Source organism: Glycine max, chromosome 6, assembly GCF_000004515.6.
Source record: "Glycine max cultivar Williams 82 chromosome 6, Glycine_max_v4.0, whole genome shotgun sequence".
NCBI classification, from domain to species: domain Eukaryota; kingdom Viridiplantae; phylum Streptophyta; class Magnoliopsida; order Fabales; family Fabaceae; genus Glycine; species Glycine max.
The window spans coordinates 15,459,620-15,531,708 of NC_038242.2; the positions used below are offsets into that span (position 1 = coordinate 15,459,620).

General features: G+C 30.8%; 6 protein-coding genes and 1 non-coding gene across 8 annotated transcripts in view; 6 read left to right on the forward strand and 1 right to left on the reverse strand.

The window, feature by feature from the left end:
• LOC100804563 (triose phosphate/phosphate translocator, non-green plastid, chloroplastic) overlaps positions 1 to 2,542 on the forward strand; it is a 4,987-nt gene extending 2,445 nt beyond the window's left edge. The window contains exons 4-9 of the mRNA XM_003526965.5: positions 8 to 93; positions 212 to 296; positions 432 to 551; positions 662 to 730; positions 1,887 to 2,016; positions 2,141 to 2,542. Of these exons, the coding sequence (XP_003527013.1) occupies positions 8 to 93; positions 212 to 296; positions 432 to 551; positions 662 to 730; positions 1,887 to 2,016; positions 2,141 to 2,217 (567 nt within the window). The 3' untranslated portion in view covers positions 2,218 to 2,542. The remainder of the gene's footprint in view (positions 1 to 7; positions 94 to 211; positions 297 to 431; positions 552 to 661; positions 731 to 1,886; positions 2,017 to 2,140) is intronic.
• A 3,895-nt stretch (positions 2,543 to 6,437) lies between these two features.
• LOC100781037 (serine carboxypeptidase-like 11) lies at positions 6,438 to 11,540 on the forward strand. Its single transcript, XM_041016581.1, is given in 16 exon segments — positions 6,438 to 6,610; positions 6,702 to 6,799; positions 6,802 to 6,846; positions 7,117 to 7,193; positions 7,694 to 7,816; positions 7,944 to 8,046; positions 8,187 to 8,224; positions 8,952 to 9,050; positions 9,148 to 9,234; positions 9,541 to 9,623; positions 9,625 to 9,673; positions 9,866 to 9,932; positions 10,333 to 10,453; positions 10,648 to 10,761; positions 10,855 to 10,900; positions 11,246 to 11,540. Coding segments are annotated over 16 exon segments (1,392 nt in total). The 5' UTR covers positions 6,438 to 6,452; the 3' UTR covers positions 11,330 to 11,540.
• Positions 11,541 to 17,085: 5,545 nt separating this feature from the next.
• Positions 17,086 to 19,031, forward strand: LOC102662267 (transcription factor MYB98). The gene is made up of 3 exons (XM_006582461.4): positions 17,086 to 17,669; positions 17,966 to 18,092; positions 18,351 to 19,031. The coding sequence occupies exons 1-3, from the start codon at positions 17,086 to 17,088 to the stop codon at positions 19,029 to 19,031; spliced, it is 1,392 nt and encodes a 463-aa protein (XP_006582524.1).
• Positions 19,032 to 22,437: 3,406 nt separating this feature from the next.
• Positions 22,438 to 25,616, forward strand: LOC102662564 (uncharacterized). The gene is made up of 4 exons (XM_014776956.3): positions 22,438 to 22,914; positions 23,003 to 24,231; positions 24,346 to 24,937; positions 25,006 to 25,616. Exons 1-4 carry the CDS (start codon positions 22,476 to 22,478, stop codon positions 25,614 to 25,616), a joined length of 2,871 nt encoding a protein of 956 aa, XP_014632442.1. The 5' UTR covers positions 22,438 to 22,475.
• A 12,830-nt stretch (positions 25,617 to 38,446) lies between these two features.
• Positions 38,447 to 38,533, forward strand: MIR1520H (microRNA MIR1520h). Its single transcript, NR_048680.1, has one exon. It is a non-coding gene; the product is annotated as a microRNA MIR1520h (primary transcript).
• A 1,376-nt stretch (positions 38,534 to 39,909) lies between these two features.
• Positions 39,910 to 45,767, reverse strand: BOR2 (boron transporter BOR2). 2 transcript variants are annotated; one of them, XM_006581861.4, is made up of 12 exons: positions 44,494 to 45,767; positions 44,078 to 44,160; positions 43,797 to 43,989; positions 43,556 to 43,694; positions 43,248 to 43,419; positions 42,864 to 43,030; positions 42,573 to 42,746; positions 42,345 to 42,440; positions 41,697 to 41,834; positions 41,299 to 41,618; positions 40,801 to 41,071; positions 39,910 to 40,392 (listed from the first exon to the last, which is right to left on the reverse strand). In XM_006581861.4, exons 1-12 carry the CDS (start codon positions 44,595 to 44,597, stop codon positions 40,081 to 40,083), a joined length of 2,169 nt encoding a protein of 722 aa, XP_006581924.1. In that variant the 5' UTR covers positions 44,598 to 45,767; the 3' UTR covers positions 39,910 to 40,080. The 2 variants fall into 2 exon arrangements, with proteins under 2 accessions (XP_006581924.1, XP_003527015.1); XM_003526967.5 differs by having other exon boundaries at positions 41,299 to 41,621.
• A 17,188-nt stretch (positions 45,768 to 62,955) lies between these two features.
• LOC100806169 (iron-sulfur cluster assembly protein 1) lies at positions 62,956 to 65,175 on the forward strand. Its single transcript, XM_003526968.5, has 3 exons — positions 62,956 to 63,316; positions 63,557 to 63,611; positions 64,701 to 65,175. Exons 1-3 carry the CDS (start codon positions 63,013 to 63,015, stop codon positions 64,858 to 64,860), a joined length of 519 nt encoding a protein of 172 aa, XP_003527016.1. The 5' UTR covers positions 62,956 to 63,012; the 3' UTR covers positions 64,861 to 65,175.
• The last annotated feature ends 6,914 nt before the right edge of the window (positions 65,176 to 72,089 follow it).

Consider the following 72,089-nt stretch of genomic DNA (forward strand, 5'->3'; position numbering starts at 1 on the left):
CTTACAGTTTCCTACACCGTGGGTGGTTGGTTCCCTTGTGCCTATTGTTGGTGGAGTTGCACTGGCGTCTGTTACCGAGGCCTCTTTCAATTGGTGAGATGTCTGCTCCTTGTCTTGTTCCTTCTAGAGGAGGATAGGTGAATTGGTGGGTTTTGAAAAGAGAAGTTTTGGTAATGTAAATTGTAATATGCTTTGGCGGAATGGTGAACAGGGCTGGATTTTGGAGTGCAATGGCATCTAATGTGACAAATCAATCTCGTAATGTTCTTAGCAAAAAGGCCATGGTTAAGAAAGAGGTAATATTATCTGTGAGCACTTCCAAATGTTTTGGATATATTTCATTGTTGATATTGATCTTTGCATTTCAAAAGTCATTGGCGAATCTCTTAAGTTATAACAAGAAATAAAGAGTTTTTTTTTTTTCTTTTCAGGATTCTATGGACAACATTACTCTCTTCTCTATAATAACTGTAATGTCCTTCTTCTTGTTAGCACCTGTGGCTATCTTCATGGAGGGTGTCAAATTTACCCCTGCTTACTTGCAATCTGCTGTGAGTATCTTGATGGTTAAAATAGGATTGCCATTATCATAGCTGTAACAGTGCAATCAAAATATATAATTTTGTTGAGTTTGCTAATGTTATCTTATCTTTCTTGACAGGGGGTGAATGTTAGACAACTTTACATCAGATCTCTTCTTGCTGCTCTCTGTTTCCATGCGTATCAACAAGTGAGTTTTTCTGTTCTATGCATTATTGTGCCTGTTTATATATTTTATTATTTTTTGGGGATGCTTTGAAGCAGCAACTTGCTATCATATGGTAAGGGAGGGGGATAGTTGCTCTAGTGGAGAACTGGAGATTTAATCTTCCAACATCAACTTCTATTCAAGAGTGTTTTTATATATGATTCCTAAGCATTTTATCATTTGACTGCAAGATTAAACATAATTGACTGTTACTTGTTGGAAAGCACTAAATTGTTTGATGTGAAATGTCTAACGCCATAGTGTAAACTCTCTGGTATTTCTCTCATGATGTACTTAGATGGTTAAGAATATTTTAACAAAGCGACAGTGCACTAAATTGTTTGTGCTTGTATTCTCTGCATGTTGCTGAAAAATGGTATTTTGCTTGTAGAGAGCATGTAGCTTTGGAAGTGGGGCTCTATTTGTTGTTAAAATAATATTGATAATTGCAGTAGTGTTTACTTATCAACATGCTGTTGACTATTTAAATTGATTTAGAAAGATGTCTTCTTTTATCCAAAGAATTGTGTGCTTAATGTTACAATTTGGGTTTCGGCCTAACTCAATCCTACAAAATCGGTTTTTAAGGTGATGATTTCTCCCACTTAATGCCTTAATGAATCTAAGACAGATTGTGATACCATGTTACAATTTGGGTTTGGATCTAACTCAACCCTAGGAAACTGATTTGTAAGGTGAGGAATTGATTGCTCCCCACATATATACTTTGTTCTGGCACTATCTCTAGCCATGTGGGACTTTAATATGCCCCTATTTTGCCCAAGGCTACCTGCCATGATGTGGGACTTCAACACATTCCTCTTTGCCCACGGCTACCTGCCACAACTAAGGTGGGCTAGGAGTGACCACAATTAAGGTGACTTTCCAACACATAAGAAATAGTCATTGTAGGCTACCTGAACTAAAATGAAGCCGTCATGAAGGGGCAAGGATAATGGAGACTTTTTAACATTTGATCAATCATTGAAGAAAAAGAAAAAGAAAAGTTATAAGTAGGGATTCTACTCGTTGCTACTTTCTTCCTAGGCCTTATATAACATGGCTCACTTTTGTAATAGTTAAATGATGTTGTATTCCTGAATGATATAGTGATGGTTTTCTGTGAATGGGCCTGCAGGTTTCGTATATGATATTGCAAAGGGTATCACCTGTTACCCACTCTGTGGGTAATTGTGTGAAGCGGGTTGTGGTCATTGTGAGCTCTGTCATCTTCTTCCAAACACCTGTCTCACCTGTGAATGCTTTTGGTAAAGTTGCTTCTTTCTGGTTTGAACTGGAAAACATTTGAAGAATTTTGTTTTGGAATTCTCTTAACCATTGAATATCTCTCTTCACACCTGTTGCTGATATTTTTATATTATTTTTCTACAGGGACTGCTATAGCTCTTGCTGGAGTTTTCCTCTATTCAAGGGTGAAGCGTATTAAGGCAAAGCCAAAAACAGCTTAATTTTCAATGGTAAAATTTTGTTAGTTCCATTGAGGAAGCCAAATAGTTGCAATCTGCAATTCTGAATTTCTTTGTAGGTGAGATAGGGAATGAGGATTATCTTTATTGATCCTCAGTCCTCACATTTCCTTTTTATTTCTTCTCCTTAAGTTACCTTGTGGATTTCATTATTTATGTTTGAGTAAGTGCCTAATGGTTCTGCTCCATGAAAAAATTATCCTCTTCTGAATTTTGCTTAAATAGGTGTGTTTTTAATTATCATTTTCGTACAAGCATATATGTAATCAGCCATAGATTTTTTAAATGATGTGCAAGTTTTGGGCCATCGTTAATCTTTCAGTATATTACGTATCAATTTTTTTTTTTCCACAAATCGACTTGTGCCTTAATTGTGAACGACTGAACGTAGCTGCATCTGAGTTTTCATCATCTTGAATTGTTTGATTGCGATGCAACTGCATCAATATTTTTATGTACAAATTCTCTGCATTATGGCTTCTGCAAGCAACACCATTAGCATTATGTTTTCTGGTATGCAATTAACATATGTCTGCTATTAACAACAAAAAAAATTATCATATTAAGTTAGCATGCTTGTTGAGCCTACTTTTTCTCGCTTTGGTGGATGGTTCTGGCGTTTTTAACAAAATAAATTCGCGAGGATAGTATTCAATTTTTTTAAAACTTTTTCTTATTAGGGAGTGGCGATGCTGAGTTCAACATTTTGTGTACAACTAACAACTCTGACATAATTAATAAATAATGACGCTTCTTAAGTATGTTGACTATGTTTATGTTTATTTTGGTGACTTCTGTCTTGGTATTATTTATCCGTTATTGGTTGGAAATTGCTCCTTGGCAAGAAAGATATCTATGTTATTTCATTATTAATAATAGAGAAAAGCTTAATTTTGGGATACATATTTTGTTCGGTATTAATAGAGATAGAAAGTTTACCATTAAAGTTTCCAATAATCATCGAGATAGAAAGTTAACAGAAAAATAGACAAAAAAGATTCGTCTGTAATACAGTGGGTTTTCTCCACTGTTAGAAATCCATTGTAATACAAAGGATTTAGCCTTCGATAAAAAAAAATTATTTTATTTTTATGAAAATATCAAAACCTATATATATATATATATATATATATATATATATAATTTCAAGCAAAACTAATTTAAAAACAATACCTATTTAACCATAAAATTAATCCATAACAAAATATTTCGTTTACATATGACCACGAGTCATAATATGCATTTCATTGTAGAGCTACTAAGTCAATACAAATTCATATAAGTGTTACTAAGCCATATCAAAAGATCATAAAAGTATTATGAAGTATAAAAAAACATAATACTACTAATTTATAAAGCAAAAAATCATAAGGGTCATGTTTCAAATGACTAGTTATCAACTAAATCGAATATGTTGAGTGAGGTCACTCATAGTTGTATGTTTCTTAATGGAGTTAATCATCTCCTCTTATGTCTTTTGATTTTGTTTTTGTTTCTTTCATTTGTTGCTCAATTCTCTGATATCTTTCATTTGTCCATGAAAATTGTGTGTAGGTGATTGAGTCATGAAGGAGTGATATGCTTTTAGGTTTTTGGTTTGTTACAGTGGATTTTACCCACTATAACCCTTATTTTAATTACAGAGGCTAAACTCATTACAATTAAGAAAATATAGAGGGTTCAATAATTTGAAAATTGAAAATATAAGGGCCATGTCTCAAATGACTAGTTATGTATTCATCGTTATCAGAGTATTCTTCATAATATGGATGGTGACAACGACTAAATTGAGTACGCTGGGTGAGGTCACTCACAATTGTATGTATGTTCCTTAATGGTTACAATAGGTTTAGGGGAATCAAACATGTGACTTTCAAGTTATTAGCACAATACTCTAACCAACTGAGCTAATAGATTAATAATGTTATAAAATAATTAATGTCAATATATATAACACTAAATTTTTTAATGTATATTTAATACACATCTAAATATACATAATAAATTTTGTGACAATTAATTTTGATCAAATAATTAATTTGTTTACATATATGAATTGTAAATGAAACCTATGATTTTTATTTAAAATTTATATAAAAAATACATTATTAGATCAAAATTAATTACAATAAGATCAAAAAATACATTAGTATATTTATGTTAATAATGTATTTTTTTACATATATACATTTTTATTAAACCTATGATTTATGTTTATAATTTATATATATAAATAAATTAATTATTAGATTAAAATTAATTGTCACAAAATTTATTATGTAAATTTACATGTGCATTAAATATATATTAGAAGTTTTAGTCTTATATATATCGACATTAATTATTTTATAACATAATTAACTTATGGAGTGTGAATCCATAAACCAATTATGGAAGGACAATATGAGAATTACATTTGTTGTGCTGGATGTACCAGCAAAATGAATGGTGCGCATAGCATTTTCCTAGGTTTAACCCAATATACCTTTATTTTAATTACAGTGGGCTTAACTAGGCCCACTACAATTTTTATCATATTATTGTCTGAAAAGCCATTGATAACAACTTTGACAACCAGAAAAATTAATTTATATTTTTCTTAATTGATAAAATTAAGACAGCAAAGTCCACTGTAGTATATTGACAGATAGACCTATTGTATTTCGTTGTTATTACTGACAGAAAAGTCGTGTGTAATTTACCGACAGATAAACTCAATATAATTTGTTTATATTAGTGACAAACTCATAGCTCACGGTAACAAATCCACTATAATAGTCAAAATACTTGTACTGGGTGTGTTAATTGTTAACCTATGCATTACATATAATAAATATATATTTTATACAACTAAAATTTATTTTATAATAAATAGATAGCTTTTAAATGTATAAATTACATTATAATTAAAATATGTAATAAATAATTTTTTAATATAAAAATTATATTTTAGATTTATGATAAATAATATATATATTATTTTAATTATAATTTCTTTTATAGAAAATATTCAAAATATAGAACAAAAGAAGGATAAGATGCCACGAGTAAGTAGAGTAGATTAATTGGTACAAAATTGTTATAACTTAATCAAAAATTTCAAGTTCAAGTTTTTGATATGCAATTGGATTAAAACTTGGAGGAAAAGTTTGTCGTCCATAGTGATCCCACAAGCCTCCAATAGGATTGTTTTCCGTGGAGAATACCTTGGTTTATGAAAAAGAAGGATAAGATATGTAGCCTGTCATTTGCCAAAATAGGTTTGGTAATTTAACCCTTCAATCTGCATAACTCAATCAGCATATTATGTATGAGAGGATTTGGATCCTCCTTTTTATTTTTGACATGAGAGTTCAATAAATCTGAGCTATTTATTCTATATGAAACTTCATATTGGGTAGCAGCAAATATCGTTTCTTATGCTCCACGAAATCTCCACCCCACATTGGAGGCACAACAAAAATTCTACCACTGGAGGCTGCACCATCCTTCATAATTTTATAAAACTCTTCATCAGGGGGAATCCCATATATATATATATATATATATATATATATATATATATGTGTGCGTGTGTGTTCTTATCTTTTCCTTGGACAAGGACTTTCACTTTAATGCTACTATGCACCTTAGAAACAATTAATTAATAGTTCATCAGCTCTATTTACAATAGATAATTAGAGATTGTTGAAAACAAAAAATCAATAGCCACCCACCAAGGTCACATTCCAATTGTCACGGCTTCTACACTTTTTATATGTAATGAATGACCCAAATTTATTAAACAGAACATCTTCTGTTCAAAGTAAAATGGAGAGAGATACATACACCAGTTTAGATAGTTTTATCAAGGCCTTAGCTTCAAACTTTGTTTCTGTCATCATATACCAAAAAAACAATGACAACAAAACAGTATCTCTGTTCAAAGTAATATGGCATATGGATCACGCAATGCGCACAGTTAAGGCTGTTCCATGGAGCCGAATGCAATAATAGGAGGGTACAAATGGAAATTTCTCCTCAGGGAACGGGCCAGAGTCTGACATTGTAATTTTGGACAGAAAATGAATGAGCAGTGAGCACTTTGATTTCTTGAGTTTCACTCATTAGATTAATCTAAGGGTCACCGACTCACTGTTATTGCTGAAAAGGACTAAAAGTTCCAATTAAAAACCATGGAAAATGTTCAGAGACAAAAAAGGGTGAGAACATAAAAAATGGGAAAGTTTAGTTCAAGTTACAGTACTTTTGATTATGGGGTTCTACTTGTCTTTCTTCTGTTATCACATTTCTCTTTTCAACTTGGATTGTGTGGCTCCATAGTGAAGTTCCTTCCTTGATTCCAGGGACCTCTTCCTTTTGTTCTTGAAACCGGGTCAGTTACACTACTCAACTACCAATAAGATTTTAATTTATGAGATAAAAATTTGCTTTTAACTCTTAGAGATGTTACATTTGTTGATCAGGTATGTGGGGGTTGGTGAATCAGAGGATGTGCAGGCCTTCTACTATTCAATTGAGTCAGAGAACAATCCCAAGGAGGATCCTCTCATGCTTTGGCTTACTGTGGCCCTGGTTGCTCATGGTTTTCTCGCATTGTCCTTGAAATTGGTAATAGCATTACCATCTTTGTTTACTAATTTTTACTTCTGAGGATTGTTAGGAAAACAATTACTGATACACTATTTTTTATTGATTAAACTTATTGAAAACTTGGAAATCAGAAGATTCATTAAATTTGATATGAGATCCAACTAATAAGAGTTAGAAGAGTGTATTTCGAACATTTTTCTTTACTTTTTTGCCATACTGTGTACCTATGTAGTAGGTAACAAGAGCTGACCCTTAGATTTTTATGTTTACTCTATGTGCGTGTTGCAGGTCCCCTTGCATTTAATCATGAGGACTATAATGGGAGCCTTCCCACTTTGATCTTGAGGCCACAATCATGGACAAAGGTAAGTGCATGCATCCACAGTTTTGTTGCCTAGAATAGATATATATTTTAGCTTTTATTGTATTTGTTTCATCAGATCCTTTTGGATATACATACATATATATATATATATATATATATATATATATATATATATATATATATATATATATATATATATATATATATATACTAATTTACTAAAGGTCTTGTTTGAATAAATTTTTCCATACACCTTTTATAGGAGAAAAAAACAAGAAGGTATATGAAATAAGCTTTTTCCATGAACTAACATTAGCTTATATATAAGCTAATTTGTAGAAACTTTTTGGTTTAGTTTTTCTTAAAGTTGATTTTAACTTGTGCGTAAACAAATTTTAGCTTATGGAAGAAACTTGTTTCATTTTTCTTTCTTATTTAGTTTTCCTGTAAGTGCCTATGGAAAAATTTATGCAAACAGGACCTAATTCTGTTATGCTTATTTACTGCTATATAATATTTTTTTATAGCTATTCATGGTAGGTTAGTAGCATTATATTTGTAGGCTTGCCTGTTTCCTCCGGCTTCACTTATGCCAGAATAGAGCATGCGGCACAACGAAGTGATTGGATGTTAGTTCATCAAGTCCATCAATTTCTTAGGAAGGTATTCATCCAAATTTTAATGTTTTTTTTATTAATCATAGCATTTTTCTTTGTTTTAGTTTTTATTTTGTTTGCAGTTAAATCTGTTAGTCTATTAAATTGTGACAATCATGCTTAAATGTTTGTAGTGGTTGATTGATCATCAACAGATTTTGTCAAATGAAGTTTACATTGGTGGCGATTCATACTCTGGCATTTCTATTCCAGTAATTGTTCAAGAAATTTCACAAGGTAATCTTCATTTGGCTGTCAATTTAGTGATGGCGATGGCTGATATGTATACCATAGCGTCCTTACTCTTTGGATTACTATAGGTCACTTATAATAACTATGTTGAAAGTTTGTGTATTGGCAAATTCCATTGTTTTCAGGAAATGAAAAAGGGGTCAAACCATGGATAAATCTCCAGGTTAGTATTTTACAATGTCTACTTTATGTTCGGATCTTTTTTTAATTAGTGTTGAAAATCACACATTGACTAGTGATATGATTAAATTGAAGTATATAAGTGGGAGTAAATCTTATCTTACTATAATTGGTTTAGTAGGACTGAGCTAGATTTAAACCTAAAAATCTAAGAATTAGTATTAAAAATAATGTGTGTGGGAAGAGTTAAATGAGGAAATATATCTTGTATGCTACTGCTGCATGAAAAATGGAAGTCTAGGACTGAAAAACATATTTCCAGTTTTACTTTCTTAAACAATGTCTTCAGAACATTTATTAACATGTGTCTAATATTTAATTATTAAACACAAATTGTTCGATTGGTTTGACCAAACAGTTTGCAATGCCAAACAAAAAACATAAATTGTTCAATTTAATCTGAGATTCGAACGGTTGAGTACAGCACCCTTGGAGCATTTATCAATTGCCTAAGATGTACATTGATACAAAACAAGAAGTTCTTCATTGTTTGTTTAAGGGAAAACTAGAAACAAGAGGCTTTATATAGCGAATTTTGATTATATGATAATCTTTTGAACAACTAATTATGTGAAATTTCCTTTAACAAAATCAAGCAAACCCCTTCCCAAATTGAATGGCCAAATTATGTTCATCGGTTGGCTATTCCACTAGTTAGAGAAGCTGTCATGGTATTATCAGATTGATTATGAATTGTTCTTTTTCTTCAGGGATACCTGCTGGGGAATCCATCAACAACTCGAAGGGAAGATAACTATAAAATTCCCTTTGCTCATGGAATGACACTTATTTCTGATGAGCTATACGAGGTACTTTAATTTCATTATAATTCATCAATAGCTATTCTTAAAAAGTGTATTCAAGAAACAAAAGTCAAATTCTAACACATCTTATTTCAATAAACAGTCACTACAAAAAAATTGTAAAGGAGAGTACATAAATGTAGACACGAGAAATGCATTGTGTTCTAGAGATATGGAGTCATTCCATGAGGTATGCAACCTTTTTTATCCCATCCCTTCTTTCCTTGTCAAGTTTTCTGTTACAAATCCACTGATCAAAGCGATGAAGATCATAAGAGAGGTAAAGAGCATATTGATACTCATGAGGCAACATATTGAATTGATTGAAAAAGATAAGAATTACACATTGGAGGCTCTTATTTATCGAGCTGATTGTGTTAACTATTTTTAACTAACTTCCTAACTGACTAATTTTCTATAACCTCTGTTATTTTCATTAATAGAATTTCTAGTCAAATTGGCAATTACAAAGTCAACCAATGTTCCCTTGCCGCAGGCTACGTCAGGACATGATTTGGCCTATATTTTGGACTCATCTTGTGAGTGGGATGATAGTGAAACATCTTCTAGGAGATCTTTGGAAGAGTTTCCTAAATGCTCATCTCAAATTGCCACCCTTAAGCTGTCGGGTAATCTTCATGCCTTAATTGAATCATAGATGTTCACTTAGTGCTTCTTTTCCATATATTTATACGATGAGAATCTTGCTATACCTTATACCATCTTGAAAGTAACTATTCAGTCATCTCTTAGTTGCATTTGCAGCCGAATTCTCCAAACTATTTGAGTTAAGTTGATGTCTGTTTCATTTCCAACATTAGACTTATGTGAACTTCCTGTGCGGATTTTGGGCAAATGATGATAGTGTTCGCAGTGCACTTCATATTCGGAAGTTGTAGTTGATACAAGTGATAGTATTTTTTTCCCCACATGTAGTTAGTTAGCACTTAGCAATAAAACTTCATAAATAAGAGTAATTATGTTTTTAGTCCTTGCAAATAAGTAAATTTTTATTTTTATTCTCTCAAATAAATTGTCTGATGTTGGTCCCTCATTTATGAGAACAAGTCAGATATGATCCTTATCCTTTACAAAAACAAAAATTATCTGATAATTTAGGTCTTTTGTTTTATGAAAATAAGGATCACAAATGACACATTTTCATAAATGTGGAACCAAAATTAGACAATTTATATTTTGAGAGACTAAAAATGAATGTTGTCCTATTTGCAGACGCTAAAAGCATATTTAACTCATATAACATAAACCTTGTCTTCTTGTGCTACAGGGAAGTATAGGAAAATGGTATCGATGTACCTTCCATATATACCTAACAAGGAGGATATCCCAATCAGCTTTGAGTATCATGTCAATCTTAGTAGAAAAGGCTATCGTTCACTGATATACAGGTCTATGTTCTTTGCCTATGTTCATATGCTGCACAAGGATATTGTACTATATTGCCGACCAAGTAGGGAAGCAGTATACAATATCTAAAAGCTAACAAAAACTAACATTTGCTGATAAAAAAATTAGTAGGGAAGGAGTAGTACAAGCAAAATTTGAATTTCACACGCAAATAAATTTTGTATAATGCTAACAGTGGCGATCATGGCCTGAATGTTCTTTTCTTGGGAACTGAAGCATGGATAAGATCTTTAAACTACTCCATTGTGGATGATTGGAGGCCATGGCTTACAAATGGCCAAGTTGCAGGGTATTCCTCTAACTCTAGTTATATAGCAACCGGGCTTAATTTATTTAAAAGCTTATCAAATTATGTACTTAATATTTGTTTTTATGTATTCAGATACACAAGCACTTACTCCAATCGTATGACATTTGCAACTGTGAAGGCAAGTCTCTCATATTCTCCTTGCTGCCCTTCTGGGTCACACATAGATTCCACTTATAAGAGAATATTCAAGATTGGTAATTAGGCCTTGGATTTATTTGATCTTATTTACACAATAATTTTGAATGGTTGAGTCCACCTATCATTAATAGACACGTTTTACCAAAAAATTTAGTAATTAGCTCAACAGAACTTGCTGATTATTATGGTTCGTGAACTCTAGAATCTAGACTGAATGATGGAACTCTTTCTTTTAAAACTGTTACAATCATGCACTGAGAATGAGGTATATGTATATGCCAAATCTTTGCTGGTTCTTTATTCTATTATTTTTTTTTACTTTCAGGGTGGAGGCCACCCAGCTCCGGAGTTCAAGCCTGAAGAATGCTTTGCCATGTATAGTAGGTGGATATCTAACAAGGTTTTGTAGGATAAACCAAATAAGGCTATATGCTCTCTCGGCATCCATTACATAGCAAAGTCATTAGGTCCATTTTATTCACTAATAAATTTGTGTCTTTGTTCAACAAAAACACTATGTATCTTCCAATTGTGTGTTTGGTTTCGTCTTGAAAACGTGAGTATACAGTTGAAATCACGTTATTATTATTATTATTTAAAAAAAAAGTGGAAGTTATTCATGGAAGCATTCATTCTGATGCACGTTGGACTTAATAAAAAATATACCAAACACGCAATAAAGATGGCAAGAGAGAGATCTATATTGAAAGAAAATTCAGTGCTGATAACACGTACAAATGGATAAAAAAAGATTTTGTATTCAAGATATATTATACTGATGTAAAGGTTTAAATAATTGTACATATGCATATCAAACATTAAAAATTTGATTTAAATATATTTTTATCTCTCTAAATTAACATTTTTTTTAATTTTGATCGTCTTGTCAGTTCAATTTTTCTAATTTTAGTCATGATAAGTTTATGTATTTTTAATTTTGATTTTTATATTTTACTCATTTTTAATTTATGTAAATTTTGTGTTTTTTAATTTTGATTCCTATAAGCACAAACTCATAGAAAATATAAATGAAAAAAAAAATATTATAGAGAGCAAAATTAAAAAATGTAAATTTATGAGGATTAAAAATAAATAAAATATCTTATAGAAATCAAAATTAAAAAAACACCAGAAACTAAAATTAAAAAAATAAACTTAAACCAAAAACATATTTAAATCTAAATTTTTCCTTCAACTAATGTGTGTAACTCGGGTCATGCATTCACAGGCTTAAATTTAACCACAAACTTATATATATATATATATATATATATATATATATATATATATATATATATATATATATATATATATATATATATATATCTATACTGATAAGTTCTTTTATTAAAATATTTATCCATAATAATTTTGATACTAATATTGTAACATAAAAACAAAGATGAAAAATCTCTACTTTGTATTTTTCATTTTATGTTTTTTTTACATTTCATTTCTTAAAACATTTTTGTGTTTTATCCGCTTTCTTGTAAAAGTTGTTTAATATTACACAAGTTTCTTGAAAATCGATACTTAAACTTATTTATTGTGTTATTTGTGCGATTTGGTGCGCTAGGTAAGAAGATACATGTAGAAAAAGATATTCTTTAATATATAGGTTTTTCAATATAATAATTGTAATAGCCCAATCGAACTGCGCATCTTTGAGAAGAGATACGAACTCTATTCACCGGGTGGTTTGCCCGTGGGCTTAGAAGAACAAACTCCTTTTTCAAACTCTTGGTCAAATTTGTTTGCTTTTTCGCCTTGATAGACCTTCCATATTAGGACCATTCCAAATGTTTGCATCACAAACTCAATGGCGTTTCTGAGGTAAATAGGGGTGGAGCTCTCCTTTTTTCTCTTTTAATCAGTTGTAATAGACAAAATCAACTAAAGTCCACACCCATTTTATATTATTTAACAAAGTGTCGTGGACGACCAAAAAATACAGTCGATTTAGGTTTGGACATTCATGTCAATGAAAAGTCGTATTTCACTAAACTATGAGATGTACATATAAGTTCTGGTTTGGACATTCATGTCAATACAAAGTCATATTTCTCTAAATCCTGAGATGTACATGTAAGTTGCATGTGGTTTAGCGCTCCCACTTGATTGCCTATAAGTTTTGGTTTGGACATTCATGTCAATATAAAGTCGTATTTCCACCAATCCATTGTACTATTAGCCATGTTTGTGCCAACTTCTACACGTCAAACCCCATGGTAGAAGAGGGTACATGGAAGAAGAAGAGTGTAAAAGAAAGAATGAGATCATTCATGATGATATTTTATGTGTATTGATCAAGTCTGAAGTGTCTGAATTTATAGGGGATGGGTATCTTTGGTTCTATCTTTAGGCATGATACTTGGCTGCAAGTCTCAAGTGTCTGAATTTATAGGGGATGGGTATCTTTGGTTCTATCTTTAGGCATGATAGTTGGCTGCAAGTGATAATTAGTTCACATTTTTTTTGTGATAACATAGCATAGGAGTAAATCTGGGCAATCTATATATTCATTTGATTCATCAATGCAGTCATCTAATCAAATGGAAAAAAAAAAAACATTTTCTGAATATTGTATAAAAAAAGTAATGATCAAGTGATGAGCAACTTACGTGTTGATTATATGAAGGTGTTCCTAGGCAATTGGATGGATGTCTCGAGACATAGGTTGACGTACGGCCATAGACCATGAATGGTGAACTGTCTGTGCCCTCATCCCGAAGCATTGACATGCAGTGTAAAGGTGGATACCCCTTATATTTGTATGCTCCTCTTCCTTAATGATAATCTCCTCTTTTGTTGAAAAAAATAATACATAAGATCATCTAAACATATATTTTTTTAATAGCAAAGAAATTCTCATTCAACTCATGTCCCACCAGCAATCCAACATCAATTTATGCACTACTTGTCACAAGGTCATCACAATGACAACATTCATTTTCCATGTTCATGCATATACCACCAAATCTTGAGCAAAACACTCTTTAATTAATCTTCTTGATTGTTTTTATTATGAAATATTAATTGTTCATTCTTTTCAATCTATCACGTGTTATTTGCATATCTAAATTGAATTTTCATAGTTTTTATTAAAGCATAGCCAATCTCAGTGACCATTGGGAAGTACTTGCCGTTTTCTCTGTGGTCGCCACATAAAGGGACGGGTAGAGAAAATAATTTTCTTTTTTAAGGTTTGATATGTTATTAGATAAATCATCATCGCTCACATGTCATATTTAATCTAACATAATATAACACCTAAGTAACCAATGTGTCAAATTAATGAATACATCAATAATTAATAGACTTTACTAATGATAGAGATATAAATTAAAAAATTTCAAATATGATAAAAAACAAAGTTTAAATATATATTAAGAATCATTTACATATTTAAATCTAAAAAAAATTAGTGTAGGTGTTTCCGGCATGGAGGAGAATATTATTGAAAAGATAAAACGTACATATGGAGGAAAGAGATTTAGTCTGTTCACGCTCTTTATGTGTGTGAATTGGTTAAGGACTAGTACCCGTGGCAGACGCATGGTGGGTTTCTTTTGTTTGTTGGTGGTTGGTTTTGGTGGCTATTATCTAGGTAGACCACGTTGGATGGGTTGTTATTAGTATTTGCTTTCAGATATAGCCGGATAGGTATAGTGGTGGATTTTGTTATCATTGGGTTATTTATCATTTATAAGCATTGATTATAAATGCTTCATTAAACAAAGGTTATAGCATTTCCACAAGAAGTGAAAATCTAAAACCATCCTGGAACAAAAAAGGCAGAACACAAAAGTTATTCTGCCAACATCCATCAAATCCATCCAGCTATTACAAAAGAAAATAAACAGGGAGCAATACCTCAAAGCATATAATACCCCTGAGCCAGTAACCCACCCATGCACAATCTAAATCATTAAATAGAATTACTGCACATCATCGGTTCATTAAACCAGCAACTCGGGATATAACACTCTTCTTTTAATATGTTGTGGAGAAAGGTCTTTTATGTTTCATATTTTATTATCGGCCAAATGACTTTGATTTTTATCTTATCTTTTTGTTCAGTATTTTATTTTTTAAAAAATTTATTTTGATTCTTTATTTTTTTAGATTGATTCAAAATAGTTTTTTCATTTATTTAAAGTTGATATCATTAATTAATAAAATAAAATTATTAATAACTAAAAATCCGTCACAAAATATAATTAAGTTTTTTTTCTCTTCATCAACCTCCTTCTTTTATTCTTCCTTCTACTTCCTCATCTCTCTTCAATCCTCCCTCCACTCCATCTTCATCCTCCTTCTGCCACTGCCATGATGACGCCCTCTACGACCTCAAGCCCATGAACATCCTTCTGGATGCCGTCAACGACCTCAACGTCTTTGACTTCGGCCTCTCCGTCTTGCACAACGGACTCCTCTACATTGCCTACAACACGCCAACCTTCACCTCCTCGCTGACCACCTTCCCTTCAATGACTCCAACATTCCCACCATGTTTAATTGATAGCAAGAGAGAGATTCATATTGAAAGAACTAAGAAACAATAAAACAATGTTGAATGATTGGTTTTGAGGATGTTTTATGCTAAAAGTTGCATAGGTTGCAATATTTTTTTTAATTATTCAACCCAAACCAACTCAATTAAGTTTGGATGGGATTGAATTTTGGATTGGATGACATTGTACGAAAAAAATTAAAATCACTTGCTAATTACACTTTCCAATTTTGTTAAGTACACCTCCATTACCCTTTTTATATTTTAATTGTCTAATATATCTTTTTTCCTCAAAGAAATACACTGCTTGAAAAGTCATTCTCTTTTTCGGAAATATCCGGAATAATATAAACCTATTTAAGAAATATATTTATAAATCTATGATAGAGTTTCAAAAATACGTTTTCAAAATAAATATATATAATTCAGGAAAGACATTTTTTATATTAGAAAAATAAACACTTAATACCTCATATTTATTATTCTTATTTTCATCTTAGTGATCTTTAAACTCCATCTAAAGTCTTGTTATCATCTTATTTTTATTGTTTTTTAAACTTTAATTTTGTATCCTATATTCATTATATAATAATGTATATATATTACATGCAATACTTTTTTTTCATATGACATTGCATTTTAAGGAATGTCTAATTATTATTATTATTATTATTATTATTATTATTATTATTATTTCTCTGATTGTTTCACCCCAGAAGTAATCTTATATAGCTTCTGCATCACTTTTTTACTTGCAAACGTGATTTAGTTAAGTGGATAACGTGTGTATCTTACGCGCGCACAACCAAACAACGGTTCATTAACAAACCAAATGCGTAGCTCCACTCTAAAGCAATATGGTAAAAAAAAACTTACAACCAATATTTTGATCATCAAGCAAATAAAGGAGAAGGGCCCCCTATTTTCGAACCATATGCAACAGAGTAATTAGTTTTTTCTCTTAAGTGAGAGTTACACTTTGACCAAAATAAATGATATGTTACGTTTTCGTTTAATACATAATGCACTCAAACACATGCAAACCTTTTCTCTTTTACCATGGGTACTAAAAGCTTGTCTCCCCTTTTTGGGGCGTTTTTGGCCACAAACTAGTTGCTTGCAATTGTTACCTTTTCATCAGTAAAACCAATTGCATGCTAATATGTAAAATATAATAAAAGTAAATAATTAAATTTGTACTAATGGTTAGTCAATTTTTCATCTCATCATGTGTTGACTTGTAGCATTTAACGATTATTTTCTTTCTTTTTTTAACAAAATTATTTTCTTCTCTTATATACTGACAGACTTACACTCACTAGATGAATTCTAATTCTGCTTAATTGCTTAGGAAGGTAAATTTGACTACAATAATGGTTAAGTAAATAATATAACGGCAAAGTTATAAATTTTGTCTTTATTAACAAGGGTGACAGTTACCAACGTAGTTAAATGTCAAAATGAAATCTAAATAAGAAAATAATGCTGGATCACTAGGGTTAAACCTTTGTTCAAGATGTGAATCAATACTTGCCATTGGATCCCTTGAAATCAATTACCCCTCTAGTTAATCCATTCTATCTCCTATTAAGGGGTACAAACTAGGTGTTTTGAAACACAATTGCTCCTTCATTTTCTTCTATTCTCTGTCCATGGATCTTGAGACAATGTTCAAAGAAAGCTATGTCTCACAGCCAATGGACTTACAAGAAAGCTGCTTGCAACCTAGCATGAAAGATATGCTTCCTTTTGGGAATCTTCCATCTCATGGATTGTTTCAAGATTTTCACCATATTGATCAGTTTCATCACGTGAATGTCTCCTCATCCATCCAAACTCCAAATTTTGATGTTTTTGACAATTTCACCATTACAGGTTCATCACCTGATTTCGATTTTTATGAGTTTAAGCCTTTTGTGGAGGATGGTGGTAATGGGCATGGGCATGCTCATGTTATGGACAATTTCCTTTATGGAAATTATAGCTTGAACCTCCCTCCAAGGAATCAACTAGATATGATGGTTGCAAATCAAAGTTTTTTGCCTTTTAATCCTCAAGAAATCAAGCCCTCCAATTTTGTTGTACCGGATGAAGTTTCACGCATATCCCCGATGAATTATTACAAAAGAGTTGGCGAGAACAAAAATGACAAATCTTATCCAACCACTAGAAGAACATACAAAGTTCGCAAGAAGTCCAACGTAGTAAAGGGCCAGTGGACAATAGAAGAAGATGGGTAAATAAAATAGTAATAATTAATTTCCATTAATTCTGTTTCTTATGGCCATTTACCAAGGTTTTAAATTATACTACGGTTATTTCGTCATGATCCTCAATATTACAGAAACATACAGCTAATATTGCTGAAATTGAGATTGTGGAGACCTCGAAAATTTTGACATTACAGCTAAAATTACGGTCGCAAATGATTTTTGAAAACCTTTCCATTTATACTTTATTCTTTGTTTACAATATGGAATTTTATATATTTCAAATTTTTTTTAAAAAATGCATTTGTTTTTGCGCAAACAGGTTGTTGATTCAACTGGTGGAACAATATGGATTGAGGAAGTGGTCTCATATTGCTAAGATATTGCCCGGAAGAATTGGAAAACAGTGCAGAGAGAGATGGCATAACCATCTAAGGCCTGACATTAAGGTATATATATACCAATTTATTTATCATATTATGCATGAATTATTATATTCAAACACTCAATTTTTCTTCCATCTCACTTTCATCTCATTTTTCTTTCTACCTCTCTTGTAATTTCTCATCATATTATTTATCTCATCTATCAGTTTTTCTCACTTTTTTTTTTCTCTATCTCTCTTCTTTTCACCCCTATATATATATATATATATATATATATGCGTGCGCCCATGTGTTTTGAATTCTTGTTGTGCCTTTATGTAGAAGGACACATGGACTGATGAAGAGGATAAAGTACTAATCGAAGCTCATGCTGAGGTAGGAAATAAATGGGCAGAGATTGCTAAAAAGTTGCCAGGAAGAACTGAGAACTCAATTAAGAACCATTGGAATGCAACCAAGAGAAGGCAATATTCCAGAAGAAAGTGTCGCTCAAAATACCCTAGAGGCACTCTTCTGCAAGAGTACATCAAGAGCTTGAACTTAGACAAGAACCCCCCAAGAGATTATAGGAGAAAATCTTCTTCTAATTATTCTAGTGCCATCATGAGTAACAACGAAACCACCACAAGCAAAGTCAGTACGACTGCACCAACTTTGCCCCAGACAGCATTTCAATTTTGTGCTGCCACTGATTGCTTGGCACCAAACTATGATTTTAATGTGGTCCCTGATTTCTTCTTTGGCGAGAATTTCTTTGAAGAAGGGTGTAGCATTGATTCTCTTCTGGATGGTGTGCCTTGTGCTCCTCTTATGGATAATATGAAAGATTTTGAAGGAAAATTGCAATGTGATGATCGTACAATGTGTGTTCCTTTTGTTAATATCGATGAGAATCATGTTGAGACAGAGATGCCACTTGAGATGATGGGGGTTGAAGTAAAGAAGGAGCTGGATTTGGTTGAGATGATGTCTCAGATTAGTAATGAAATTCTTCGTGTGTGAGTCCTTGGCATGCACACTAGATATAGGGTTTTTATTTGTTTCAAGTAAATAAATAATGTGGAAGAAAATTCAGAGGGATGATGAGGAGATATATGGAACTTGGACCCTGAGTATTCGTCCATTAATTACATGTTTCAGAAGCACTACAATCAACAATATTGGACAATATGGCTACAATCCAGAAAAGAAGAGCATATTGTAATAAGGAAAATGTAAACACTGATACTCATCAATAAAAATAATAGTAATACTATACTCATATTATAGATATTGTTATAAGTATCGTTAATTTTCTGTTCTGTTGGATGGGGGTATATTTCATGTTTTGAATTACCAGCATTGGGCAAATATGGCTACAATCTAGAAAAGAATAGCATATTGTACTAGGAAAAATGTAAACACTAATACTCATCGATCAATAAAAATAATAGTAATACTATCCTCACATTATAGATATTGTTATAAATATCGTTAATTTTCTGTTCTGTTGGATGGGGTATATTTCATGTTTCGAATTACCAGCATTGGGCAAACGGAAATAAAATGGCATCTTACTTTCGTGGCTTTTATTTTTTAAATTCTGTAAATCAATATGGTTACACAAAAAAAAAAAAAAAAAAAAAAAACTTAGTACTGTGACATATTTGCAGTTTTAGATTTCAAATGTTTAAGGAGATATGGTAGGTATAGATCTCTTCCTGTAAAAATAAAAAATAAAAAATGGGGCAATGTTTGAAATTACTACTTCTAGTCTGTTTTATATGAATCTTTAGGAAGATTAATTTGTTTTATTTCCTTTTATAAGACCTTTCAAAATTATCTACAATATTTATTTTTTTTCCCAAGAAAATCCTTTAGTTGAGAAGTATTAATTAATTTACTGGAAAGAGATTACAAAAATGAAACTTCAATGTTAATTATGTGAATTGATGACAAATTTAATTTTAGTGACTAAATTCCTTAATTCTTTCTTAAATGCTTATATCAAAGGTAGTATAAGTTTTTTTTTATGAAAGTATAAGTTTTCTAAAAAATTGATAAGTGTATCCATGTTATTAAACTCTCCAATTAGCTTATTAACTCTTATATGTTTATGAGTTTTTATTTATTCTCTACTAGTTGTCTCATATGCAAACTCTCTTTTTAGAAGACTCGAGATAGATTTTATGTAAACTCGATAAACCTCTAAGTTCAGCAAGTTAAAAAAATTAGACAAAAATACACATATCGTTTTGGGTTTTTTTCCTACACATTTAGGATTCAACATACCTCCATTTGGTGTATTGTTCCTGAACCAAATCATCATTATCTCTAACAACATCAAACCCTCATTATCCAACAAGATCAAATCCTTGATGGGAATACTCTACGTCTCTACTACTACTATCACCTTCGCAAGTTATAATCTAGTAATCATGCATTACTAGATTTAGTTATTTAAGTGTAATAGAATTTATGGTTTATTATTTTGCTTTATTATGTTATTGAAATGTTGAATTGATATGTTATTTATAGGTATTTTATTATTATTTTTATATAAAGTAAACTCTTATAAATCTATGAATCGAGTCTATGAAACTTCTACTAATTTATGTAGACTTTCAAGTTTGATAACCTTGATTGTATGTATTATGTGACACACTACCAAACATATAATTGTCATTATTTAAAAAAAATGTCATTTAGGTTGACGAACTGGTAGAAAGGACAAATTAGTTAGAGGATAAAGATGAGAGGATTTTTTTTTTAACAAAAGCAATGATGAAGATGAAACTTCATGTTGTCATTGTTTTTTATTTATGTTATTCTCTCTATTTTAAAAGAATTTGGTACTTTAAATGTTTTAATTTATTACAAATTATTTATATCTTAAAGTGTACTCTTCTAGTACTTTTTATAAGAATTGTTTGGAAAAAGTTTATCAACCTTTCTGTAAAATTAAACTAAATTAATTATTGTATATTAGCTTTTTATATAAAAATACCCTTAATCACTCAATAACTAATAAGGGAAGATCACTATAGGTAGAATTATATATCTCCCTTATTCACTTTACCTCTACCTCTTATAGAATGTAAAAAGTTACTTAAGTGAAGACATATTAATTAGGAGGAAACATATTCAGAAAATGGAATTCAGATTAATTATATTTTTGGTCCTTAAACTTTTTTGAGTTTTCACTTTTAGTTTTTGAACAAAAAATTGACCGATTTTGATCTTTAATGTTTACTTTCATTTTCATTTTTCGTCCCTACTATTTAAATCTAGGGATGACAAAAAAATTCATATCACATATATCCGTAGATAAAATCCGTCATAGATAGATGATGAATATTTTAAATGAATATCCGCTATCCATACATACGAGTATTTTTTTACCCGCTCATAAATAAATAGAGTGCAGGTATCATAGTACTCATACTTGCAAATATATTCTACCAATGAAGTTACAAAAATACCCTCATATATATGTTTTTCATTGAATATTGTAATTTTTTTGTACTTTGAATTTACGTTTATTTATGCTTAAGAGATATTTATTTCATCTATAATTTTGTTGTATTAATATTTCTTTTATACTCTAAGTTTTTAATTTACTAGTTTTACTTGATGTTGAAAATCACCTTTTTTTATTTTTTTTTAATTTGAAGTATTCATGGATATCCGTGAGTATAAAAAATTAGCAAATATTTTCCAAATGAATATAGGTAATGGGTGGACAGTGGACACGAGTTTTCTCCAATAAGCGGGTAGTGGATAGTCCTTACCCATGCCTGACCCTATTCATTGTCATTCCTATTTAAACCTCTCTTAATTATGGAGTGAATAGGCAATTTAGTCCCTGAGATTGTAACCACTTTACATATTAGTCCCTGACTTAAATTTTAATTCATAATAGTCCCTAACTTTACCTCCGTTATGCAAATAAGTCCCTGCTGTTAAAATCTAATTTCCTCCGTTAGTCAAATGTCTATTTGGAAAATGTAAGCATCCAATGTGGCAGGTTTGAGTCCAAGTCAGCAATATTATGTGGCAAGGCAAGGACTGAATTGAAAAATTAGGTTTAAAAGAAATCAAAAATGAAGTAAACCCATTTTCCCTTTCACTGTTGCTCTTCCCTCCCCTGCATTCTCGTGATTGAGGGTTCGCGCTTTTTGTCAGGTTGGTGGTTTCATTCAATTCGTTTGCATTGTTTTGGTGGTTTGATTTGGGGTTTTACATGTTCGAGGGGTTTCATTTGCGGCATTGTCTTCGCGCTTCGTAGGGAGGTTTATGATCGTTTATTATTTTCGTTTATGATGCTATGTTTTTATAGATGACAATGTTTTTGGTTTTTGATTGTGTCTTCGCGGTTTTTGACAATGTCAATGTCTTCGCGCTTTTTTAGGTAGGTTTTTTTATTTCCTAATATCTGACCATGTTTGCGGTTTCTGATTGTGTAGAATGAATGATAATATAACTTTAGTATTGCACCATGGAGGAAGATTCACTCCACGTGCCAGTGATGGAAAGGTTGAATATATAGGCGGAGAATTTGACGTTTGGGAGGATATATCTGCAGATTGCCTGAATGCATTTATCTTATATGATCTGGTGAAAGCTTGTAAGAAGTATAGTAATATAGGAGAATGTTTTTGGTTGATTGATAAGGACTTAGATTTTAATCATGGGTTAAGGAGTTGTACAACTGATGGAGATATATTACACTTAGTTAGGGATGCTTTTGAAAATGAGAATGAGATAAATGTTTATTTTCATCATGAAGTAGATCCAATTTTAGAAGAAGTCCCACAAATGTTGTACTTGGAATGTTATCCAATTCGAAAAGCTGTTGAGAATGAGGATGATTTAGATGATGTACCTGTTGCTGGCCATGAGGAAGGTAAGTTTTAATTCATCTGTACTTGGTCCGACATGGTTACCATAATTAATTAATATGATTAATTTTTACTTTATGACCATTGATGCAGATGTTGGTGCTGGAGAGCAGACAGATGCTGGTGAGCAGATGGATGCTGGTAAGCAGAGGGATGGTGGTGAGCAGAGGGATACTGATGCTGGTGAGCAAAGAGATGGTAGTGAGCAGAGGGATACTGATGCTGGTGAGCAAAGAGATGGTAGTGAGCAGAGGGATGCTGAAGCTGGTGAGGAGAGAGATGCTGATGGTGAAGAGAGAGATGTTGCTGATAGTGAGGAGGAAAGGGAAGTTGACAGTGATGAGACAGATGCTGAGTGGTTTATAAATTTCTCTTGTATGTTGAATGAAGTTGAAGCTGAAGTTAAGACAGATGATTATCATTCAGAGGAGCTTAATATCCCCATTAGTAGTGATGATGAAGATGAGGATGTTGAAGTTTATCCTCAATATAGTCAAAGTAGTGGAGTTGGTGAACAGAAGTTGGAATTAGGGATGGAGTTTGGTACTCTAGATGAATTTAAATCTGCCTTGAGGGAGTATAGCATATTGATGGGCAGGGAGTTCAAGTGGAAGAAGAATGATAAACAGAGGGCTAGAGCAAAATGCAAGAAGGCATTTTGTGATTGGGAAATCTACTGTGCAAAGAATGAAGTTAGAAACTCTTTTCAGATAAAGACATTTAAGCATAACCATAATTGCTGCAGAGAAGTGAACAACAAACAAGCAAATAGACAGTGGGTGGTCAGTAAACTTGAGGGCAAACTCAGAATGCAGCCAACCCTTAAATGTGTTGAAGCTTTGGAATATTTCAAGCAAGAGTTTGGAGTGCACATTGAAGTTACAAAGATGTGGAGAGCCATGAAAGAAGCAAAGCAATTAGTGGAAGGGAATGAGAGGAAACAATATGCCAAAGTATTTGATTATGCACATGAATTGTTGAGGAGCAATCCTGGATCAACAGTTAAGATCAACACAGTGCCAAGTCCAGAAGGTCCACCACAATTTCAGAGGCTATATATTTGTCTTGCTGGCTGTAAGAAGGGGTTTGTTGCTGGATGTAGACCATTCATAGGTCTAGATGGATGTTTCCTAAAGAGTGCATTTGGAGGAAACTTGCTCTCTGCTGTTGGGCTTGATGGCAATAACCACATCTATGTTATTGCTTATGCTGTTGTGGACATTGAGAACAAAGACAATTGGAAATGGTTTTTAACTTTGTTGCATGAAGATCTTGGGGATTACATACAGAATGGGTGGAATTTCATGTCAGACATGCAAAAGGTATGACATGGTGTGATTTGCAATTGTTATCATAAGTTAGGTATTTAATTGAAGTTAATGACATAAGTTAGGGACTAGTCCAGAAGTATTTACTACTTTGCTGCAATTTTTCAGGGACTTATTCCAGCTTTACAGGAAGTCATGCCTGGTGCACCTCATAGATTTTGTGTCTTGCATCTTTGGAAAAATTTTACAAAGCAATGGAAAAGCAAGGAACTTAAAGGAATTGTGTGGCAATGTGCAAAATCCACTACTGTTGCTGAGTTTGAAGGCCATATGGCCCATTTGAAGACAATCAACTGCCAGGCTTGGGAGTATTTGAATAAATGGCCCAAACAAGCATGGACAAAAGCCCACTTCAGTACAACACCCAAGGTGGACAATATATGCAACAACACTTGTGAGGTATTCAATTCCAGAATTCTGCAGTATAGATGCAAGCCTATTATCACAATGCTTGAAGAAATTAGAAGTTATATCATGAGAACCATGGCTGCCCGCAAGGTTAAACTTTCTGGAAAACCTGGACCATTATGTCCAGTGCAGTATAAAAGACTAGAAAAAGAATTCCATTTTGCTAATCAATGGACTCCCATTTGGTGTGGTGATAACATGGGCCTGAGATATGAGGTCCACATGTGGGGGAATAAGGTTGAGGTCAATTTAGGTGAATGGACATGCACTTGTGGAGTATGGCAACTAACAGGTTGTGTTTTTTATAGTTTTTTTTCATTCCTAACCTACATGTGTGCTGATTTTACAACTTTGATGTAGGGATGCCATGCCGACATGCCATTGCAACAATAACTCACAAAGGAGGGAAGCCTGAGGACATGTGTCATGAGTGGCTGTCAATAGAAGCTTATAATAAGACATACCAGCATTTTATTGAACCAGTCCAAGGACCACAATATTGGGCCCAGACACAGTATACACACCCTGTTCCACCACATAAAAAGGTCCAAAGAGGAAGGCCAAAGAAAAATAGAAGGAGATCTGTAGATGAGGACAATGTCACAGGACATAAGCTAAAGAGGAAATTGGCTGAGTTTACATGTGGAAGGTGTGGCCAAACCAATCATAACATTAGAAGCTGTAAAAATATTGGAGTTCCTGTTAGGCCAAAGAAATATGTTGCACCATCAACTTCCAATGAGGATGACCACCTATTATCTCAAGATGAACAAGCTTTGAATGAGGCTGAAGAAGCTGCTGCTCATGTTCAACAAGATCCGGTGGAGATTAATTTATCTCAGCCTCATTTGTCACAAGATAGTGACATGGAGGTCCCTGCAACTATTGTTCCACCAATAGCAAGGAATAAGCTAGCCATAACAAGAGCCAAAAAAAGGAAGGTTGCTGATAAAGATGATGCAGAAAACTGAAGAACCATTTTTTGTTGCATTTTGAAGGTTGCTGAAGACCCATTTTTTGTTGCGCATTTTGAAGGTTGCTGAGTTTGAAGGTTGCTGATGAAGAAAACTGAAGAAGCATTTTTTGTTGCATTTTGATATTAGGATGTGTAGTTGTATATTTTGAAAGCTTCACTGGCATGTGAAATGATGTCAAATATTAGGATGTGTAGTTGTATAGTTTGAAGGCCTACTGAACAATTGCTTCTAACTACCATGCTTTGGGATGTCAAATATTATGTGAAATTGATCTAAAGTCATGTTTCTTCTCTTTCTTTTATAAATTATACACTGTGTTGGATTTGGAGTTGGAGTAGTACAATCCATCCCAACATACATTATGAGTTGCTTCTTATTACCTAATTCTCTTTCTTTTATTAAATTATATTTAATAAACTGCAAATTTCAGCAACAAATTTCACCAACAAATTATATTTAATTGAAATGGATAATTGACAGTAGCAACAAAAGCTGCTATTACACTACAAAAGCTACTTCCTATTACAAATTCTTCAGCAAAACAACAATTGACAGTAGCAACAAAAGCTGCTATTACACTACAAAAGCTACTTCCTAATACAAATTCTTCAGCAAAACAACAATTACAATATCAAAAGCTGCTATTACACATTTTACCTAAAGTACATTCCCCCTAAAACTAACATTACAATTAAAAATGAAAAACCTAACAACACAATGTTTTTTAAATTTCTCATTTTCTTCTGCAAAGCTTCAATTTGTAGCCTCAAATCAGCCACTACTATTGTTTCTCTTGAGACAGAAGACGAATTAGAAAGTTGGTTTTCTTCTTCAACCCATTGAAAAAATTGACAGTTATCTGGGTCTGTTTGGGGTAATGCACAAGTATAGAATAACCTTCCTGGGTTTCTCCTTGTTCTTGCAGTTCGAATAGCTGCACGTCTTCCATGGTGGCATTGCCGAATGAAACTACCAGAAAATGCACAACAACTGCCACTTGCAGACATGGACAAATCAAGTGAACAAGCAGCAGGGACTAAGCCTCAGAGTAGAAGAAGAAGAAGCAACTCAGCGTGGGAAGAAGAAGAAGAAGAAGAAGCAACCAGCAGCTTCGTAAACCCTAATTTTTTTGGGGAAAAAGAAGCAACCTTGCATGTGAGAGAGAATTTATAGATGCAGACCTCAGTGCCACGTTGGACAATCTACGTGGCACTGAATTGCCACCTATACACCTCACTAACGCCGTCACCTGAGAAATTAACGACAGGGACTATTTTGCAAAACTTATGTAAAGTTAGGGACTATTATGAATTAAAATTTAAGTCAGGGACTAATATGCAAAGTGGTTACAATCTCAGGGACTAAATTGCCTATTCACTCCTTAATTATGTACCAAAAGTGAAAAGTCAAATTAGAGAAGAAAATAATTTTGTAAAAAATAGAAAGAAAATAATCGTTAAATGCTACAGGTCAACACATGATGAGATGAAAAATTGACTAACCATTAGTACAAATTTAATTATTTACTTTTATTATATTTTACACAAGTAAGACCGATGATTTTTTTTGTTTGACTAAAAGTGAAAAGTCAAATAAGTTCTAAGGGACAAAAACATAATTAAATAATTTTAATAGTAATAGTATTTTTCAGAAATTTATATAAATTGCTGATAGATTTCATATTACTAGTTAAACTAACTAAATTTCTAGGTTCATGTAGTTAAAATGATCCACAAGACTGGAAGTACTTTTAATTATTTTTTTATTTCTTACGCATGAACTAAATTGATAAATTAAATGAATAATTTGTAATTATATATGATATATGCTTAAATTAATTAATGTATTTAAAAAATTTCTTAAATTTTATCCGTAAATGTTAGTTAATTATTTTTATTAAAAAATATCAATTAGAAAATTCAAACTCATAATTTTTCCCTCCTTTTTCTCTCTTTATTCTTTCTCAATTATTTGACCAACCTTATATTATTTATATTAGAAAATGATGTAAATTTCTTAAAAAAGTTATTAATTGCACAATTACTATGAGAATAAATCTTCCTTTAACAAAAATATCCTTCTTCAAAATAAGATCCTTATTAAAATAATTAGAATGTTGTTGTTGGATAATCAACGCTCTACCCACATTTACAAAAGATCGTAAAAACTAACAAAGATTAGACTCTAGAAATATAATAACAAACACATAATTTAATGTGGTTCAGCATCTCTAGCCTACGTCCATGAAATCGTCTCAAAAGTATTTTACTATCATAAAAAATAATTACAAGATTATAACTCACCTCAAATAGTATATCATTCTACAAACTCGAGTACCTCACTCAATGATTATAAGAAGTGATCACACTCTCACACAAAGATATTTTTTTCTCAACAAAGTGACTTTGATTCACAATTTCTCTTCTCACACACTCTCTTTATGTATTGTGTTTTTCCACTAATTTTCTTCTCTATTTATAGTGAAGATTGTCACTAACTATAATAAATAAATTCTCTTGGAACTTGAAACAAAAATAACTTCCAATCATCCATTCAAATAATCTTCATCTAGTAAAATATAATCTTCCACTTTGCATTTAAGTCACCTAAATCTTAGTGATAAAAATCAAATTCTCAATATGGATGCACCTTATCTTTTGGCTTGAAATTCTAGAGTTATAAATTTATTTAAACATTTAAGTGAAATATCAATAGATTATAGATGAATAAATTACTGAAAAATAATTAATGCTTTATTAATTTTTTAGAATAATAAATACTTTTAGATATAAACATTTTTTAACAAAGGCGACATATAGAGTATGAGACGGAGAGGAAAGGTATATGTTAAAACAGAATGTAACAAAAACAAAATGTTAACAGAAACTAAAATAGAGAAAAGTACCGTATTATCATAATTATCTTGACCTTTATAAGTAAACCAAACTAAACATTTAATGAATGCGTTAATATTTAAGTCTTAATTGAAATTTTTAATGTGTTTACTTCTGTTAAGACTTAGTGCGGTAAATTTGTATTGTATTGCTAACACCTAACAATTCAAAACTGAATTAAATGAAATATTGCAGCCGTTTAAAATACAGCTAGATGTGATATATATATATATATATATATATATATATATATATATAACAAATTATACAAGAATTTGTAAAATATATTTTATAACATTTATTAATAAATGATGTATAGTAGAGAGATAGCGATAAAAAAAAAAAGGAAGGATTGTATAAACTGTTGTATAAATTATTATATCAATAATGTAAGTAAACTTGATTTGCTTGCTAATCTATTTTTAAAACATACATACACTCTCATATAAAATATAATAATTAATTGTAGTCACTATATGTTAATTATAATCATATTTATATTTTGAATTGGTGGAGCTATATACGGTAAATTCGAAAGCATAGTAATTCATACTCATTTACAAGGGTAAATCGAGAGCGGTAGGAATTCAAAATGAGACCACAGATACTCTTTGTATATGGCTTTAGGTATCCTTGGTACCTATTTTTTAATTTACACTATGTTATTTGTTGATGAAAAAAAAAATGTTCTTCTGAAGAATCAAATGTAAATTTTCTTAGGTTTATGTAATATTTACTTGGGCTTGTGTGCAATATATATGAGTAAAAATTGAGGTAGGATGATAGGATGGGCTCCAAGCCCAAAAATAATAAAGTTAAATGGTTAAAGAATTTAAAGTTTGGACTTAATTAGTCTATTATTTGTAATATTATATAATTTTTATTTTAATCCTTAAAACTAGATAAGGACACTTGAAGAGTCATCATTCAATGATATGAAACATCTTAGTCATTGATTACTTTATCTTCTTTTAATTCTCTTGTGGTAGTCTTAGATTTTGCAGTAGCATAACTATTAGTTTTCAAACATTTAGTACTTTCATAATGTCGACTCCGCCTCTCATGAATGATTCGGACAACTTAAGATCTTAAATCTTTCCATTCACGCCTTTAGGTATATTAAAGCTATATAAATAAGAGTAGGTTGTTCTGATTGTAAAAGTTTGAAAGATGTCAAGCTTCTAAATCCATTCATTGCACCCATCAAATACTTAAAGAAAGAGGAGTAGGTTGTTATAATTGTAACAGTTTGAGAGGTGTCAAGCTTCCAAATCCATTCATCGCATCCATCAATACTTAAAGAAAGAGATGTTAAGATTTTGATAGTTCTTGGTGAAATTGCTCTCCACCCATACAAACAAGTTTCTCCTCCATCTCCATTTCCAGTTTCAACTCACTCATGTTTGCGATGAAAGCATCTTAAACATGTGAAAGTTGAATTAAATAGTGCAATTTTTATTTTTAAAAAAAGGGGTTTTATTAAAAATTACCAAATCAGTTTTAGAAACACCAATCAAAAACTAAACCAAATTGATCGGTTATAGAAAAAATAGTGCAAAAAATAAATTAAAAAAATGTTTTAATCTGTTTTAACTTATTTGGAATGGATTACTCTTTCATTATTATTATTGAATTAGATCTGAACACCCTAACACAAATGTCCCTCCACTAGAGAAAAGTTGTCCTCCAATTCATATTACAACTAACGTCGACCAAATTAAACAAAGCTTTGTTGGAAATGATTATTGGGCTAGGTATTGTGTATCTTTTTGGTTTGAGAACTTTCAACTACCAAAAGTGCTATTGGCACTACCAACACATACGAAATCCCTCTTTTGCCCAAATTCCTACACCCCCTACCCTTCCCCTGAAACTTCTCTCTCGCGCCACCTCACCCCCTCCCCTTCCATCAAATTTTGTCCTTTCCTTCGAGCCACGTCACCCACCCCAAGTCGTTGTGTCGTGCCACCTCACCCTAGCCCTGTCTCGCACTCTTTCTCCTCAACCCATTTGCTCCTCCGTCCCTCACCACAACGATGGCCTCGGCTGGGATGGGGGATATTTGGGTTTGGAATCTATGAGGGCTATTAATGGGTTTGGGATGCTGATTGGGGGTTTGCATTGTTGGGGTGGTTTAGGTTGAATCTGTGTGTTTGGGATGGTGATCCCACAAGATATATTGTTGTTGTCAATGGGTTTGGGATGGTGGGTTTAGCTATTTGGGATGGTGGTGAATCTGTGTTGATGTTGAGCCAACAATAAAAATAAGATTATATTATTGTATCATGTATAATAGAATCATATTCCCATTTTTTTTTAAATTTTTTTACCTTCCATATGTGTTACATAAACACAAACACAATTTTATTATATAAGTATCCAACTTAATCATGTTTTTGTTGGAAGGACAATTTCAAAAAAATGCAAAAAGCTACCCATGCGGGTAGAGCCATTAGCACTTCTGGTAGTGCCAAGTTCTCTTTTTCGTTTTTGTGAAGTCTTTACAGTTCAATTTGAATGTATTTGTAGATACAAAATTGTCCAATTCAAATATAAAAATAATATTATAATTTGTTTCGAATCAATTTGAATATAATATAAAAATTTAATTTAATCTAAATGATTAAAAAATGTTTGAGTTGAATTAAATGATTCATTTTTGTTATTTTACTAATGTTACTTAAAACATTATATTAACCCGTCCGTTTTTTTAAAATAGCAGATTTTCATGTTTATATTCCCCCCTTTTTAGCCTTTAATTTAATCAAAGAACTAGCTAGCTATTTACTTTATAGATTACTTGATTTCTATACTAGATGTGTGCGTGTGGGGGGGTGTTGAATTCGTTTAAAAATAAAGTTGAGTTTGCTTATTTTAAATAATGTGGTGAGATTTTGATCTTTTAGTATCTAATAAAACAGTTTAAAGGATTTAAGTATTTGGCCATTTTTAATTAGTTATTTAGTTTTACTTAGATATATATAAAATATAAAATGTACAATAATATATTTTGTTTTAATTTAAAAAAAAATCGAAACTGATTCAAATTGAATAAAGAAAAAGACTCTAATGGTGGTTAAAAAAATAAACAAAGAAAGAGTGATTTTTTTAGTTAATGATTTGATCGATATTTAAATTTTTTAAAACAATTTTGCAATTAGAAACAACTTAGATTGGATGTGAACACTTCTACTTTCAGAATGTATAGATAATTTGTAAGTTATAGTGCGTGTGGAAGTGACAACATCGTATGCTTTCCACTAAGTTATGTCTATCTATCTAGAGATGATCCTAAAAAATATCACGAATCCTCATCCAATCCATTGAAACAACCTTTTCATGTGTCCCCAATCATACATGCCTTTTTTACAAAGTAGACAAACATATATCAATCTATTATTTATCCACAGTGCATTGTCATGCAACTAATTAAAGTTTAATGTTACGTAAGAATTAATTAGTTCATCATACTTTCAGCTGCACTTTTTTGAATCAGAGTGGACGAGACCACCTTAGATGCATGGGGTCAGCTTTCTAACTTTGATAGCTGCAAAGAATGAAAGACTTATCGTCTCTTTTTCGATAGATATAGTGCCACGGTAATAAATTAGGAAAGTGCATGCTCTATATATGATAGAGGAATTTCATCGGAAGAGTTTATTATCTTATTAATTTGTGGCACTAGCTAATCCCTAAAAAAGATTGCACATGCCCTTATAAAATTGGAGATTCGACCTGGTTGTACAAGATAATATTTATATACAAGACTATTTTAAGTTTTAATTATTTCACACTCTTTAAAAAATTAATCACATTAGATTTATCAAAAATTTATACCACTTTTTAAAAATTATCCTTCATTTATCTTTTTACTTGTTGTTTCTTATCCAATTAATTAATATTTAGATAAAGAATATTGCAATTAATTAAGAATATTATAAAAAAAATTAACACACCATATAAAACGGATTTTATATATAGAGATAATCCACGGTCACCAGGTACGTAGGACCAATTACTTTTCATTTATTTTAAAGTTATATCGTCTTTTCATGTATTTCCTACAACAACTCCCTCTTAATAAATAACATCATTCTTTACCAATATTTTTAAAATTAGATTGATTATTGAATCGGTTAAGAAACTAATTTAAGATTTAATGATTAATCGTAATCAAATTAATAATAATAATAATAATAATAATGATAATAATAATATAACTTGATAATACTAACAAAAATAAAAGTGTCATTTCATAGGTTCTTAACATTCAAAATAAACATCAAAATTTAAATCAAATATATCATAATACTTAGATTTAAATTTTAATAAAATACAACAATATCAATTAACAATAACAAGATTACATATTGAATAAAAACAATTAAAAATTAATATAATATAAAATTATAAGAAATTAAGATATGAAAAATATAATCTAATACACATGACTAAATTATGTTTTATAATTAATAAAAAATTAATAATAATTGATAAAATAATTTATACCAATTGGTAAACCATACTAAATATGTGTTTTTACCTATCTTAAATTGTTTTAGATTAAATGTGAATTTTTTAAAATAAAAATAAAAATTGTTCAGACCGATTCTCTACACCGGTTTTAGTCCAATTTGACTGGTTTTTGACCGATTTTGTCGGTTCTAAAAATGCCTGGATTTTAAGTTAACGGACTAGTCACCAATTTGATTCTCGGTCCAATTAGTCGAATTGGCCGGAATTGGTCTGATTTTCAAAACAATATTCTTTATATTTATATATATATATATATATATATATATATATATATATAGAGAGAGAGAGAGAGAGAGAGAGAGAGAGAGAGAGAGAGGTTCTTTGAGTTATTTTAAATTATTTGATCTAAATTTGTTTCCTGTAACTGTCACATTTGATGAGTTATTTTTAATTTCTAATAACTGTTTGATTCAAAGCTGATTTCTAAAAATATATATACACAAAATAAAATTAAATACTTTTATTAATAGTTATAGATTATCTTTATCATTCTTATTATTGTTGTTATGTGACAAACTTATAGATCGGTAAGATATGGACTCATCACACCGCCCTGTACAACATGGATTAATTTAATTGTGACAAGCATATCGATCGGTAAGGTCAAGTTGCCAACCACCATGTGTGATAGGAAGACTCGATGATGTTAATTATTATCATCTTAAAATCAACACTCATGAAAATGTAAGTTTGAGAACGACTTTATATATCTCTTGAACATCATCATAGAATTAATTTATGGCATAGTATGTATAGTTACTTTGAGGAACATCTAATCAATATCTGTTTGCTATATATAGCTATTATCTAAAGTTCAGTTCACTAGCTTGTTTGATTGTCATTACTTATGAACCTACTCTTAATTAATGTCAACACCCCCACCCTCCCCATTTTTATTAACCTTGAAATTGGACCTCCTCAACCATAGGGGGGAGGCAGCATATAGGACAAATGTTCAGGTATAGATCAGAGGTGCCCCTTTCAACTTTTCAATCCTCAATCCATTAATTGAAAGGAGAAATATGCAAGTGATCATGTGTCTAAAGCTTTTTTTATTGAACATGATTAGTGCTTATTAGAATGTAGGGCCACATTTTCTGTCAGCTCTCAAACTGATAGTATCAAAAATTTGTTTTCAAACCGGCCAGGGAAAACCAAATGCCTACTACTAACATGTCATATCATGGTCATGTTGTGTATGCATGCCTTCATTGTCATTATTAATCATTACTCATTATATTGAAATCAGTACAGTATACTTCATGGAAATTTTTTGCGTACGTAAATGTACAGATGATCCAATGCATGAGTAGAGTAGACACAATGTTTTGGAAATTTGGTGACGGTAGAATCCTCTCGATCTGCTGCCATGGTTAGATGTTTTATTGTATGTATTGTTTGAGTCTTGATAACTTGGTGACTTTTAAACAACCTTTTTTTCGTTAGTGTAGACACAAATGGGCTTTGTTTTTGGCTTTGGAGGAGGTGCTACTAGTTAGATTTGCTGTCATGTTCTTCCTTTATTGCTTATTATTAAGGTATAGTGTGTCTTATAAGGCACTGATTCTAAATGTGAATTTTTAAGGTATAGTGTGTCTTAGAAGGCATTGATTCTTCATTCTGGTTTTGAGGCCGGGTCTTTTAAAAGGGTTTGTTAATTGATAGACTTTGGTTTTTGATGGCTCAATCCAAATATAGTTGATTTTGTTTATCTTTAGTTAGCATTCCTCATTCATTCTCAGGTTTTCAGTTGATGAGTTTCTTTCAAAGTTCTTCCAGGTGTTTAGTTTGATGTACATCAAACTACGCCTATATAGTGGGAATTGGTGTTGGCGTTGCGTCTTAGAATTTTTTATTTGAATCTAATTGAATCTCACAAAATTTTAGCCTGTAAAATAAGGATTGTCTCCTAATACTCATATATATTATTTTAATCATATCATTAATTAACGTGAGATCTCCAACATTCTGATCATCATACATAGAGGTCAAATATCAGGAATTGCCTAATTTGGGAGATTGATGGTTGCTGTAGTGACCTGTTGAGGGAGGTTACGTGTGTCGGCTGCATTTGGTCTTTATGCATGATAATGCATCTACGTATAATCGATATACAGGTCGTTGATCAGAATAATTGCTCATGCAAACAATATTAGTATGTTGAGTGAGTTTATAGTAGTATAGGTCTCTAAACGTGTGATGGTAATTATCCTTTCAATCTTTTCTACGTTGCGTGCAGGGGTGTCCTAATTAATGAAGAGCAGAGATGACCAAATTAGGCTATAATGTGATTAATGTCTAGTGGTTTTATTCATATACCTAAAGGTAGTTATGGATGAATTAAATTCAGGTTCAACTTTTCTAGCCTATTGATATTTGATATATATGTTGTTGGCTTGGAAACGCAATATGCATGATATCATCATCCATTTGATTATATCAGCTTAGCACATAGAATATTGGAGCTGGTTGGTTTTGAAGGCTTCACAGGGCACAAGTTTTATTAAGGTTTATTAATTAGTTTTATATACACAAAAAATATATGCCACTTTTAATTAAGTCTCTTTTGGAGTTGTTTCAAATTCTCTGTTTTGAATGCTTCAAAGCATGCAAAGAAAGAAAAACTTCAAGATCACTTATAAATGAGATAAAATAATTAAATTTCTTAATTGTATGTTTTAAGAAAATAAAGAAAATAATAAAAAGAAGGAATATATAAAAGACAAAGAATGTAATAAGAAAATAAAAAATATTTTCAGTGTATAAATGAGAATATTAATTAAATTTCTTAATTGTATGTTTTAATCTCAGAAGACATATATAAATAAGTAAATGTAAAATTTACTTCACAAATTTTTACATATGAAACATGTTTGGTATTACAAAAAAAAATACTGCACGAAGAAACACAAAAAAAAAATGTAATTAGCCATTTTTAAAAGATAAAATTTATATGTAATTCTTTACAAAAAAATCTTTGGTGTTATTGTCAAATCAAAATTGAAATTTACTAAATTAAGTTATATATCATACTAATATTTAATATAAGCAATATTTATATATCATACTAGCATTTATTACATGAATTAATTAAAATTGAAATTTTAATTAAAGAAAAATATATAAAATACAAAAAAAAAGTATTTTTCTCATTTTAAAATACCCAATTATCCTTATATTCTGTGTAGGGTACACTCAATTATTTTTCATTTCTTTAAAAGCTTTCACGTCTTTCCTACAGCAACTCCCTCGTAACAAATTGTAGCATATTTCTTTACGTGTATAACAGTTGTTTGAATTGATTTAAATTTTAATCTAAATATTAAGGATCTAGCTCAAATAATAAAACAGTGTACGTGCATGTTAATTATTATAAATTTTTTAATACCAGAATTTGACTGCTCTTTTTGAATAAAAAAATAATCTAAATTGATTCCTTTAATATTAATATAACATTATAAAGTAAATATCTAATTATTATCGGCTTATGTTTTAACTACAATATATAATTACAATTGATTAAATCAATAAGTTATAAATCATTAACTTTTATCAGTGGAATAACTTATCCGGTTGTAAAAAGAATAAACCATCATTGGTCTCAAGATTAATTCGTTGTAAAAACATTACTAAAAACATATGCACAAAAAGAAAATTTTTGGTAAGATAGACTCATCAGTTGCCGCCCCTTACAACTCTAGTTAGTTGTGACAAATATAATGGTCGGTAAGGTCAAGTTCCTAACCACCAGGTGATTAAGACTTGATGATATTATCATATATCAAAATCAACACTCTAAAATGGAACTTTAGGAACGACTTAATTATATGCGAATTAACAAAAATCATTGTAAAAAAATTAATTAATTTTATGGAATATATATGTACGTAGTTACTTTGAGGAATATTGGTATCTGTTTGACATGTTCAATTATCATCCAGAGTGTTCGGGATCACTAGCTAGTAATCATTATATATGAACCTTCTCTCAAATCCCCCATTTATATTAATTAACCTTTTAGTTCAATAGTGTCCTAGTGGCGAAAGCATGAATTAGTTCTTAATTACTGGCATCTGCAACCATATATAGGACAAGGGTTCAGGTATAGAAGGGTCCCGGCCGAGGTTCCCCTTTCAACTTTTCAGGTACCATCCTCAAGCCATTATTGAAAAGCAGAAAAGATGCAGGTGTATCTGATTGAACTTCTTAACGCTTATTATTAAGTGTTTTAGGTTGAGATGAAAGATGTAGGGCAGCCACCTTAGACAAATACTATTTCACACGTACCTGAGTTTTTTTTTTTCTTTTCAAAGAAAAAAGTCAAATTCTAATATAAAAAATATATAATAACTCATGTATTGATGTAAAAAATTTATAATAACTCACGTATAATATTTTCTTAATAAAGATCTCGCTTTAAATTCCACTATTTTAAATGCATGAATCTTGTAGATCTTAAGATTTGTCCTAAATAAACTCTCAAGATCTAATTTTGAATTTTTCTTTCAAAGAAAAAAGAGAAAGAAAGATGTAGGACCAGATGTTCAGTCAGCTATCCAATTCATAAATATCAAGACTTTTGTTCTCTAGTCAGGAAAACGAAATGTCTAGCCATTATATCATGGCATTGCGTGTATGCCTTTATCGCCATTATATTGAAATCAGTACTTCATGGAAATTTTTTACACAATTAAATGTACAATCCAATGCATGTGTACATTATATAGGCATTGATGTTACCACTACTACTTCCAATAGATACGGTAAAAAAAAAAAAAGGAGGTTAAATTAGTTCTTGAATTGTTTTGAAAAAATTTAAAATAAATTTATATACTTGAAAATGTTGTAATTAGATTTCCAAATTTATAAATTATTCTTTATTCAATTCATAGGTTAGGGTTCCGTTATAATTAGACCAAAATAAAATGAAAACTTATTTAAAAATTCTCAAATAGTTCAGGAATCATCTCAGTAAGTTTAATTATTTAGTAATAGGTCCTTAAGGTAAGTGATTTAAAAAAAATCAAATAGATACATTTATGTTTGGAATTAGTAATAAAAATAAGAATATTTCATCTAATTATGACAAAACCCTAAATTAGAAATCCAATTATAAATTAATTATAAATTTAGAAACTCAAATATAAGAATCTATTTAAAACTCAATCATAAAAATGAATAAACGAGCACTTTAAACTATGAACCACCAGATCCCAACATCATCCTACTTATACAAGAACATAATAAAAAGAAGGCAAAATTATATTTTTGGTCCCCTAATTGTCTCCAATTTCAATTTTAATTTCCCTTTAAAATTATTGACGCATTTAGTCCTCCAATTATGTTCAATCTCAATGTGATCCCACGTGACTATTACACAGGAACATTGACTACCACGTGTCACGTTCTAATTGAACGTTGATTCTATAGACTATGAAAATGTATTGTTGTTGTCAACGTCCAATCAGAACGTGACATGTGACAGTCATCGTCCAATCAATCGTGACACGTGACATTCAACATTGTGACAGTTAACGTCTAAATCTAAACTTAGACACCACATTTACAAATATAATTGGATGACTAAATGTATCAATAATTTTAAAGAAAAATCAAAATTGAAATTGAAGATAATTAGGAGGATAAAAAAATAGATCCTTTTAAAATTAAAAGGCAAATGATAACAGTAGTCTTAGGACATAGGTTAAGATACTAAAAAGAGAGAAAATTATTAAAATGCATAAAATTATGCTGTTTATAACTTTTTTTATGTTTTTCTATCATTTCTATAATAAATATTTTCTCATTTTAATTCTTTAATTAATACTTTAATAATATTAATTACCAAAGACCCAAATTTAAAATGTCAGTTTGCACTTTTGATTATGTATGTATCACATGACATATACATTAAATTTGGCAATGAATGAGCAGCTGACAAGTTAAGTTTTTGACTGACTCCCTTGACGCCACTATCCATTTATGAAATGAAAAGCTTTGTTTTGTGAAAAGTTATAGGGTAACTATAGTATTTATTTCATTTAAAATTATATTCTCTACTTAGGTATCACTAAGTCCTAAATTAAGAATTAATCTTTAGTTAATCAAAAACTGAAGCTTGTAAAAAATCTCAGAATCCATTAATTAAGAAATAAAAAACTCTAATTAAAATACTAAAAAAATGAATAAGTGAAAAATTAACATTTTTAAGCGAAACAAAGTTTAACTTAAACTTGAACCTAATTGTCTAAAGGCAAAAGCAATATTTTAACGAGTAAAATGAAGTTTGTTTGTGTATTTATAATTAGAACTTTTCTTGACAAACCCTTCATGAACTTAATCCAATGTCACACCGACAAGTTTCATGAAAACTTTATAACGGTCCCACGTGTTGAGAGACTACTCCTAACACTAAGGACAAATAATAGAAAGTGTATTCTCTTTTTATTTTTGGAGGGGGATGGGAGAAGGTATTTTTTCAGCTTAAAATTAAAGCCTAATCCTCGGAGATACTAAAATTCATTTAAAAGATTGATATATCTTGATAGATGTTTTTTTTATACGGGTCAGGAATTGAAGTTGATACCAATATGTAAGTGTATCATTCGAAATGTTGATACCAACATCGGAAATCTTTGCGCAAATCTATCTAGTACAAGATTTCTTGCGCTGATTTATTTTATCTAACCCTAAGTTGTATCATACGAAATGCTTCTAACCGTGAACCAATTCACTCAATTTCACTAGTAACCAAAATCAACTATTCTTTTTCCAGGATGGAAATGGAAACCCCTTTATTGATTTTTAAAAGATGACCTGAACCACGTAAAACTAAAATTCAAAGACAGCAACATTACTAAAACATCCAATAGTATCCCTGCCCATTTTATATTGCCAAGCATGTTGCAATCAAACAACAAACACTGGTAAAAAGGAAGAAAAAAGAGACATTGAGAATACAACAATTTATTACAAAACCAAGTTCATGACCTCTAGAGCACCACTTAGTTTGGTTCTAACAATATATTTTAGGTTGAAGGTGAATCTTTGGTAACTTTTCCAAGACCTGGTGACCGTGGACTAGGTGTTTGCATTAACTTGATCTCCTTCCTGGTTGGTCTGAGGCTGCTTTCCCCTCTCAATTCAGTTACTGGAGGGCTAGAAATCCTCCTTGTTAATTGAGGGCTATTAGCTGGTCTTATATCTCCCATTGAAGTTGGAGTTGAACTTGTTGTTTTGGGGCTTTGAGTGTGGCGAAACTCTCCACGACTCCTTGTAATAACTTCATCAAGAATTTCCCCACCGCTGATATTGACTGTTGGTGCCTGGTTACTTGGACCCTGCCAAGGATTATAGACGTTAAACTGTGAACAAGAGCTTTGCCAGATATATGTGATGCAAGTATTCAAAGGTGTTGTCTGCAACTTAATTTAGTAGTTAGTAATTACTATTCAAATGCAAACTTAGTAATAAGCTTGATTTTGAAGCTTACTAAAATGACCTTATTGAAATAAGTCAAAAAAAACATATGCCTCCTCATTTTTGTACTAATTTGATATGAGAAATGTTAGTAATACACTTATTAACACTCTACTATTGGTTGAAACGTGTTGTAAATCACAAAATTCCTGTTGTAGTTTTCAATAAATTTTAACCAATACGAGATTGTGCGATGGAAAGAGTATTTTACTAGCATTTCTCATTCTGATATTGGCTAAAGTTAAACTAGTATGGTCCAAACTACTTACTTCAAAGGACATGTTGAAAGCAATAGCAGGTGCTTCCTCATATGCCGCTGCGTCCAGCTCTTGAAGATGGGCACCTTTGAAAAACTTTGGAAGAAAATATTGCCGTACTGGGACAAGAAGCATGATTAACAATGGGAAAAGGACCCCGGCAATTGGTATCCAGGTTATGCCGAAGCAGAGAAGCAGGTATAGTGTCTGGAACACAGTAAACATGGCAATTGTTTTGAAGGGCACGGTCTCAACAAAGGTGGCATGGTATTCCTCCAACAGCCTAGAAAAGTAGGAAAGCAAAAAGGGTCATCACATGCTTAACTGAAATTAATAACCAACTTAACATTCACAAATTTTGACCAAGAATCAGTAGGAAAAGACAAATGATGCATGCTGTTTGTGCACTAGAATTAAGAAGCAGACAGAGGAAGAATGCTTGGACATAAATTGAATCTATGAATCTTAGAACTATGGCAATGACAAAATTGAAAATGAACTTTGATATACTTGTATCTTCGACTTGGAGCAGTGAAAAGATACAATATTCTCTCCCAAAATTGATTTCCTGGCAAGCTTTCAATGGCCATGAAGGCAAAGTAGCCCCAAAGCACTGAAGTTGGTATCTTCTTCAAAACAGGCATAGCAGCAACACAGGCTGCGACCATCAATGCCTGCAGTAGATTGCTGAGGCGCTGCTCTTTAACTTCAACTGGCAACAGGTCATCAACATCCTTATTCACATCAAAGACAAGCTCATCAACAGGGGCATCAAGATATCCTTGACTCGAGGCCAGTTCAATAGTAGATTCCTTCAGTTCTTTCAGCCCCTGCTGGATGAACAAACCAAGGATAAGGAGAAAGAATATCACAAATTTCAAAATTGGAAACCATGGAAGCACATTTACCAAGGTAAGTGGCATTTGGGGAACCAATGGAGTCTGTATTTCATCATATGCTTCTTTCATACTTTGGTATAACTGGCTCAAATTAACATTTCTCCGCATGCTTTTTCGTGCAGTAGATACGAGCTTATTCCGTAAAAGCTATTCCATTCAAAACAAATGTATATGAAAGTCAATTAGCTTGGTTATATATAGACAAGACTAAACAAAATGGCTGATGACAATTTGTCTATAGATAGCAAAAAGTCATTTGAGAATTTTATAAAATGATAATAAAAGAAGACATTATATGTAACCTTCCAATCATTCCTTATTTATTTTTATGAGCATTTTATGATTCTCTAATCTCTATAAATGAAATGTTACCACTTTCCTCTGTTCCCCTCCAAACACTTCTATCCAAACATAACTGTCCACTAGTGTGGCATGCATAATCAGACAAGGTAAAGATACAAACACAATACTGAAGATAGACATAATCATTCATTAATAAATCTGAATGAAGTCAAAGCAGAACTATGAGATGGTTAGATTCTGGGAAATCTGAAACATAAACTATTTTCTTTCAAACTAAAAAAAATGTAGGAGAGAAGGATCCATGATTAACAGTTGAAATATATTGTATTTAAAGGTCAGTAAAAATTGTATTACCTGATGTTTTAGAGTAGCCAAGCTCTTCGTATGCATTGGAGATTGTGGAATTACACCATTGGAAGGAGGGATTCCAATAAGCCCACACAATATGGTCTGGCCAGCAATGAATAAGAATTAAAAAGGAAATATTTGGTAGGTGTAGTAGAAACAGGTTATGTATTGTCATTGACTGCACTGGTATTACAATTGAATGGGCAAGTATTTTAGTTTTAATGAATTACATACCAAAAATCCTAAGAGCAGCAAGTCATAATGATAAGATGAGGGTTTTCTTAGATTGAACTCCTTCTGCTGAGCAAGTTGTGATGCAACACTGTGATCAAAGTAGTAAAGCACTGCAATCATAGTTGCTGGTATAAATGCTCCAACAATATATAAGGGGGGCACATTCAACATTTCCTGCAAAATGTAATAACAATGAGCAACAAACCATGCTTGTTTTCTATATAGAGACATTATCCACTGTGTACTATGAGAAAAATATGCACATTAAATAATGATCAGAATCAGAGTGACCTTAACAACAGTCCAATTCGAGTATGCACCAGGAGACCATGGGTTTGGACTGAAAAGTCGCCTAGGGATTCCCTTTGGAACCTCATTGACTGGTATGTAAGACACCGCAGTCCATACGAGGACCATTAGTGGGACTCCGTAATCAGCTATAAATCCTCGTAGCCAACCTAAAATATTTTATAAGAATGAAAATCTTGATAAGACAAAGTTATTTTACTGCAAAAATAAATCAGACGAATGCATTAGAGTTAACATTGGAGGACATATAAACCAGTTTATCTAAAGTAATCCCAAACATGTGGTCAATCTTGTAATGTAACTTAAACTCCGTACTGGATTTTCAGAGCATAATTCAGAAGCATAATTCAGAAGTATAATCAATACCTGAGCCATAACGCCAGGATCTAGCCTTGCGACTTTGTAGACCAGTAAAAAGAAGACCAAATGACAAAACTAAAGCAAACATTCCATTACCAAACAGCCAAGATGACTGAAGTGCAACCTGATTGGTACCTTCTCTCTGGTTCTTGGGTGCACCAAACTCTTCCACAAGACCCTTTAAAATAGAGATTCTTAAACATAAGTTTCATTTTAGGTAATTGTCAATGTAAGGTTTCCATTGGGGAAACACATGCAAGTTGCAGATTGCTAAAGAAAAATGGTTCATCGTTGATGCATGCTCAGTTACTCACCTTTATAGCCTGCTGCATAAAGAGCATTGCAATTAGCAGACCAAATAATTCACCAGCGATGCGTGTGAATCTATTGATTATGGAACATGCACCAAGAACGGCCAGCAAGAACAGCAACAGGGCAGTCCAAACACACACCCTAAATTTATAAAATTAAATATATAAATTTTTGACAAGTTACTTCAGTTCACCAGTAATTCCTTAAACAAAAAGTAAGCCACTCAAGGAGCTCTAAAGATACCATCCAGTCCAAGGTAGGAATAGTTTGTGTCCCAAATCCTTGCGATCCTTAGCAAAGTTATACATGAATGTATACATCAAGACTGTTGGCTCAGCTACACCCAGTATGAGGAGAGGTTGTCCTCCAATGATTGAGTGAATAACACCGCAGAGTGCTGTTGATGCAAGAGTCTGCACAGCAGTGAGACTTCCATCTGTTTAATATAACCAAAGAAACATCACTTAGCAAGCAAACAATGACTGAAATACAGGAGACTTAACCTGAAAAAAAAAAATGTGTACCAGTGTTTCTCTCCAGTTGCTCCCCAAAAGAAATAACAGGAATTGCAGAAGCAAAAAATATGTATGTAGTTGGGGCAAGGATCCTATATAAGACAACATAAAAATTAAAATTAATTCAGTGACAAACTTACTAGCTGTTGTTCCAAAAGGAAAACTTTAACTTTGCACGCAAAAGGTATGATTAAGTTTGAGGAGACTTTTTGGTTGAAAACTAATTACAACAAGTCATATTATAACCAAGGTTTTAAAAAAGTCCACCACCATAATTTCGGTTGCAATGTGATGGTTTTTTGTTTCTGCAACCAGACTACATTTATTTGCAATTTCCCACAATGTCATCAAGACAAAACTGTGACCAAAATTTAAAACCTTGATTATAAATGTGATATCAGAATCAGCAAATTGATAGCACAAACCTAATTCCAGCTTGGAATCCACTGGTCCAATCTTGTCTGTAGCATGGAATTCTTGCTTTGAGATCATTCTTGATCCCACGTAAGGGAACAAATGTTTCTTCCATGAAAGTCTTGGTATACGGAACTAATATTGATCTTAAATTTTGGTCTAAAGGGTAACAGAAAGGAACAAGAAAAAGAAAAACATGTACGTGGAAGGAGCTCTAGAGGTTTACATAGTGATCAAAGATGCATATGTGAAACTATCAATATAACTCCGGACAGGGACACCAGAATCCTACGTATCATCCAAAACAACAAGAAAGGTGGAAGAAGGTATACTCATTTTTTTTAGCCCTTGACAAAGCAAAATTGAATAAATGAATCCAGTGGAAAGAATTTACATTTCAAATAATTTATGAACAACTTTTGGATGTATTGTTATGAGTAACAAAAGAACAAGTCAGTAATTGAACAAAAAGAACTTGGCTTTACATATTCAAGAGAAACTCGAAGAATATTTGAGAATTTATGCTATAGTCAAGACTTGAACAAGAAGAGTAGAGACACTCTCCACAAGAAGGCTAGCGTTCAGCCATGACAAATCCTAGATCCAAAACCACCCCTTTCTCTACTTTACCCTCCATATGCTATCCATAGAGGCCAAACTAACTCCCAGAAATAACACAGTAGAAGCAGATTGGCAGCATTCAGTTACATGGTACAGTTAATTAATACACTTAAAACTAAGGTTAATCAAAATTCAGTTCTGAATGTATAGCTATGGAGGGCAATCCAACACAACTAACTAACGGAAACCCATAATCACAATCTGCATTTGCTACAATTTAGAAGCACTGAGAAGAATGTTCATCAACAGAACAGAAAGGTCAAAAGGTGAGGTAGCTGGACCCCGATGGGAATCTGGCATATAGATTAACGAGATTCCATCACTGAGAACATGCTGGGGAATGTTCAGAAGACTTTTGAGGATTTGGGCATTGATTGAAAAGCAAAAGGGTATCTTAATCTGAAACCAAAATTACATTTTTCTGCAAGGAACCTTAAAAAAGGAACAAGAACAGATTCAAGTAAAGCAAAGAAGAAGAACAAGATGAAGAGATTGCAGTTACATTTAATCACTGAGATACACAAACAGTGGACACTATCTTTAGACAAGATTGAAAGAAACACACAAGGAAAAACAGAAGAACGAACGAATTTTGAGGGTAGGAAAACAAGACAATTACAAATGCTGCTGTAAGAGGATTTTTGTGTCAAGTGTTGTTATGCTGAGACCAATAGTTTATTTATATATACAAAAAAAAGTTTGAAATAGTAGGAATGGGATTAAAGAAAAATAGTAAATGAAAGTGATGGGACATAAGTGTGACAAATATGTTAAATTAATAAGTCTAGTTTTTAACCGAAATAATTCATGATCAATTTTTATTTATTTATCAAATTCCAAATTAGTTTTCTTTTCTCTGATAAACAAAATAGTTTTAAAAAAATAAAAAAAATGGTGAGAATTTAGCGGTAGCGGTGAGGTTGTACAAAGAACTTAGTAGTAGCAAATAATAGTGTGACACGCTGGTAAAAAAAAATTAATAATAATAGTGTGACATAGATTCTAGATACACTAGAGACAAAGCAGTTAAAACAAACACAATTAAGATACAGATGACCAAGTTGTTTCGAACTTTCGGTAAACCGTTTAGGAAAATGATAGTTGCGTGTTAAAAATATTTTATTTAGAGACTTTAAAACATGATTTTGTGTTATCATTTCAACCCCAAAATTTGTATTATTTTGTAGTTTGTGAAAAAGTACATCATGACCTGTGCCTGCACGCAAAAAGTTGTCATTTTTATATTACATTTACTTTTAAAAACAATCATAAAATATCAAAAAATTTAATAAAAATTATGCATGAGATTTTGAAAGTTAAAAGTAGGAAATAAAAAATAATTTTGTTTGCAAATATTTAAAAAATAAAAATAAAAGTGATTTTTATTTTTTATTAGAAAAATACAGAAATAAAACAGGATTTTTAGACTAAACGAACGCTGTAATTAGTAGTTTAAGAATCGACATAGGAGTTAGTTTGAAGACAGTGAACAAATTAGTGACACATTTTTTTACAATTATTTTAATAATTTTTATTGGATAAAATCGCATTATTTCAATTCTATTAATAGAGCTAACGTGGTATTTCATTCAATTATGAATTCTTAAAAAGATTACAGAAAATGCCTTTGATAAGTAATGTCAAAAAAATATTTTTCTAGTATTTTAAAAAATCTATTATGAATCATTTTGAAAGGTAGAGTAAGTTTACATCCAAAAAAAATTATAATTTTATATGTTATGAACTAATTATGTCAGTCTTACCACATCCTTATAAAAACTTAATTATGATAATATTAATTCCGTTAAGAGATTAAATAATTTTAATAATAAAATGGAAATACACAGTTTAATTATAATATTGACGGACTAAAATATAATATTCATTTTTATAAAATTGATAAAATTTATATTTTGTCCTTGCAAAAAAATTATTCATTATTCGATCTCATAAAATCAGAATATGTTATAGTTTGGTGGGGAGTAAGGTTTGAGTAAATCCAGACCTACTTATTGCAATTTGTGATGACTGTAAATTTTGAGATTAGAACCTCTTCACAAATGGTAGAAAAATTATCATAAATTATATATATATATATATATATATATATATATATATATATATATATATATATATATATATATATATATATATATATATATATGGACACATGTATATATGAATGTATATATAAAACTAAACAGTTCCACTTAGAATTAAACTAATAAAGTTAAAACAAAAAGCTCAACACATGCCTTTTTGTTTTTTAATCAGTTTGTCAGAGTAGCGAAGAGATAGAAGCATACCTAACATAAACCAATAAAGAAACATGAAATGAAAGTAAACCCATGACATGAACTTTTTAATATTTATTTTTTTATGAGTAAACCCATGAGCTTTAATTAAGACTCTTATTGTTATATATCAGAACTCAATACTTACCTAACAAACAAATAAAGGACCATAATATATGTGATGTCTATGTTGGGTTGGTATAACATTACTTTCGAATTGTGTGGTCAGTTCCAAACAGAATGTGTTAAACTTCAATAATTTAGATGACCCAAGGCTTCCACATTTGATTTACGTTCGCTTTCATTAACGAACTCGAAATTAAAATGTGAGTTCTAATATATGCTTTGAATTTGGAGGCTTAAAAAATTATATAAAATAAGTCGGAAATTTTGTAACTTAAATTTAATTTGTTTACAAGTATGCTCGATCTTTCTGAAAACACTTTCTATTTAATTTATTACGACGTCTTCACCTTCAAACAAAAATTCCTTTTGACCCTGGGGGACATAAATGGCCGGAATTTTTTATGATTATATATGTTTAATTCTGTTTATCATATTAATTAATTGGAGAAACAATAATTTTACAAAGTGTTTTAGACGAATACGAAACTATTAAATTATAAAGCTATGAAGTTTTATGCGAACAAAACAGTCAGTATAAATCCAAGATAAATTTAATGATGCTTGTTGCTAGAGAGCTATATGTGTTAGGTATTGCGAATACCAAATTAAATATTTTTTTATTTTCTTCAGTTTAAATTGACTAAAAAGTTAAAAACAAAAAGAAGGGGAATGTTATCTTACGGGTTTGACTTTGATTTTACATGATAATATTTTCAAAAGTCGGTTTTATAGTAATCTTGGCACCAATATTTATCATGAGTGGAGGAAAAGAATCGGTTACGTATTCCAGCAAATTATTTAAAGGACACGTGTGAAAAAGAAAATCAGAAGAGTGCGCATGTCATCAGCTACGTTGTCCTCACGTGCACAAGTGGAAAATTCACTGTACAAGACCATGCCCTGCTAGCTTTTTAGATCATTGATTGTTTAATGATTTATACCTGCTAGGTTGCTTCATTTGATTCAGTATACATGCATGCATGCATGCATAAATTAGTGAGAGCAAATGCAAACATATTACTATTTTTAATTGTTGAAAAGATGTCAGTGTTCCAATAAAAACACAAGGCATAAGCAATTTTTTTGAAACTCATGAATTGGCAAATTGGTTAATGGGGTTGCCGGTTCTGCACATAATATGCAGTTCTTTTTGCATCAATTGGGAGTTATGTTGTATGTATATATGGGGTCGGGAATTTAGGTTTAGGTTCACAGTTTTGTGGCCTTTACTTTAGCTGCTGGGAAGGCTACATATTCTTTTCCTCTTTATTTTTTATTTTTTTATTTTTTTTATTCAGTATAAGCACTGACATTTTGTCTTTATAAAATTGCCCAGGAAGCAAAGATTAGGTCAATGATTCGAGTTGTATTGTTTATATATATGTAGAATAATTTAGGTTTAAATATATTTTTTTATTGTAATTTATTTTTTTTGTCTTTTCTAAAAAACATATTATAATTTCTGTAAATTATATTTATTTTATTTTTTTATCCTTAAAGCGTTTTAGATAATATTTTTCAGTGCTTAAAGCATTTTTTACAGTTAAAAATGTTATTTCTATAGTTTTAAGGATAAAAAGAAAAATAAATAAATTTTGAAAGGACTAAAAAGAAAAAAATAAAATTTGCAAGGTGAAAAATAAAAAAAAATACTAAATTGTAAAAATGAAAAAAAAATATTTAAGTCAATAATTTATAAAAATAAATAAATTTCAATATTTTTACGAATAATTATTGTATTTCTTAACAATAAACAATAAATGATGGTTAGCACATTCCAGAGTTGGTCAAAGTCTTAACGTTATGAGTAAATACCCTAAATTGTTTGGGTCAATTAGATTTAGCGGTTTTTTTATACTAATATCCAATTATAGTGTAAAGGTTTGTTTTTAGCAAGAGAAGATAAAAAAAAAACATCTCTCAACTGTTTCTTTTTAAAAAATATTTATTTATTAAGAAATAAAAGTTATATATTTCAGGTAAGAAACTAGTTATTAATTAATTGATGTAGAATTATTTCAAAAATTAATTTTAGAATTAAAAAAGTATGAAAAAAAAAAATCAAACAACCTCTAATTAATTCTTTGAGGAACCCATTCTGTCTGCTAGCACACTCTTACGTCGATTCTGCTAAGCAACGTTTACAAAGTCGTAACCCGAAAAGCAGATATTATATTGTAATGATTATATATAGGATGGGAATCGGTGGATATAGTTTGAAGATAATAATATCATTTAATTTGCATTAACGAGAGATGCGCATATTTCCACACACTTGAACAAAATAAGTATATATGGAGTATATCATACTAAAAATAAAATAAAAACAAAAAAAGATATATCATTCCCCACACGTACGGAACTTTCGTGATTAGCCTTTTTGGATTATAAAATCACTAATAAATGATTGGTCAACAGATTTTTTGTTTATTTATTTATCTATCTTGCCGAGATAAATCATGGTTAGTCAAAATTATAGGAGGCATCATGACAAGAAAATAATTATTTTATGTTGCTATGTTATCATTCATTAATTATTAATTAAGAAAACATGCAAAACTCAGTCATATCATCATTTATTAAATAATAATAAACTTGATTCAATAAGTAGCACCTAACCACATCAAGAATTGTTTAATCTCCATTTCAGAGTTGATTGCAATTTCTATATCTTCAGGCACCTCTTTAATTTACAAATAATAATAGCAAAATTATAATATGGTAATAAAATTAAAATGACCATGCTGATCTAGACCACGGTGGATGTAACATTATTTACATATATATATATATATATATATATATATATATATATATATATAGATATATATATATATATATATATATGCTTTAATTTGTTTTAGGTGTAGGTATAACTCATAGAATTATCGCTCCAAGCAAAGACATTATCGTACGTCCAATAAAATATCAAATCAAGGGATTAATATATCACAGCTAAGCATATACGTGTTGTAGAGTAAACAAACAAATCTAACCTACATTGATTATTTGCAAGTCATATAACAATATTTCGTTATTTTATTTGGCTTAATTAAATTTTTCACACCAAAAAATATAGGTCACTTTTAATATATTTTTTTCATTTTATTATTTATCTGATGTTGGTAGTATTTTTCATTAGATGATGAGGCGACAAACGGAGTATCACGTCATCACAAATATTTCATTATCATGTCATCACTTCTAATGATGTAACAATAAGGTGTTAATGATGGGATGTGATGACACAATATTCTCTATTGTTCATTATCAGTTCATTACATCTAGTCACAAACATTTTATTGTCACATCGTCACTTTGATGTGATGTGCTAGTGCTCGGACGTGATGACATAATATTTTGTCTATCATGTCATCACTTAACGGAAAGGGCGATAAATAATAAGTTAAAACATAATTTTTTTAAATAGGTATTTGACAAAAAATGAATTTTTAGGTAGTAATATGAGAACGACCTATTTTTTAGATATGAAAAATTTATTTAAACCATATATATATAATTGGTATTTTGCGGTTTATGATTAAACATGATAAATTGATAAAAAAAAGTTATTATAAATTTTCAAATAGTATTTTTTTTATTCCTACCAATAAAAAATATCTTATTAATTTAATGTATTTTTTTATTTTGAATGAGAAATTATCTTAAAAAAATAAATAAGAGAAAATTTCTTAAGTCTATACAAAAATAAATTACATATATGCTCATCAAATTATTTTAATTAATTTTTAATTTTTTGTCAAGTTTACAAATATTTAATCAAATAAAAGTGTTTGAGAAACGATTTTCTCTTATTAACATATAAGATTTTTTTTAAAATATAACTTAAATTTACAATTTTTATTTTTATTTTTATTTTCAATAAATTAATAAAATTTATCATTTATCATTTTATTTAAAATTAAATTATTTATTTTGATAAAATTTCTCATTATCATTTGTTAACTAAAAAATTATTTTCAAATTGACTTAATTAAGGTTTTCATACCTGAAAAATATATCATTTTTATATTATTATCTAAAATTTCATTTTTTGTCAAATAACTATTGAAAAAATTATGTTTCAACTTGTTACCTATTGTCAGTTTGATTCTGTTGAGTAATGATGTAACAGACAAAATAGTATGTTATCACGTCGCCGCCCAAATCACTCACATGTCATTGAAAGTAATAACATGACAATAGGGTGTCCATGACAAAGCGTGATAACGTGACACTCCATCTTTTACGTCATCACTTAGTAGAAAATGACTAATGGTAGGTAATAAAATGAAAATTTTTCCTGTCTTATCATTCATTTACCGTATGTTGGATTAGGTAGAAAGAAAAATGATTTTGAAAGAAAAATAAAATTTGAATTAAAGTTAAAATAGAAAAAAAAATGAATTTTATTTCTAAAAATATTTTTTTGTGTTTTCTTTACATTTTTATTTCTCTTTACCTAAATAAAAACATGCATACTGAAGCTGAATGTTTTGCGGTATAATTATATCTATGTTATCAATATTTATTTATTTATTTATTTATATATATATATATATTTCAACACATAATGTTTATGTAGAATTTATTAAATAATGTAGATTCCAATTAATTTTTTTTTATTTAATAGGTTTTATATAAAATTTATCTAATACTAAAGAATACATTAACCCGTAAAAAAAAGAATACATTAAAAATGTGTTAAATAATTTATTGCTAATTTCCTTTATCTTTAATTAGAGGAAGAAAGACACTTTGTGTCTCACTAAATAATTTAAATTAAAATAAAATAAAAGAAAGAAAAATGTTTAAAAGTTAAAAAGAAGAATAAGAAAAGAAAGTAATTAACTTATTTAAAAATAGTGAAACAGGTATTCAGAAGAGAATAAATTAATGGAGAATAAAATTATCTAAAAATATAAACACCAAAATGAAGTATTCTTTTTATTATTAGTAATTAAGTAAAGATAAAATAATAAGATATAATCATGGCAATAAAATAGTAATTATTAAATCAAAATACAAGGTTCAGATTTAATTATTAATTAAATGAGATGGAAGAAAAATACTGTGCGAGAGTACAATATTGAATACACGTGTAATTTTTCTCTCACCTCATTTAATTAGCAATTAAATTTGGATCTTCTATCTTAATCCAATGATTGTTATTTAATTCTCTCATCTCTCAAAATAAAATATTCCTCTCAGTTTATATGTTCCAATATATATATATATATATATATATATATATATATATTAAATTTGGTAGCAGGAGTAACTTATAAAAGCTAGATATAGCAGGCTAGCTACAGTTGCAATTTTACTATATATGAGATACCAATCAATAATGCACTGGTAACTAAGACCATGCACACGTATATTTGGATAAGGTAAACATAAAAGAAGCAAGTCGGGTTGGCAAATATAAGGAGAAAATGGGGATATCGACTACATGCATGTGTTAAACAAAAATTATTGTATGATATGAACTATCAAGTGATTACATGTTTATTGTTTTGACAAATTTATATGTAATAATATGTAGCCAAAATTTATAAATTATAGTAAAGAGTTAATAATATTTAATATATGGAAATTAATGAGGCTCACAAACGTACCATAATCTTTATTAAATTATTCAATATTTTCGCACGATAAATGTAGATCTTTCAAGTGAAATGAATTGAAGAGCACTAGAATAAGTACTGAACTTCAAAACAGGAATCCACACTAAGCAAGAAATTTGCTCCAACAACGAGACATTCCATCTCATCTTCTTTGTCCATACTAATCCCAAGTCTTTCTTTTGAAATATCATAATACTTATATGCTCCATCTCCAATGGCCTTTTTAAAGATGAGAAAGCAAATTTGTTATGGTTTCTTCAATAACTACTGCATGTAATAAATAGAATATATACAGGATGCAGCTTCACGCATATACAATCTAAAATAAATTATATTGTAATTGATAACTTGAAAAGGAAAAAATGCTACTGACATTTCCTTTGTGATTAGTTGAAATTTATTGATAATTTATTGGATCTCACATGTAAATCAAGAAAAAAAAATTACTAAATAATAAGCATGCCTCACAAAATCAGTGATTTCCAACAAAATATCAGCCAAATGACCCAAGCACAGAGTATGTTGGGAAAAGTGTTAAAAAGAGTGTTAAAGGCATTCTCTTTTATAGAGAAATTGATATAAAGCTAGATTGTTAAAATTAAAAAAATAGTGATTCTGATAGAAAATAATTTAGTAAATGTTTTTCAGAGATTAAAAAACAAAAATTAATTTATCTTTATTTATCAACATAAAAATGCCTTTTTTTATAAAAAAAAGCAGCTGATTCCACGAGAAACTATTTTACTATTTAAAATACCTTATGTGATATGAATAATTAATAATATGGTGGATGTCTGATGACTTTCCATATTCTATGTTCATCACTCTTTATGTTTTTTATTAATAGTCTTAAATATCTTTAAATTGTAATGTGTGAATTGCATTTTATACTTATTAATAGGCTACTCCATCTTGGTAAAAATACATAAGAAAATCATTTAACTTTGTATATTCTCTATTGTTCTTTGTATTCGATCTCTACTCCAAATTTATATTGTTTTAACATTAATTATGATTTTAGTCAGTTTTTTTGTGTGCATATTTAGATTATTTTCAAAAACTAAAACAGCACATAAACAAATTTTAGAAATGATTATTTTTCAATAAACAATAAGTAATTTTTTAATGAGAAAATGTAACCAATGGATCCATAATATAAAGATTAAAAAATATAGAATTTAACCTCTGACTCTGAGGCTCCAGAATAAACCTAAAAAACAGACAATTAAGGGCTCCAACCCTAAATGCACGAAATTAAGAAGTCCATAATCTTCAATATTCATTCAATCGTAAAATGAGCTAAAAAAATGTTAGAGGTGTATAGTTCAATATACTTGAACGAACATACGAGCAAGAAGATAATAATTGCTATTGAATGCACGGTAAAGGAAAAAAAACTAAGGAGAAGAGATTAATGTGAGTTTGGTTTAGAGAATGAAAATAAAAAAGATAAAGATAGGAGAACTTTTTTTTTTAATTAAGATAGAATGTAAAAGATACGAATCTAAAAAAAATAAAATATTTCTCTTTAATATATTTTTTTCTCTCAAAACACAAAAAAGGTAAAGTAAACAAGACTATATATCACGACTAGAGATGTAAATGAGCCGAGCCGCTTATCAAGGGTCTTTGGCTCGGTCTATTTAAGGCTTGGTTTGGCTTGTTTTGTTTATTATAAAACTCAAGCTCAAATTTTTTAAAAAACTTTTTTAGATAAAAATGTCAAAATCAAACTATAAAAAAAATTTGTTAAGCTTGTCAAATCGACTTGTTTAAGTAATAATAATAATAATAATAATAACTATTATCTATACCATTTTTATGGCATTATGAATGACAGGATGAAGTGGCATAAAATACTTAGAGAGTTCACTTACATGTGGAGAATTTTCAAAAAAAAAAAAACTTAAGTTAAAAGGATAAAGCAATCAAACTAATACTTCCAAAGAAAAAAATGTTTTGTAAAGACATTTTCAGATAATTTAAATATTTTTATTTGGCTATATTAGTATAAATCATCTCTAATCCATATATTTTTTAATTATATTTTTTTTCATTTTCTTTTGATATACTTTGTGTTTTAACAACTTTAATTCAATATGATTTTGTTTATCAATTATTTTTGGATTTGTACATTACTTATACAAAATTTTATAAGTTTTTTTTAGTTAGTATTTCACTAGGTTTTAAAACAATTAATTGGTCAAAGACGTCTTTAAGCAGACTTTTAAATAAGCTCCTAGGCCAAGTCAGACTTTTATGTAAGCCGAGCCGAGCCTTTAAAAAAAGAAAAAAGCCTACGACAGGTAATGAGCCAAACTCAAACCTTGCATATTCAACTCAAGCCGAGCTCAAACCTAATAAAGCTTGGCTTGACTTGACTTATTTCCACCCAAACCACGACAATAAAGCTGCTTTGAACGAATGAAATCCAAGCACTCATTAATCTTTCTGGTTTCAAACATCACAAAGTGAAGCCTTCCACCAAGAGAAGGGCAACTTCTCCTCATGTTACCATTGTCAAAAAGTCTTCGTGTCTACTTTATCAGGGATCCTGCCCATATAATTGAATAATTAAGATTGAGTTTTAGAATTCAAACATGTTAGTTTCACATGCTACCAGCCATTCAAAATTCTAAAAGAATTTCATATCATATTTAATTATTTTTATTCTTTATTTTATAATTTTTGGAGTGCGGACAAATACATCCTGATTATTTTAATATTTATTTCTCTTATTTTTATGTATTTAAACTCATTTTTTCTCACTTTTCCTACATATTTATAGTTATTTTATTTACATATTAATTTAAAAAACTATTTTTGTCTTTTGTTCAATAAAGTCAATATTTTTTTTTACTTATCTTATACGTTACATTCTACTCTTTCAGCTTTCACTTCCTATATTTTCTTCATATTTATTAGATTTATTTTTTAAATAGATTATTTTCACAAAAATCTTGAGTCTTAGATCAACTACTATTCCTAGCACTCGTCAACAAGAGAAATGCTAACAACTAACATTTGGTCCATAAAAAAACAACAAATTTCAGTTGATAATAAAAAGTACTCAAAATAAGCCAAAAACAATCATCGCCAAGGTTGATCAAAATTAATCCTAGTTGATATCGGTTGAAAACAACTCGGATCAAGGTTGGCAACAAATAATCCTGACAAAGATCGACAAAAAAAACCATAGAGTTAACATTGTTGGAATTTTTTATTCCAATAGCTAATGTGAGCTAATATTATAAAACAATTTATATTATAGTTATTTATCATTAGTGAATTTTATTTTATGTGATCAAATTAAGTGAGTCTGTTAGACAACTAAATTAGATGATATGGACTTAAATGAGCAGATGTCAGTGTTGATCCATTAGGGGATAATGTGGACCATATTTGATTAACACCCTATAAGAAGGTTATGGTCTATAATATACCGAACCGTCACATGTAGTTTCTCTTCTCCCATCTGAAGAGTTATGAATGTCTTATTAAGAAATAAAGAGGTTCTGGTTTAGGAAGAACCAAACCACCGGTTACCTACGGATTCAGATTTTGCTGCGCTTATTTGATCGATCATTATGGATCCAGGTATTCCTAAAAACTCTTTTTAATAATATAACGTAATGTTTTTATGGTGATTATTGGTATTTTATAAGGATCCCCTAAAATTTCAACAAGTGGTATCAGAGCCACCAAAGTTGAAAGTACTAAAGCTAGAGCTTGGCGAATACCTACTCGTGCATTTAGTTTTGATCTCACTTACTGCACACTTTGGTCAATTCAATATGAGCTATAACACTCACAAGGTCAATTCAAGGTGAGCTATAACACTCACAAGGACAAATGGTCCATTAATGAGCTTATATCTCATTGTGTGCAAGAGGAAGTGAGGCTGCAGAAAGACAGATCTGAAAGTGCTCATTAAGAAAAAAGAAAAACTAAGGGTTCTATGCAAAAAAAACAAAAGAAAGATGAATAATTTACTTGCTACTTCTGTAAGAAGTCTGAACACATAAAGAAAGAGTGTCCAAGGTACGCTGCATAATATGTAAAGAAAGGTAAATATCTTGCTCTTTGTTTGTTTTAAAGTTGATTTAGCAAGGACATATCCTTCTCATTTATTTGCATATCAAGTAATTTTTTTAATTAAATTGATTAACACGATATATTGTCAAAGTTATCTCCACTGTAAAAATTGATTTGATTAAAATTACATAGATGTTTGTATAAAATTATTTATGTGAATTGTGTTCGGTCCAAAGGAAGACATAATTTGGTCAAATAATATTTTGTACATGTGATGACAAATGTGTGACAATTATAAGGTGTTTTCATATGAATAATAGTCGGTCCAAAGAAAGACTATTATTTGACAGAATTTATTGTCAATATTTGATCATTGTTACAAATTAATTTATCTAGAAATTAATGTTGTACTAGGTATCTTGTGATGGGTTTATTTTGCAAAATATTTTCATATTTTTTATATATATTTTTATGTAACTAAATTATATGTGAAAGTTGTGTAATTTTAAGACCTCTCATTTATTATATTAAATTGTTTTGTATTATTTGGTTAAATTGATTGAAATAACATGTTGTCAAAGTAACATTTATTGCGTAAGTTGATTTGACTGAATTTACATAGATGTTACATGAAATTATTCATAAGAACTGTGCTTGGCCCAAAGGAAGACACAATTTGGAAGAATAATTACATGTTTGTGATGGTAAACATGCAGTGATTATAAATAGTGTGATTTTTTATGTGAATAATGAAATATTTAAAGATAATAATTATTTGACGAGAGTAATCATCATATAAGTTTTCCATGTGAGCAATGGAGTGTCCAAAGACAACTTTTGTTTGACAGAACTTATCACTAATTTTTTATCAATGCGTCGAGAGTATCACTTGCAGTTAGTCTTTTTCAATCCAAAGATTGAGGATTAATGGTGTGTTAGATATCTTGTTTGGGTCTTGAAATTTACTATAAAGATTATTTGTGCATTGTGTATTTATTTTCTCTTCTTTAATTGTTGTTGCTGCTATTATTATGGTTTAAATTACTCATATTATTTGAATTCCAAATCTGCATGTATAAAATTTAGAGTTTGAAGGGAGTTAGTTGAGAGTTGAGGATATTCCATAATTTTTTATTTTTTATTTTTATAAAAAACAAGAAAACAAGATAAGGAATTTCCTTGTTGCTTTTGTAGGATGAGGCATATAAAAAAATATCATTTACACTATTTAGTGTGTGAAAAATGATAAATTTCTCATTTTTGTTTATTTTAAACTTAATTTAGTTTTGTATTGAAGGACGTTATTAGGTAGATTTTGGTTCTACTACTCACAAAAGCATGTCTATACGATGCTACCTATGGAGTCATCTGCCAAGTAATAATGAAAAATTCATCTATGTGGGCGATGACATAAAGTTGCAATTGCAGTTGAAGATATGATAACTTTTATGTTGCTTTAAAAGACTCAATTTCATTTGAATTTGGGTGAGACATATATTGAGTTGTTTATTAAACCAAATTTTATTTCTAATTTGGACAAATTTAGTTATTCTTGTTCAATTAGAAATAATAAAGTTAGTCTTTCGTGTGATTCAAATGTTGTAAGTTATGAGTTCTTTTATGGATATTTGAGTGTTCCTATTGCAAACAAGTTTAGGTGGTACAAAACTTAAAATTAAATGAGAATTTTGTTACTTTATAACATAAGTGCTTAAGTCATATCTCTTAATAGAGAATTTAGATGCTTGTGTTATAGGAAATTTTGGATCCTTTATATTGGTTGGACCTTACAGTTTACATCGAGAATATAAAAGAAAAATAAACAAACAAAATGAAATTTTGATGCTGAAAGAAATAAGGATACCTTAGAACTAATACATGCATATATTTGTGTTCTATTCCTTATGGATTCATGAAAGGAACAAATGTATTTTAGTATATTCATAGATGATTCATTTTTATTTAATTATGAGAAGTTTTGGCCTTTAGACATTTAGTCTTTCAAAGCTAAATTTGAACTTCAACTAGAAAAAAAAATTGAGGTTGTCAAGTCTGATAGTGGGAAATATTATGGTAGATATGACATATGGTGCAACGTTTGGAGTCCCCCATGTGTTTTTCTTCAATAATTGTGAAATTGTTCTACAATATATAATGTTAGGTAAACCTAACATGAACAAAGTAGCATAATGATGAAACTAGACTTGCACAAATATGGTAAGAAGTTTGATTCTTCTCTATTAAAGTCGCTTTGGGGAAAACATTAAAGAATGCAATTTATATCTTTTTAGGATACCAACATTAGGCATTTGCTCATTTGGGGAAGTTCAACTGAAGCAATGTCTTATAGGCTACATGAAGGTAAGCTGAACTTAAAGATAATTAGTTACATTTTTTTTGTTACATTTAAAGCTCTCGCATGTATAAGTTTTACAATCCCACTTTAAGATCATGTTTAAGATGTGTAAGACTCCTTGAGGAAATTGAGTTTGGAGAAGAAGGAAACATAAGAAGTATTATCTTTAAAGAATAACCTATTATTGACAATAGATAAGTCTTTGTACTTACCATTGTTCAAGAAACGAATATGGTAATTAAATAATGATGTTACTCCTAGCATTATTAAAAGACAAGACAACATTGAGATTCTCTCTTAAGCACCACCTAAATTTCAAACTCAATAGCCTCAAGAAGTGTCATTAAGAAGATCCACTAGAGAAAGGGAAAATATAATTTGATATGATTATGTCATATTTCTTGAAGAACATGAATATGACATTAGGTTGACCAAGAAAGTCTAATTGACCTTAGTCAAGTCATGTTGTGCTCTAACTCTCAAGTGGATTGATGTCATAAATGATGTAATAAAATCAATGGTTGAACATGACATTTGGAATATCGTCAAATTGCTTGAAAATGTGAAACCCATAAGTTGTAGATAAATATGTATAGTTGAAAGGGATTCAATGGGTAATATTGAGATATATAAAATTTGTCTTGTTGCCAAAAAGTTTTACAAGAAAGAAGACATTGATCACAAAGAGACTTTCTCTCTGATTTCTTAAAAAGACTTTCTGAGGACTATAATGACAATGTAGATCATTTTGATAATTGTTTTGCATAGATGGATGTAAAGATTACGTTTCTAAATAGAAACATTGATGAAACACTTTATACGATGCAACCAAAAAACCTTATTTAAGATGATCTAAAGTCTATGGTATGCAAACTAAAGAAATTCATTTATGCTTTTAAACAAGTCTCTCATCTATGGTATTACAAAATTCATCAAGATTATCTCTTATGGTGTTGAGGTAAATTTGGTTGATGATTGTGTGTGCTAAAAGTTCAGTGGGAGTAAAATTATTATTTTGGTATTATATGTTAATGACATTCTACTATTATCACGGTTTATTATTGCAAAATAGTTATATTGTTATTTATCATGTATTCTTAAGTTTATTTTTTTGTTTAATTATTGTCCTAAAATAATTTTTTATGGGAGTCCTAAGGTGATATATGAGTAATCTTGGTATGTAACACTAGAAAGTAGTAAAGCGCATTATGCGTTAATTGAAGAGAACAAGAAACTAAATATTTTCATATTTGATAACTGCTAATTATGAGTATATTTTGGGGTTAAATTATATAAGAATTTGTAATTTTTTTCTCCTAATTTTTTCTTTTTAAGCAAATAATTGTTAAATTAACATCATTTAAGTTTTTGTGCAGAGATTATTAAAAGTGATAAATTTATGATGCTTGGTGAGTAAAATAAAGCCCAGGAAAGCAACACTAGTTAAGGAAAGTAAAGACGGACTTAGTGCAAGAAGTTCACTAATCTGGACCTATAAAAAAAGAAGGAAAAGACATACAAAAATTTCAAGAGAATACAATTCCTCATAGAAGGCAAAGGCAAAGGCTAGAAGAAGGAAAAACAAGCATTGAGAGTCATTCATTCTTTCTATTCTTTTTCTTATCTTTTCCTCCTTTACTAAATATTACCCTCTTGCAATTGTAAAGTCTTTATGACATTGAAAGGCTAAACCCCATTTGTTAGGAACTTGACAGCCAATTATTATTGATGTAATTTCTCTTCCTATCTATTTATGAATATTACATTTGCATTATCTTTTTTTGTGCTTAATATTATTGCTTGTGGCTTGATCACCCAATTGTATGGTAAGTTGTAGGGGGAGCGTTGGACAACATTATTTTCTAATAGAACTGAGAAAATGTATCTAAATATAGTCATCGCTACGGATATGTTGATATTTATTTAGCCGATTATATATCTCTATTCTTAATGCAATTTATTATTTTAGCTTTGCAAAGGGATTTGAGAGAGAAAATAGATAAATTAGGCTCTTTCATGCGGGGGACCAAAGTTAAAGTATACTAGTAGATGCTTGTGTAAATTGAAATAATTATAAATAGAGAAAAATCATTAACATAATATCAAAGAGTAACTTTGATAGGCTAAGTTTTCAACATTCTCATCTTCTGAATTTCATTCTATAATAATATTATATTTTCTCATCTTTTATGTTCTTAATTCATTCATGTTTAATTCTTTTTCTTGTTTAATTTAATTTTCTGTCAATTTAAATTAGTTTTTCTACAACCTTTCCAAATCTTTTTCTTAATAAAAAATGTTCATCTACAAAAAAAATCTTTTTGTGATAACATGCACAGTAGTGTTTTTCTTTCTTGTATGCAAGGAGACAATCTTGTTTCATTGGATCTAGAGATTGAAACAACATGTAGAAGAAATAACGTTGCAAGAAGAAAGAGAGAACAATAAGGGAATCAAGAACCATCATCCTCTTCTTCTTCACATCCCAACTTTGAAGAACACATCATGACAGAAGATCAACCACGAAGGATCACCTTGGAGGACTATTCTAGTACCTCTACACCTTAGTATTTCAAAAGCATAGTCCTGCCCAAAGTTCAAGCTGCCAACATCTCTTATCCACACTCTCTCATCTAGTTGATTCAAGACAATTTCTTTCATGGACTACCCAATGAAGATCCATATGCCCACCTTGCTACATACATAGAGATTTGCAACACAGTAAAAATAGTTGGAGTTCCTGAAGATGTCATCCGTCTCAACCTATTCTCGTTCTCCTTGGCTGGTGAAGCAAAAAGATGACTGCACTTGTTCAAAGGAAATTACTTGCGGACATGGGAGGAGGTGGTGGAGAAATTTTTGAAGAAATATTTTCGAGAGTCCAAGACCATTGAGAAAAAGATAAAGATCTCTTCATTACACCAATTTTTCGATGAATCACTGAGTGGAACTCTTGACCACTTTCATGCTTTACTTTGAAAGAAAAAAATATTATTCACATATGAAGGAAGTGAAGAAAGTACAAAAAAATGAAAATAAAATTGTTCAAATAAAAATACCCAACGAACCCAATTTATATTTGACGAACCAAATAATTTGATATAAGTAATCAATATCTTAAAATTAAGATCAAATTATTCACATGTTATCCAAGTTCAATTCTTAAAAGATAATTGTACGTACTTATCTTCTTGGACAAATTCTAAATTAATCAAGCTGTATTTTTCATTATGATCCAGAGGCTTAGAGAAAAAAAAGTTGCATTTGATGGACAACTTGGGCCCACTAGAGTCGTCCAAAACCAGCTAATTTGGGTTTAATATTGTTCCTGTGGATATAGAAGATTCTCCACTCGCCACGTGTCCACTCAAAACCGCCTCAAAGGGAATCCTATTTATTGTCTTCCTCTTCAGAACCCTTTTCAAAAACCACTCATCGCCAGCAAAAGAGGAAAAAAAAAAAACGAAAATGCTGAGAATCGCCGCAAGCGCAAAGAGAATTGTTCAAACGGCGTCGTTGGAGGCGCCACCGTTGGGGATTAGGGTTCTGCCGCGTCTCTACCACGAGAGGGTGGTGGACCACTACGACAACCCCCGCAACGTTGGATCCTTCGACAAGAACGACCCCACCGTCGGAACGGGTCTTGTTGGTGCACCCGCGTGTGGCGACGTCATGAAGCTCCAGATTAAGGTTGACGACAAAACGGGGAAGATCGTCGATGCTCGCTTCAAAACCTTCGGTTGTGGATCCGCCATTGCTTCTTCCTCCGTCGGTAATGATATTAATTAATTGATGTTTGTGTTAGTTTCAAGTTTGTGTTTGGCTGTTAGGGTTTGTGCATTTGTGGTGTTTGAATTTTTCGTTTTTTTGTTGTTTTTTCTTTCTCTCTCAAGTGTTTTCCTCTTAATTTTGTTGAATGAAAATGAAATTTCCTTCATTGCTATGTGGATGGGTACTTCATGCTTCCCATAATTGAGGATGTTTCTAATTTGTATTTTTTTTTTCTTTGCAGCTACTGAATGGGTGAAGGGAAAGCAAATGGAGGAAGTTTTGACCATTAAAAACACGTGAGTGCTACTTGTCTTGGAACTCTTGCAAATTTGTTGCAATTGTGTGTTGCATTTTGTTCTAGCCATGGCTTGTAGTTGTATGTGATGTGATGTGATTGGTTATCTTAATTATCGTCTTCGGAATTGCAGTTGGGTGCCCATGGCTTGTAGTTGTATGTGATGTGATGTGATTTGTTATCTTAATTATCTTCTTCGGAATTGTAGTTGGGTGCATAGTAGTTACGTGCTTGAGAATGTCGGGTCTTTCACGAGAGTAACAAAAAACTACCTCCATTCCTTTTTTAAGAAACAAGTTGTAGTGTATTTTACATTATAACTTGTTTCTTATAAATAAGAATAGTAGTATATTAGCCATAAGCATGGAGAAAGTTCAGAGTTATAGCAAGTTTTGTTTTTATGTTTTTACACTTGTATTATATTATTATAAGTAATAACTCTTTGCCTTCAGCTTTAGTGCCCAAAAATGAAGAAGTGATAGATGAATTCTGTAGAAAATTAGGTTCTTGTGCATTAAGTGGTTAGTTGGAGAAGATAACTAACCATCTTCTACAGCTAGGACTATTGGGTATCTAATGACATATTGACATTCGCTCCCCTAGCTTCAGTTTCTCAAGTGCCAGTGTCTGCCTAGCAGAGTATTTTTGTCATTGGTGTTCTTTCCGATCTCTATGCATTTCACAGCCGCACCGAAAATTCCCTCTGCCCCCTACTATCCCCCGCCTTCGTACTTGGTAGTTTTCACACCTTGACATGGGTTGACTTGGGATTTGATAGCTAACTTAAAAAGCCATCTACAAATTCTTTATGCCCAATAATTCTGGATCTACAGATGCTTTCTCTCTGTCTTCCCACGGCTGCCGGTTTAATCGTAAATGTTGGAAGATGTGTTGCTGATTATGAGCTAGCAAATCTAATGACGGCTTGAGAATATTTTCATCTTTTATGTTTTGTTTTTTACCTATTGGTTTCTAGATAAATGTGTCATCTCTAGGGAGTTTAGTCATGCTAAATGTTTTATGATTAATCGCATTTGTCTCTGGTTATTAGTCTATGAATTGAAGTGACACATAATTTAATGTTTTGCAGTGAAATTGCAAAGCATCTTTCACTTCCACCAGTCAAGCTTCACTGCAGCATGCTTGCTGAGGATGCTATAAAAGCAGCTGTTAAAGATTATGAAGCTAAGCGTGCCTCAGCATCTGCTGGTGGACAGGCAACAACTGGAGAGAAAGCTGTCACTGCTTGAGTACTTCATTTCTAGAATGATGATGAAAACAACCAATAGTGTGGTTTTCTGACAGGACTCGATGGACACTGTATGAACATCTTGAGGTCAGACTTCACTTGGTTGGAGCTAGTCATTGTGATTGAATTGTATTAATGTGAAGTAAATACTTGTGTCTCTAGCTGCTTTTTGTTATCTGCATGGTTTATAGAAGTCAAACCATGTTTTTATTAAAATATGTAAACACAATAGAGTAAAGCTATGATATTTACATGTTGCAACTTGGAACCATGTAAATATCTTTCCTGAAGTAAACAGCGACTCATATTTACCCTATTTTGGTTTGGACCTTATGTTTATCTGTTATTCAACTTAATATGTCTCAAGAACTTTAATTGTTGGATTAGTTTAGTTCTCTATCTTTTATTGTTATATTTTGATGGCTTTTATCATCAATTTTTTTAGTCAATTGACTGTTTTTTCGTCACAACTCACAATTAACAAATAATATTAAATTGAAAAAAATAAATAATAGAAGACTAAACATTTAGAGAATCGAACTAAAGGGAAAAATAAAGTTACCAAAGCATCAGTTTTACGAACTCTTGTGACATTCAGGAAAATGGATACATAACAGGGATCAGACTTAAAAACCCCATTTTAAATTTTATCAGTACCGGAATGAACTCTCTCCAACATGAGCAAGTAAAGTAAATTCTCATTCATCATAATTTTTTAAACATCAGTTTGTAATATTTTATGAAATAAATTTTAATGGCTAAAATGTCATGAATGAAAATGAAGATCTGAACCTGCATCAGAGTACTTATTCTCCTTAGCAGAAGATTTATCTAGTGCCAGGCGATATAATAGTTGTCACAACGTGGGTCAAATAAATACATTATAAAAAAAATAGAAAACTTGGGAGTCATTATCAACCTACTCCACACGTCTATTATGAAGATGATAAATATATTATAAAAAATAAAAAATAAAATAATTTTTAATTATTTATCTTTCCTTGAAAATATGAATTATATTTTGTTATATTATTTTTTATTTAGAAAAGGAAATCAAAATTTTATTTTATTTTATTTTTTCTTAAAAGGGATTTTATTTTTAGTTTTTTTTTTGTCAACAAAGGATTTGTCCTCACTCATATATATCCATAAGTGCAATAAAAAAATCAGATTTACTTAGTTCGTTGTAGAAAAAAATCATTTGTTGAGTTGATTTTATTTTATTTTATTTTGAAAGATTTTGGATTTTGTGGTAAACTTTGTGAAGTCAAAGTCAGAGACCCAACATGGAATTTACAAAAATTTATTCACTTTATTGAAACACTATCAAGTAAGTCGAAAATCCAGCATGGAATGCGTGTAACATGAAAAATGAGAATTAAGTGATAATTTATTTGAGAATGTTACTGATGTAAGCTCCATTGGAGCTTCTAGGCCTAGGATCTTCATCATCAATGGATTCCTTTGCTTCTTGAAAGATGAATGACAACGAAATGGAGAAGGAAGAGAGAGAGGAGATGTCACTTCAAGGAGAATATGAGTCTAGAAGAAGCTCACCACCATAGGAGGTCATGGAGAAGAGCTTAGAGGAAGAAGGAGATGAATGAAGGGAGAGGAAGAGAAAAGTACGAAATTTTGTGCTTTAAAAGAGCTCTGAAATCTGAAGTTTAGTATTCAAATCTTCCAAGTTCAAAAATGCACACACATGATCTCTATTTATAGCCTAAGTGTCACACAAAATTGGAGGGAAATTTGAATTTCTATTCAAATTTCACTTGAATTTGAAATTGAATTTGTGGAGTCAAATTTTCGAGCCAAAATTTCACTAATTATGATTAGTGAATTTTAGCTATGGTTCAACCCACTAATCCAAGATCAAGTCCAAGATTCTCCACTAAGTGTGCTTAAGTGTCATGAGACATGTAAAGCATGAAGGACATGCATAAAGTGTGACTATATGATGTGACAATGGGGTATAGCAAGCAAATGTTCACCCCCCTCTAAAATTTAATTGGATTGGGCTTCTCCCAATTCAATTAAATTTATTTCCAACCACACACATCAAATATTCACTTAATGCATGTGAAATTACAAAACTACCCCTAATACAAAAAACTAGTCTAGGTGCCCTAAAATACAAGGGCTGGAAAATCCTACATTTCTAGGGTATCTTATCTATATTATGGAGCCCTAAATACAAGATCCAAAAATAATGAAACCTTAATCTAATATGTATAAAAATAAGCGGGCACATACTTAGTCCATGGGCCCGAAATCTACCCTAAGGCTCATGAGAACCCTAGGGCCTTCTCTTGCATATCTGGCCCAATCTTCTTGGAGTCTTCTATCCAATGCCCTTGCGGAGTAGGATTGCATTGAAAAAGACTTTAATTTTGTGGTAAAGTTTATGAACTCAAGCAAGTCGGAGATCCAACATGGAGTGCACATAGTGTGAGCGTGTACTAAAGAATGTTAATGCGGATTTTTAAAAATAAATAAATAATTAACATGATCCTACGAAATCATATAAAGAAAATGAGAATAGAAAGAGATAGAATAGAAGTGGGGAGTACACTTAATAATTAAGGATGCAAGATTAAAACATGGGGGAAAATAAAATGAATAACGAGATATTTAAAATGCATTATTAATTAAACTAACTAGTTAGACAATGATAAAAAAATCACATTGAAGAATAAAATAAACGATAGAGACCATAAAGAAATACAATAAAATAAAAGGTTATTCACTAATATGTATAATTATTTTTATTTATTTTTTCAAAGTCAAAGGGTTGACTTGAACTTAGTCAACATTAACAGTGCTAACATGACGGATCTAGTCACCATCCTAAGTAATAGGAATGCACATATAAAGGAGGGGTGTAACTATTATTTTTATTTTTTTCAGACTTGAAAAAAAAAACAGATTGAGTCTAAAATGAAAAAGGTGCATGTGTTAAGAAAATAGGTGTAAATAGCTGTATTCATTTTATTTCAGACCGCAAAAATTGGCTAGGCCGAAAAAAAGTAGTGCATGTATGAAAAACTTGGTGTGAACAATGTTTCCATCTTATTACACACTTTACAAAAATGGGCTTGGCCCAAAACAAAAAAGAGAGTGCATGTATTAGAAAGATGGTATCAACAACAATTGTTGCTATTCTTGTTTTTTTTTCTTTTTACGTTTTTGTTTTTTTTAGGGTTGAGTTGAAACTTGGTTAGGGCGACCTGACCCAACCTGCATTTAGGCATCAGAGTTGAAATAACCCTAGATGACCTAACTTTCGAAATGGCGTCGCAATAGGAGGAGCCACCACGGAGGGTGGCGTGCCTCTCCGGCGCCACTGGTGCATGGCACCGCAACACGAGGCCGCCATGGGGACGACGATGGTGGTGGTGGTGGCGGTGGCAGTGGCGTAGAAGTGGCCCACGGTGGTGGTGCGCTAGCTTCATCGAAAAATGAAAGAAGGAATAAGAAAAAGAAAGAAAAGAAGGGAAGCATGACAAAATGCGAAAACACTAAGAATAAAATGATATCATCATGTACAAATCTTGCCGGCGACCATGAAACTCATCAGCGAGACGAACTACAAGGCTTTGTAGGAGAAGAAGAAAAACAAAGAAGAGGAAGAAGAGAGAAAGAGGGAGAAGAAACGTGAGAGAGTGAGGGAACGAGGGGTTACCTGGTGACCCATCTCTCTTCTCTGATGTCGTGATCAAATGACGCGATGTAATTCGTCTATTTATCTTCATGAGGATCCACACTCTTCTCCTTCCTCATACCTTCTTTTTTCCGCTTTTTATGCATTGTCTTCTCCCTTCACCTATTTGAGAGTTCAATAAGTCACACAATATATATTTTTTCTTTTTTTTTTCTTTCTTTACTTTTATTTTTTCTTTCTTTGTCTTTTACGTTTTCTTTTTTTTTTTTTAATTCTCTTTTACGTTTTCTTTCTTCTTTCTTTTTTTCTCCTTTTTTTATTGTTCCTCTTTTTTTTCACGTTTTTTTTTTCTTCTTCTCTTCTTTTTTTCTTTATTGTTCTTTTTTTTTGCACGTTTTCTTTCTTCTTTCTTTTCTCTTTTTTCCTTTTGTTTTCTTTTTTTTTCTTTTCTTTATTTTTTTATTATTTATTTTTTTAATTGTTTTCTCTGTTTTTTTGAATCTGGACAGAATTAGAATATCACAATAGCTAATTCTCACAATAATTTGGATTAATTAAACATTAACCATTAAACATGATTTTTAATCAATAATTGACTAACTGGCTTTTGGTCATCCATAAACAAGGATCAAAGCTTAAATAAAGTAAAATTATAGTTACCAAAACTTAATAAAATAAATAAATAAAACTATAGGATCTGAATCAAAATTTTTAACTTGAGAAGAAAAATCAAACTTTAGGAAAATCATCAGGACTTTATTGCATTTCATTCACCTTTATTTTATTTCAACTTTTTATTTATTGAAGGCGGCAACATTTTCATGCATTTACTCCAATCCCAGCCACTGGATCAAGCGGTTCATTTCACCTTATATAGAGTAAAAAAATTCAAATCATAGAATAAAACTTAGAAGCTGAAAAGGAGGCTGGGGGTAGGTGAGTTTCTGAAAAGGTGAAGGATGTAACTGCTTACATAGGTACTACATTCCATTTTTTTTATGAAAAGAAAAAGTGTATCTAGAAAACTGCAGTGAATCATGCTATAACGTTTGGTGAGTGAATTTTCAAGTCCTCCAAAGCAGTGGCGGATATAAGAACCGAAACACAATGATGGCAATGTATTTTTGAAAAAAATCTAATAAAAATTATTTGAAAAAAATATAATGAAAACTATCATATATACAAACATAAAGAGAAATATTAAGATCATACATTTTAAGTAAAAGTTGTCACTGTTTAATCAAGATGTATTTATGTTAGAAGAAAATAATTTTTAACTGCAAGTTATAAATCAAACTGCTTAATTACACAATGTAAAATATGACCAAATCGTCCTAAAAGGAAATGAGAGTTTAAGAGAGAAGAAACATACCAGAACAAAATAGAGAGAGTGAGAGGTGAAATGGTGGAATGAAATATAAGTAACAAAGAATTATGATTTTATTGAAGAAAATACAAAAATAAACTTTCAAATCAATATATAAATAAAATATAAAATAATAATAAACATATAAAAAATGAGAAAAAGAAATAATAATTTTTTTATTAAATAGAAATAATGAATTCAAACACATAAAAATAAGTAATGTAAATATTAAAATAAAAGGATGTATTTATTTGTTTTCACATCAAAATAAACCAGAGATGCGAGTATATAAAATTAGGGTGGAAAATATTAAATTTTGATACAAATATAGGTAACTTGATTGAAAATTTATCCACTCTCAAATACATACAAATCCGTCCATCCTCCAAAGCAAAAGTGAAGCCTTCATAGATAGTGTTCCCATTATAATCTGCCGGCGCCGCTCCCAGTTCTCTGTTTGATATTTTTGACTCAATCATGTTTTTTTGGTTCTAAATCAAAAACTACACGGTGTCCGAAATTTTGTTATGGATTGTATGGTTGGGATATGACACAATTGCCGTTGGGAACTACTTGGTTTGAGGAGCCTCGTTTTGCTTATAATGCCTTCTTTGGTATGATTTTGTGGGATTAAGTTCCCACGTAACGAGATTTTCCATTTTGAACGAAGAAAAAGTCATTGTAGAGGAGATTTGAGAGCAACTTGATGCTTGCTTAGAAGAAATAAGAATGTTTTTGGATGTGCAACTTAAATATTTCTTATAATGTGATTAATGTTGATTGATTAATTTATTTAATATACAATTAATGTCAAAATTGTGAAGAAAAAAAAAAGGGTTTGTTTCGAATCAAATTTTATGAAGTATCATAATAGGACAAATATCAAAGTTAACACGTGTACTTGGAAGCTTACCGAATACCACGCTCTGTATTGACGCATAGATACGAATGAGAGCAAAGTGAAAATATGATGACGAAGTTTGTCACGGTCCCCAATATCCATTTATCATAGCATCTTTAGTGATAAATTTTAATTTGAGATCTTAAATAACTTTTTGATGGGTTCTGCAGCGCGCCATGCAAGAATGAAGATCTGTTAAGATTTATGTGATTACTAAGAGCATTAACAATTTGAATGAACAATTGTCGCCACATTCAAAACCTATGTAGGAATTGAGTCTCGATGTATATCGAATTTCTAAGAAGTAATCATTCATCAATCATAGATGTCCATCTTCACAATTACGATTAATGAATCATTTAGGCCTTCTTTGTTGACTGTTGTTGCCTCCTTGTTGTTACATTGTACATAAGTAGCTCATGATTTGTTTATTATTGTCGTCGTCAAGTGTTCCATAGACAATTTGTTTCCAAGCTTGGTCGAAGTCATTATTTGGACTCATTGTATGAACAATTGATTGTGCAAATGAGTGAAAGAAGAGTATTGGTTGTAGGAGCCGTACAACAATAAATGTAATTGAATAATTAAATACCAAATTGTACAACGGCTAGTTCCATAACAACTAATTTTATAATGACTAGTTTCATGATGGAAAACAATTAATTGAATGGGGAAAAAATTGAGAATGAATATGAAAAAAAATTAACTAAGATTGAATATGAAAAAAAAAAACTAAGCTTGAATTTAAAATAAAAATAATTGAGATTGAATTTGAAAAAAAAATTACCTTGAATTTGAAAAGAAAAATAACTGTGATTGAATTTGGAAAATAAAATTAACCGAGCTTGAATTTAGATACTAGAAATTCATAAATGAAAAATTAGAATGCCAATTGGGTGTACAAATTGTTACTCTGAGTCCAATTTATATCGTGCAAATCCCTTTTTGATCGTTACATTGTTTTTTTCGACCATTGCACTATGTGGTTTGCTTTTTCTTCTCATTTTTTTCGACTGTTACATTGTTTTTTTCCACAAGATCCATTTCCTTTTTTTTTTTTTTTCTCCTCGTTTTTTCCTACTCCTTCTCCACTATCTCTTCATCTCCCTACTCATTTTCACATTTTTCCTCTTCCTCCATCTGAAACTCTTCATCTCCTTCACTTCATTTTTTTTCTCACTTTTCCCCTTCCATCTCCCCCTCATAAGACCTCCCTTCTCCCCCCTCCCTTTCGGCACCCGTGACCTTCCCTCTCCCTTCTGGCACCCACGACCCTTCGCCTCCCTTTGGCCCACGAAC

Coding starts and splice junctions, on each gene's coding strand:
- LOC102662267 (XM_006582461.4), top strand. CDS start 17,086: ATGGATCTTGAGACAATGTTCAAAGAAAGCTATGTCTCACAGCCAATG. Junction 17,670..17,965: donor TGGACAATAGAAGAAGATGG/GTAAATAAAATA, acceptor TTGCGCAAACAG/GTTGTTGATTCAACTGGTGG. Junction 18,093..18,350: donor ATCTAAGGCCTGACATTAAG/GTATATATATAC, acceptor GCCTTTATGTAG/AAGGACACATGGACTGATGA.
- LOC102662564 (XM_014776956.3), top strand. CDS start 22,476: ATGAATGATAATATAACTTTAGTATTGCACCATGGAGGAAGATTCACT. Junction 22,915..23,002: donor TGTTGCTGGCCATGAGGAAG/GTAAGTTTTAAT, acceptor CCATTGATGCAG/ATGTTGGTGCTGGAGAGCAG. Junction 24,232..24,345: donor TCATGTCAGACATGCAAAAG/GTATGACATGGT, acceptor GCAATTTTTCAG/GGACTTATTCCAGCTTTACA.
- BOR2 (XM_003526967.5), bottom strand. CDS start 44,597: ATGGAAGAAACATTTGTTCCCTTACGTGGGATCAAGAATGATCTCAAA. Junction 43,695..43,796: donor TTCCTACCTTGGACTGGATG/GTATCTTTAGAG, acceptor TTATAAATTTAG/GGTGTGTGTTTGGACTGCCC. Junction 41,622..41,696: donor CCCAAATGCCACTTACCTTG/GTAAATGTGCTT, acceptor TTGTTCATCCAG/CAGGGGCTGAAAGAACTGAA.
- LOC100806169 (XM_003526968.5), top strand. CDS start 63,013: ATGCTGAGAATCGCCGCAAGCGCAAAGAGAATTGTTCAAACGGCGTCG. Junction 63,317..63,556: donor CATTGCTTCTTCCTCCGTCG/GTAATGATATTA, acceptor TTTTCTTTGCAG/CTACTGAATGGGTGAAGGGA. Junction 63,612..64,700: donor GTTTTGACCATTAAAAACAC/GTGAGTGCTACT, acceptor AATGTTTTGCAG/TGAAATTGCAAAGCATCTTT.